Genomic DNA, 72,089 nt, shown 5'->3' on the forward strand with positions numbered 1-72,089 from the left:
CTTCTAAGGCATTTACTCTAGCCTTCAGCTTCTCATTAGTATTTTGCAACGATAATATATCAGCCTCACTATTTCCAGCATGATCTCCCAGTATTAAGATTCTACTTTCTACAGCTCCAGCTAAGATAGCAATGTTATCAACATAAATCTGGAGAGCAGTGAAGGATATTCTGATATTTCTCTCATTGCCAGCCACTATTTTAAGAATTTATATCAATCTTCTTTGCTTTCTTGTTCATTCTTTTCCAGTTGGTATAAAAAAAGAGGGGGGGGGGTGACAGGAGAATCTAGGTGGAATTCAGGATACAGAACAGAAAGTCTGGAAACCATGTCCTATGAGGATTGGCTTAGAGAACTGGGTATGTTTAGCCTGGAGAAGAGAAGGTTAAGAGGTGACATGATAGCCCTATTCAAATATTTGAAGGGATGCCATATTGAGGATGGCGCAAGCTTGTTTTTGGATGCTGTAGACTAGAGACTAGGACATGGAGCAATGGATTCAAACTTTCAAATTACAGGAACAGAGATTTCACTTAAACATTAGGAAGATAGTAAGAGCTGTTCAACCGTGGAATACAGTATGCTGCCTCAGAGTGTGGGTGCGACACCTTTTTTGGAGGTTTTTAACCAGAGGCTGGATGGCCATTTGTTAGGGATACTTTGACTGTGTGTTCCTGCATGGCAAGGGGTTGGATTGGATGGTCCTTGTGGTCTCTTCCAACTCTATGATTCTATAATTCAAAGAAGCATAGAATAATGGAGACTGAGAGTTTTCCACATCTCTAGTGGATGGACCCTTCTTCGTTAGAGCCATGGAGTTGTACTGATATTCTGGAGTGGCATTCTGTATGGATATTAATATTTGAGAGAGTGCTGCAGTTTTCCTTAAGGAATTTAATCTCAGTATTACTGCTGCCCAAAATGATTCTAGCTTGGCCATACTTTTCCCATGGGAGAAATAGTTGGTATGCTAATTTCTATACTTGCTTTTAAAAACTTATTTAGATTTGTTATTTTGAGTGATTTTATTCCTTACACAGCTTTTTTCCTTTTAATGTTTTGCCTGAAATAATTATCTAAAGATTTCCTTTTATTTTCTGTTTCTTCCCTTTGGGAAGTACGGAATAAATATTGCAGCAATTTCCCCATTGTGTTATGTATTTATTTTTTAAGAAGCAGCAGCATTAGTTAAGATGAGACATATACGCTAGTTTACCTTCAGTGTGGTTGAATCAAAACATACTGTTAACCATATCTGGGCTCCTGGATTTTATATTTGTCCTTGTCTTCCTCCCCTCAACACTTCATGAGAGCAAAACTACTTCCAATAGAACCTAATTGCCAGGTCAGTGAAAGGTGAACATGAGCCCTGTTTACAGCCTGACATGAATAGTCTGCTTTGGCCACATGGCTGTTCACTTGTCATTTTCTGGAAACTGTAAAATGGGATGTTTTATATATAATGAATAGGGGCTTCAAAGCTTATCCACTGCCCTGCTTGGGCTATATGCACTTTGGTATAATTGCTAGCCGGCACAGATTTCCCCCCCTCTGAGTCTGAATTTGTGGCATTAGAAGGCAAGATTGTGCTCTCATGTTGATATGGGTGTCAGATAGCTGACCCATCTTTAGCCATTTTGTATTTTTTTGTCTTGATTACAGCAACCTTAGCTATCACACAAAACTTCACTTCAGCTTATAAATTGGCCCTTAGCTGGGGCTGAGGGGGAATTATTCTTTCTAGACTTGGTGTTGACACCTTTTGTGTCTGGTGAGCCAAGAGTCAGCCAGGGTCTGGCCAGTGCCTGATAGGTCTGGGCAAATTTATCCATTTGCTTTCTTCCACATTCAAATTTTAATTACTTTTAGTAACAGGGCTGAGAAATCTGTTAGCTTTGATTGTCTTGGGCAGGTATTAGAATTTTGCAGTTTTTGGTAATTCTAATAAAAATTCAGAGACTAAATTCTTGCCTGCCCCTAGGTAGGAGGATGGGCAGATCTAGCTGGTGGCTTAGGTGATATGGGGCAACGAAAGTGTACTGGGCCTCAGTCCATATTGTAAAGGAGTGTCTAAGATACTGAACCCTATCTCCTAAATATATGGAGAAACTGACTGGCTCCTTTAAGTTTAGGCTAGTCCTGTTTTCTCTTGCATTCACAGTTTGCAAATCTTGGTAATTTTGATTTTTAAGAAAAGAAATGAAATTCTTACCCATCCTTTGGTGATGGTTTTCACTTATCCCTAGATGGGAGGCCAGTTGGAGTTCAGTGATGGAAGAAAGCTATAAATGAAATATAATAAACACACAAGGTTACAAGATGGCCATGCCATGGAGGGGGGATAGACTGTGGATATTTGGTATGTGTTTTATTTGTGTGCTTTCATTTTTCAAAGTAATCCATGTCTTGTTTTGGTATCTTGCCTTTCTTCCAAAAGCTCTGGGCAATGCACAGGGCACTCCAGGATCTTCCCCTTTGTTTTCAGAATAATCTGCACGGTAGTTTAGCATCACATATAGTGACTGGCTGAAGGGTATCTATTAGGGATGTAAATCCTGACTTGTTCCACTGAGGTAGAGGTTGGTGGTAGCCTCAGTTTGCATATTTCTGTAAAACGCTCAGTACTAGAAAATCCAATAACTGTTGTTATGCACTAGAAGTAGTCACACTGGTGGGTTGCTTCTGTCTTTGTGATGCATCAGCCTGTCTGTTGTGTGTGCATGTGTGCGTGCACTTGCTTGCTTAGCTTCGCAATAGGGAAAAGACACTTCTTTTTACAGAGACATGTTTTTAAATAAAAATATATCTTGCATAAATTGCAGAAACCATGATGTAGTGTGTGTGTGTGTGTGTGTGTGTGTGTGTGTGTGTGTGTGTCTAGGATTTGGCAACTTTCACCCTTGCTGGAGATGAGATATATTGAGACTGGATGATATACTGAGATATATGGAGATATACTGAGATGGTCCTCCTAGTTTAGAATCTCAACACCAGCCAGATTTCTTCAGCTCCTTTATACTGGGATGAGTGTTATGGCTGAATGAAAAAGTAAAGCCTAGTCTCCCCAGTCCTGGTCTGACTCCAAAACTCTCCAATATGTTTACCGTTATGGGAACCAGCGGCCATCGATCACTTAATGCTGTTAATATTGCAGAATTATTACACAAAATGTTTCAGGTTATTTCTTTCCCTGTCATGGCTCAGACATGGCAATCATTACCACACAGACAATAACATGTAAGATAGAAATATAGCCACATTTGTGCAAATATATTCTAGGTACTGTCCTGTGAAACAATGGGAAGAAAAGGAGATATGCCAGTGTAAACACACAAGAGGATTCCAGCGAAAACATCTGATAGCTACTTAACAGTCTGTTCCTGGCTGACATGAGTCAGAAAGGATCTAAAAGTCCAGTTTGAAAGAGACTGTGATTTGACATGTGGTCCCACCCAGATTACACCCCTCCTGGACTGACTCCCTGAAAGTTGATCGGCGTGCTTTGGGACACAGCAACAGATTAGTTATTTCTACACTTCTGGAGGCAGGACAGCCTGGAAAGCATTGTGGAAAATATCACAGAATGGGGTAAGCATCAGTTGTAGGCCCCAGCTCAAGGAAGATGGGGTGTGGGGTGTGGAGGGCATCACTACCACCAGCCTGTTGGAGTTGATGTGTAGACTGTGGCAAGAGGGCCAATTGCCAGTGAGGGGTGGCATGAAACAGAGACATTTGATGCAATTGTTTGCATACACTTCTGGCATGGAAGCTGAGGAAGTTTGGCCTGTGTAGGGTTCCTTTGAGGCTGGACCACTCCAGAAATCTAGGAGCCAACTGCTAGAGAAACATTTGAAACAATTGAAATACTTTGATTTGTGGAAAGTGGTGGCTTCTCATCAGAACTAGAATAGATTCTGTTTCTGTAACTTGAAGCAGCTCTATTGGTGTGCCACCTTTTCCTGGTGATTTATTTTTCCCAAGTGCTCTGAATGCACTTTTAGGTTCATCTGAATGTTCTTCCTTGAATGAATATATCATCCTTTCATTTCTTTTGTATAATTCTTCAGTGTATTGTTTCCTCATTTTTTAAATTTCTATTTGGTCGTGTAATATGTTCTCCTGCTGGTTGTAGAGCATCTCCATCTTTGGTTTACATTTCTCTTCTATTTCTTAAATGTCAGTTCTTTTTTACTGTTATCTTCTGTTTCTCTGCATTGATTATTATAGTAGTTCTCTTTATCCCTGCACATGTCACTGAACATTTGCATTCAGGGTCTTGACCCTATTTCTGTTCCATTTTACTTTTACTTCTTGTCTGTGCTGAACTGCTTGAAGAGTTTCATCTGTCATGTGTTGAAGCTTCTCTTTCTTTTTGACTGCAGATGGTCTTTCTGCATTCCTCCCTAACAATGGCCCTGGCTTCAGTCCAGAGTTCTTCTGGCTCCTAATCAATTAGGCTTAAAAGAGCAAATCTATTTTTACATTATCTTTAAATTCTATGAGGATGCTCTTCAGGTTGTATTTTGGCAAGATGATTGGGTTAGTGTTTTTCTTTCATGTTACTCTAAAGTTTTGATATTAACAGTTCATGGTCTGTTCCACAATCTGCTCCTGGTCTTATTTTTGTGGAGAGAATTGAGCTTCTCTGTCTTCTACTTAGTCTCTTTGATTTCTGTATTGGCCATCAGGTTATCTCCATGTATACGGTCACCTCTTTGATTGCTTCAAGAATGTGTATACAACGAACAAACTGTTGGGCTCACAACATTCAGTCAGTCACTCTGCTGCTTCATTTCTTGGCCCCAGACTAAACTTTCCTACAATCATTGATTCTGTTCTGTTTCCTACATTTGCATTCTCATCGCCTGTGATTATCAACATGTCCTGTTTTGGTATGTGATCATTTTCCTTGTGGACTGGAACACTCAATTTCTTCTTCATCTGCCTCTGCAGCTGGAGCATAAATTTGGATTGTGGTTATGCTGATGAGATCCCCTGATGTCTTACTGATATTATCAGACTTTACTTTATATCCTTAGTCTGCTTTTACTTCAATTCTCCTCATTATTAATGTCACCCCATTTCTTCTTATTTTTTCATTTCCTGAATAAAAGACTGTATAATTATCTGACTCAAAAGGTCTCATTCCTTTCTACTTTAGCTTGCTCACTCCAAACACTGTATTGTTTATGCATACCATTTCTTCATTTACTATATCTAGTTTCCCCTGATACATGCTTCTCACATTCCATGTTCTGATTACATATGTTGTGCAGCTTTGGATTTTCCTTTCACCTCTGAGCCCATCAGCAGGTTAGTGTCCTTTTGGCTTAAGTCCAGTGAAATCATTAGCCACAGTGCTACTCATAGTTATTATCTGCTCTACCCCAGTAGCTCACTGAGTTCCTTCAGACCTGGAAATAACATCTTCTGGAACTAGTTCTTGCTCATTTTGGATTGTCTCATCATAAGGTTTTCATGGTAGAAGACATTCAAGGTAAGAGACATTCAAAAGGGTTTACTGTGCCTCCTTCTGCCCAGTACTAACAAGCATTAGCCATGGTGCCATTCTTCTTGCCTCTCAGAGATCCTCTGCCAGTGTCACCCCACCCACTACTGCTGCCACCCAGGAACTATTTGACACATTTAGTCTGGTTCCTTGGGGAAAGCCTTTCTATGGAAGACTACACCAGCAGCATTGTTGCCATCAGCATAGCATCTTGCTTCACAGAAACACACAATACGAGGTAGTGCTATTGGTGGGAGTCTATGAATGTAAAGGAGTAATAAGGTGCAGGATGTATGGAAATGTTCACAGCAAGCAGAAGCAATTGTTGTGTAAACAATAATAGCTAAGGCTGATGTGTTATGGGCCACTGACAATGAAGTACTTGAATTGGCACTGGGGTCAAGGGAAGGAGAGCAAAACATTTTAAAAGTACTGTATTCAGATAAGCTGTTTCTTCAGCTACAATGTTATGCATCAGTTAAAATTCAATTGGCACTCCCATGACTTGAACACCTCTCTCTCTCTCCACATCTCTCTTTCTCCCTCCTTCCCTTGCTTCTATCCTTGATGATGGCTGGTTTTGTTTTTGTTTTCTTTCAATTTTGGCACTGTCTGAGAATGTGTTAGCTGGAGATGAAGACACACTCAGACAACAACCTTGAGACTGGAGAGCTGCTAAAACGTTTCTGGGTGAAATGAAATAAACATTGGAGTGCACAATGCTCAATGAGACCAAAAGTCACTTAGAATGAAAGCTGGGGCATTTGCTTGCTTTGTGACAGATGTTGATGTTTTGCATTTCTTCTGTGTTGGATGTAATCTTGACCAATCTGTGGGAGGAAAAGCCCCTTTGGGAGTCAGGATATTCTTTGCTGAAGTGGAAGCAGAACCTGGTTTGTATTATATACCTCCAAGTATGCCCTATTGTCCACCATGCCCAAGGGAGATTCTGGAAGTTGTAGTCCAAAAATGTAAAGTTGCCAAATTTGGGGGTGAAAGCCTGTTTTAAAATGAATACCAAGGGAAAGATGGACTATAGGAAATAATGGCCTGGGCCAAAAGCAGTGTGGCGCCGCCGATACTAGGGTTTGGGAGAGTGCAGCAATCGCACACCCTCAAACCCTAGGACGTATGGCATGCATGTCCATGATGCAAGTGCTGCGCAGCATCTGTATGTCGCATCTGATGCACCACAGTGCGCTAATGGTGCACTCGTGGCATTGGGCATGTGCTCCTAAAAGAACATGGGTTTTCTGAGTTATGTGCGGAGGGATGCTGTGCGGTTTGGGAGCAGAAAGGGGTGGCTGCAGACCGCGCTTTTAGGGCGGTCTGTACAGCCCCTATCTTCTACTAGATCTGATTATTTCTGTAGCTCAGTAGCTTAGTAGTAGTCTGACTGGCAATAGTTCTCAGGATCTGCCCCAAGTCATCTTTGTATCTGGAGAATCTAGCAGAGATTTTTTTTAAATTTTAAAGGGGAAGTTTTAACTGAGGGAACAATATGCTAGGAGTCCATTCATTATACATCATGGAGGCCCAAACATAACTCTGCAATTAAGCTTAACCATACATAACTGAATACACCAGACAGTAATATTTCATTCTTCACATAAAACAGAAAAATTTTCTTGGGTGAGTCATGCACATAAAGGATTTCACTGTTAATTTGGTTCTTTATTTCTGTTACTTGGAGTGGTGGTGAGGACTTTCAACTGGAACTAGAGTTGGCATTATGTTTAAAAAGGTGCTGGAAGCTAGTACCTTCTGCAAGCACAGCGGATATTCAATGATTCACCTATGGCTCCTCCACCAGAGACTTATGGAAAAACTTGACTGGAATTCACAATTATAGTTATGAATGTGTAACCCAGAGTTATACATTCATGGTTTGTATACCTGGTCCCTATGTATTCAATAGCTTAGGGCAGTGATGGCAAACCTTTTAGTGACTGATTGCCCAAACTGCAACCCCAAACCCACTTATTTCTCATGAAGTGCCATGTCTCTCTGACTTTCCAGTAACAAACTCTTGCAAACTCTATGCTGGGGTAACGGCACACGTGCCCACAGAGAGGGCTCTGAGTGCCACCTGTGGCATGTATGCCATAGGCCCGCCACCACTGGCTTAGGGCTATTGGGATCATACAACTCTCCCATTCCTGATTTATTGGGCAGCAGCCACTGCAAGCGATGTAAGCCTGTTCTCCAGTTGATCAGCATTTAGCAGACTGACATCACCCCTACCTTTTTCCTGCAATTTCTCTCCAATCCTCATTGTTGCTGTTGTGACAGAGGTCACAGGTGGGAGCAGGGTAGGAACTTCAGTCTGCTGCATGCTGACAGATGAGAGAACAGACTCCCTTGACTTGCAGTGACTGCTGCCCCATAAATCAAGCACGTGGGGGTGGAAAATGCTACTTAGCTACATAACTAAGGCAATTATATGGCTAAGTAGCTGATTTAGAATACCGACCCTTAATTTTTAAAAAAGGCTTTTAAAAACAGAAACATTCTTACTTTTCTCTGCCTTTTTAAGCATTTGTAAATAACTAGTGCTTGCCCCTTTATCACTTCTATCTCAGTCTTTCCCCCACTCCATACATTGTCATCCAATTTCAAAATTGTGCAGGTGGGGCAGGCTTGCAGTAACAGGAAGAAAATGTGTCCATACAAACCGCACATTTCTGGTCAATTGTTTTTGGTGGGAGAGGGCATAATGTGTTTTAAGTGAAGACACATACCTACAGATGCCATGAATATCAGAAGAGTGGATTAAAATTTAACAGAAGCAACCCCCCCTTTCCCCCTTTGGTGGGAAGCAAAACTAAACAAATGAACATTCCCAGATATAATTCTCCCAGTTGCTTCCAAATGCCGAGTGCAACTGTGAGTTTATCGCTATAGAAAATTGCAAGCAGGGCTGCTGCTTTTAAAAAGGAACAGTACAACAACAACCAGGGGCTCATTTGAATTTGGAGGCACATCTAAGCAAAATGTTTTGCAACAATAAATTCAGCAGTCTCTGAAGCTCTGTGCATTTGTCATGCTCAGCGAGTGGGGGTAGGACCAAAATGAAGGAGATGCCCATGCAAGGCTCCCACACTGCACGGATTTGGATTTGGCTGAACTTTATTCTTCAGTTCATTGACTTGTGTGGCATTAAGGAGACAAGAAAGGTCAGTCAAATGATGGGGGCGGATAGGGGGGATGAGAACCTCTATATGTTACAGGAAAGCAAAGCTGTTGTTTCTCTGCTTTTCTCAATCTGAGTCAAGTCAGTGCTTTAATTCTCAGCCTTTTTTCATATGCTAGGTGTGCATTTTTATTAAAATGATGACACTTTTTATATTTATGTTCTTATATTTTCATCCCACCTTTATTCCAAGGAGCAAAACCCCCTGTAAATGGTTTTCGTCTCCCTTCAATTTATCTTCACACGAACCTGTGATTTAAGTCAGGTTGAGAGACAGTGACTTGGCCCAAGTCAGAACATGGGAAATGACTTTTAAAAATGCATGTCAAATGTATATATAACAGGGCATTACTAGAAGAATGTTCTAGGTGAGTGGCATGGCCAAGTGAAGGATCTAAAGCTTGATATCTATGGTCTTAGGTCCGAACTCCTAATTGCTACACTCAATGTTGCATATAAATTTCATTCAGTAAAGTATGTTGGGGAGTGGGATGCTGGAAAATGTGAGAGATTGTACTGCAATCAAATTGGCAAAGCAGAAACTGAACAATAAGCAGTCACATACCCACTCCCACACGTAAATCTAGCCGAGAAAGAAAAACAAACTTAGTCTTTGTAAAACATATAGAAGTAACTTCACTGACTAAAACCTGTGCATAATGAAACACAGGGTCTGACATCCTCTTCAATATTCACAAATTATTGTTGTGTATCCTAAATGTACAATTCTGTCACTTTTGTAATTCGCATTTAAGCCCATTAATAACCAAAGGTAAAGGTAAAGGCATTCTCCTTTGACAAGATTGTCAAGTCGTGTCTGACTGTAGAGAGTGGTACTCATTTCCTTTTCTAAGCCAAGGAAGCCAGCATTGTCAAAGATGACCATGTGACCAGCATGACTGCACAGAACACTGTTACCTTCTCTCCATAGTGGTACCTATTTATCTACTTGCACTTTTACATGCTTCTGAACTGCTAGTTTGGCAGATGCTGGGACTAATGACAGAAGCTCACACCACCATGTTGCACTAGGGCCTTGACCTGCTGTCTCTGCAATAGTCAGAGTCAGCATCTTAACTGCTGATTTAGCCACTGCATTCAAATGTGACCCCCCCCCCCCCCCAAACCTACCTCTTGCGTCAGGCAATGTTCCTGAGATACTGCAGATCAGGGCACTAGGAAAAAATCTTCAGGTCATGGAGTGTGCTGAGAACTAGCAGCTGAGGCAAGACCCTGGAAGGTGTCTGCAGCTGTTTCTCTCAATATGCCCTGCAACAGGGAGTCCTCCTTACTCATTACATATTTCCCAGTGCTCTGATCTGAAGTGTCTTGGAAACCGTTCAGTTGGAGTGCTGTCTGACTTAAGAGGTAGATTTTGTGGGGTGGCACTGGAAGAAGTTGCTATGCCTCAGATACAGATTCTCAACAGGGTCTTATGGAAGGGGGAGGAAAAAGAAGGGACAGCAGTAGAGGGAACTACAGGTTAAAGTGATACAGGCGGTAAAATAAGCAAACAGGAGGTCACCATAATGTCAATGAATATTTAGTGAATATATGCAAGCAAAAGTTGATAACTCTCAACATGTGGAGGACTTGAGTCCTTCTTACATTTCTTTGTTGCCTATGTAAACCTGTTCTGGTCTTATTCTGTGGGCTTCCAGATGTTTTTTGGAGTGCAATTCCTTTAAACTCTCCCTCTTTGCTAAGCAAGCAAGGGGTGTTAGGATTTGTAGGCCAAACACATACAGTGTGGAGGGCCACAGATCTGAAGAGATTTACTTCCAAGCAGGCCATTTGTAGTGCCAAATTTTAAAGCAGAGGCTAAAATGCCTCTGAAGAACTAGGAAAACTCATTTTGGGAATGTATTGAAAATACGTGATATGCAGGCCTCACTTTTTTTTTTTTTTTTTTTACTGGTGAAGGCTTTTCTCCCCCTCTATGTTGCTGAAATTTAGATTGGCTCACAATGTGCAGGCATCCAAATCCCTCAAAGTCAGTTTTAATGTCAAAACCCAAGCTTGATACCCCACTACACTAAGAGAAAGTGTCTTTGGAGAGACAGCAGTTCATTTGCAATGAATTCCTGAATGGCTCTTCCTAAATTGCTTCTTCCTCAGGAGTAGTTTAAATGTAGTTTATTCATTTAAACAGCTTACCGTGGGGAAAACAAAACTCCACATCATGCAAGATCTCATTTGCAAAAGGGTTCTGCAGATCAGAAGAGGACACATGTATGCCATATGCTTCAGCTTCTATCCTATGATTTTCCTGCTGTTATGAGGAAAGTTGAAAACTGCATAAAATTAGAAACTATGGTTGCATCCAGCCAGGCATCACTCAAATGGGAGAGCTGTTAGGAAAGGAAGACAAGCATGTTGTTTCCCCCCCTAATATGTCCAATCTTCTGCTGAGGATCAAACCTTGGAAAAATACGTTCTGAACCAGCTGACTGTTCACTATGCTCATGGACCTGGTACCATACGAAAGAAAGAAGAAAGATGGGTGTGACAGGAGACCTTATCGGCATTTTTGCATTCACTTAATAAGATCTTAAATATTTTTATTTTCACATTTATTTTTGTTTGCTCAGTTTTGTGAGGCTTTTGCCATTGCGTTCATGGTAGTCAATTTTTTTCTTGCTTCAAGTGGTGGTGGTGATTGTTTTAATTTAATGCAACACATTCTGCATTTTTAACTTTTGTTATAAAATAAAAAGTACTTGGATGTTGACAAAGTTAATAACAACCAGCCTGCTAATGTTGAGCCCCACATCTTAAAAGCAAATCTGGGATCCCTGACATTGCTGAGTAGCTGGCAGTTTGTGACATCATGAACCTCCTTCCTGCTCTGGGGCAGATGTTCTGCTTTAAAAAAAACATGTCAATGTTTGCTTTGAAAAAAGGAGAAACATCAAATTTGCTAATTATGCGATTGACTTTTTTAAAAATGTGGGTGGAGGGCTCTAAAATGCTGGGAGAGGTACATGGCAGAGAACTCAATCAGGGTTGGATTTGGTGATAAAAAGATCAGTTTAAAACATTCTCTTGTGGTTTGAGTACTGGACTGTGGAGACCAGGGTTCAAATCCTGGCTTGGCCATGAAACCCGCTGTGTGACTTCACATGCTCTCAGCCTCAGGGGAAGGCAATGGCAAACCTCCTGAACCTGAACAAATCTTGCCAAGAAAACCCCATGATAGCTTTGCCTTAGGATCAGAAACAACTTGAAGGCACACAACAACAACAACAAGGCAAAAAAACCAAACTTGGAGATGTACACAGAATGCGTGTACATACGCCATATGTTTCTCCTTTTTCCATTTGTACAGGTTCAAAATTACAGTGTCTGAATCTTCCTGAGGCTTTGTGTTTTCTTGTCTTTTGAAAAAAATTGAAAAAAAGTACTGTGTGCTTACAAGACTTCCTCTACTCTTTCATCCTTTGCCTCTAGCTTCTGAAAGAAAGAAAGAAAGAAAGAAAGAAAGAAAGAAAGAAAGAAAGAAAGAAAGTGCAGCCAGTTTCATCATTAAGCAAGCATCAGGTGACTCATACCAGCTACCTGGGTCTTCCACAGCCTCTGGTGAGGATTTTGTCTTTTGTTTAAAATAATGGCATGGCTCAAGACTGTCAGATGCTCCTGTCCCCTTTCTGTGGCTTAAAAGTGCTCCCCAGCCAAGATGTCTTTTCCAGCAGGAGACTGAGTTTGAACTGCTAGTCTCAAAATCTCTAAAACAGGGGGAATATAGCTTCTCCTCCGAAGCAATGGCACCAATTTCCTAGTGAGATTCTGAAACTAGTCCTTCCAGTCCTATCCTTGTTGGAAAGATGATCTGCCATCTTTCCTGGAACCCTGGCAAACCCAAGACATTTTGGTGCCTGAGGCTAAGGAGGCAATGTCATCCTTTTCCTGTCATAGTGCACACTACCTGAAGCAAACCAAGTTTTTTTGCCATATGAACATTTTTCAACCACTTCCCTTCCATCCCTGAGTGGAAAAATGCAATAACAGCAAAGTAAAGAACTAACCATTGTTTTGCCCTTTTGTGACACCTTTGTCACACTTGTGTTTCACAGCCTTGCTGGCTGGTAGAAGGGTGGTGATGGAGATATTATCCACCAAAGCCCTGATTGCCAGTAGAATGGACCTCCCTCTCTTGGTGTGCGCCTGATGCCTGATGCCTGATGAAGTATGCTAGGTGAGGGTGGGCTGGGACTACACATATTTACTACATAGCCCATGTAGCATTCTACCCATTATTAATACTATGTTTATTCACATCCTGCCTTTTCCTCAATATTGGGCTTGTGGAAAAGCTTTGGCGCAGTGTCTTAGAAGGACTCTTCCAGTAGGGGCTCCTCATTCATGCAAGGAAATCATCATGTTTAAAAACAGTATGAAGAACTCCAATGCCTTGATTTAATAAATAGAGGTAGGTAGTGTGGATTCCATGAACTGATTATTTAGTCTTGTTTGCTCAAGTACTTTGGTCATGTGTAATCTAGAGCAATAGAGTACTTCATCCTTCCACACCAGCCTGTTTGAAGCTATCAAGATTGGTGTGTGATAAATGGGAGCTTGTTCCTGGGTGCCATCCAGCTGCTGTTGCATAGCCAGGGGAAGAGGAGTAACATTTGTCTCTCAGGTCTCCTGTGTGAGTCCTCCAGCATCAAATAGGATTTTGGCCTGTAATTCCAACCCTGTTATCTTCTTTATAAAGGGTTTAGCTGTTTGCTTAAATTTTTGTAGGTCTATTTTTCCTTTTCTGAAAAAAAATGTGCCCCCCTCTCTTTTAATGTAGCTTTATGCTAACCATACCAGAGCGATTTCTGTGGCACCCTGTTTCTCTGACCTAATCAATATTTCTCATTATGGGGTGTCATATTTTTCCCTCCCATGTCACTGCCACTGGTATTGCTTTCTGTCTCTCCTCCCTCACCCTCCAGCTGCTCCTGAACCTTTTAATGTCAGAATGACCAAGAGAAGAACACCGAATCTGACAGAAGGAGACAAAAGAGGCAAAGGTGGCAATGGAGAAACCTGTGAAAATACCCTGAAGGGATGAAGTACGGTGTGGAAGATGGTGATTCACATCTCTGCAGTGATCCTTCAGTAAAAGGTAACAGAGCAGAACCAAAAACCATTTTCAGTCTTCCTTATTCATTTTAGCTGATCTCGATAGACTTTTGTTGCTCTCTGCTGGTGGTTTTGAAGAGGGGAGGGATAGACTTGAAGAAGACAGCCCAGTTGAAAAGGATTTAGCTCAGACAGCAGAGTGTGAACAAAGCAATGCAGAATGCAGAATGAAAGTGCTGTAGTCTAAGTCATAAATTCCTCCAGCCAGCCAACCAGCTAGCCAGTCACTACCATCCATCTATCTTGGTGAGATTTATCGTTTCACATAAACTGTCAGCCAGCACACCCTTCTGATAAGGCTCAATGTTCAGTTGCCAATTATTATTTATGTGATGCCAATAAGTTAAGTTATTCTTATGGCAGACATTTCTTCTGCTAAAAATAAATACATACAATATAAACTTGAGCATTGTGATTTGCTTTATTTTGGGTGTGCAGAGAGAGGAGATGATAATTTCATTTAAAGCTTAAAACAGGACATGTTCAGGACTATTGAGAGAGACTGTGTATGCATACAAGATAGAAATGATGCAACAGTGACAAGAAGGTGTTAAACAATTGCCCAATTTCAGACAAATTTGGGATGAAGAAGGAAGAAACACAACAGCAGATGTGCATGCGTACACACACGTGCGCGCGCGCACACACACACACACACACACACACACACAAAATGCTAGCCTGCCTTCCTTGCAGCTTCCCAGCTGAATTGCAGACAAACATACCTCAAGGAGCCATTCTGTCCCCCATGCTATTTAACATTTACATGAAACCGCTGGGAGAGATAATCCGGAGACACAGGGTGCGGTGTTATCAGTACGCTGATGACACCCAAATATGTTTCTCTGTGTCTCCGACTGATGCAGTGACCAGGGATGGCATCTCTCCTCTAGATGCCTGTCTGGAGTCAGTAATGGGCTGGATGAGGGAAAACAGACTCAGCTTGAATCCAGAGAAAACGGAAGTACTCGTGATAGGTTCTCCTGGCCCAGGGAAGGAAATTTGTCCACCTGTCCTGAATGGGGTCACGCACCCCCTGAAGGACTCAGTTCAAAGCTTGGGAGTGCTTCTGGACTCATCGCTCCATCTGACATCTCAAGTGGATGTGACAGTCAGGAGCACTTGTTATCAGCTTCGGCTGATACGCCAGCTGCAACCCTACCTGGGCCGGGGGGACCTTGAAATGGTGGTACATGCTCTGGTGACCTCTCGGTTGGATTTCTGTAATGCGCTCTACATGGGGCAACCCTTGTACCAAACCCGGAAGCTTCAATTAGTGCAGAACATGGCAGCCAGACTGGTCACTGGATGCCCCAGGACCAGTCATATAACACCTGTTCTACAAGATCTACATTGGCTGCCCATTCGCTTCCAGGCACAATACAAGGTGTTGGTTATTACCTATAAAGCCCTAAATGGCTTGGGCCCAGGGTACTTGGAGGACCACCTCTCCCCATATAATCCGCCCCGCGCTCTCAGGTCAACCGGGAAGCAACTGTTAAGGGTTCCAGATACAAAATATTCTGTGACTGCACAGAGGGCATTTTCCAGCTCAGCCCCGCAGCTTTGGAACTCTCTTCCTGGTGAGCTCCGCTTGGTTACCTCCCTTGACTTATTTAGGAAGAGGTTAAAAACCTTCCTCTTCCAACAGGCTTTCCCCCAGACAATGTAATACCTGCTCTCTCCCCGCTGTACCGTTGCACCTGCACTTTAGGTTAGCTGTTGTTGTGATTTTAATCTGTAACTTTTTATCTTATTTTTAATTGTATTATTGTATTGTTCGGGTTTTTATATGATACTGTTTGTAAAATCGTACATCGCTGTACTTCTGTGTAACCCGCTTTGATCTATTAAGGAAAAGCGGGCTATAAATAAACAGTTTATTATTATTATTATTATTATTATTCCAAAAAGTTAAATGTTGGTTCCAGATTGCCCTTCTATGCATTGTGCACCAATGTGCATTTCACACTGATGTGTCTCATACACTGACATGCATGACAAACTGGTGCACATTGATAAAGTTATATTTCAGGATTACAGCAAATAATACTACATGATGTTCATACATTTATATTTTCACTGCTTGCCTTTATACCATTGAAACCACTTTTAACAGTAATTTTCAGAGCTCAATATGGAGAGGATGATGTATATCTTAACACAGCGAGGGCCCTTGACAACAGTTTCACTAGTCTAAAATGGTGGCACCAGTCTTCATCCTTAGGCAGGCTCAAATCTCTTTTTGAAATCAATTAGGTAAGACAGCTGAGGTCCATAGGCTTTAGCGAAATGGAAACAGAACTAATTTGGCCTCTTGTTAGTTACATACACCAGCATAATACTAGTGTATTTCTTTTTTGCTTATTGCAGGGAGAGAAGCTCAGCACCCCCTTCCATAATGACCCTCGATAACCTGGAAGCTCACTTCTCCATTTCTGTCATCACCACTCTATTGGCTGATAATGGCCATTTACTAGCAGAGGGCAGCAGAGAAGTGTCTGGCTATGTGTCTGTGGCTGGACACACAACACAATGTCCTGATCCAAGACTTCCAGAGATCCTGGATGATGATGATGATGATGATGATGATGATGATGATGATGATGATGATGATGTCATTGTGTATATTGATCATCCACCACCCTCTGCTTTCTGTTGGCCACAAAATGGCTGTATTGAGGGCCCTCAGCAAGAGAAAGATGCATCCAGGAAGAAGTAGCAGGTGAGATAGGGTGTAATTTTTCCTGGGCAGAACTTTATGCCCCATCTCTCCATGTAGTATTTAGGCAGTCAATGGGTTGGACTTAGCCTTAGGAGATTATTGCATTACCTTTGCTCCTGGCATAGACACAGGATGTAACTTTAATAAGGCGGATCTTATTGCATTCACCTGTTGCCGGGCAGCAGGCAGCCCGTTTGCAACCTTGGCTTCTCCAGGCTTCTCTCGCTTCTTTTCATGAATGGGATTTTCCTATTCTTGAAAAGCTATGGCAGAAGCCCAGGTTGGAAATGGGCTGCCTGCTGCCCAGCAACAGGTGAATGTGATACGGGCGGGTTATAGACCGCCGCTTTGAGGCGGTCTGCCGCTGCCGCCGTTTGTTCCATAAGGGAGCCGTTGCAGCCAAACCGCACGGCTCCGTTACGGAGCAAAAAGAAGCTCCAAAATGGAGCTTCTTCTTGCGGCGCCCTAATGACGTCGCGAGGCGCCAGGGGCGCATTCGTGACGTCATTAGCACCGCGACATGTTCGGACGCACAGCGTCCGATACGTAAAGATGGCGGCACCCGTATGAACAGGGCGCCACCATCTTGTACGTATTCTATACGTACTAGGGTTAGGGGGGTGCGGAAGCACCGCCCCTTCCTAACCCTAGTACGTATAGAATACGTACTAAATGGCGGTCTGTAACCCGCCACGATCTGCTTTCTTAAAGTTACATCCTGCATCTATCTTGGGAGCAAAGGTAACACAATAATCTCCTATGTGTCATGTTTAGAGCAGACCCACTGAAATCGGTGGGACAAGTTTTGGTCTAGGTTGTAAAAGTTTTAAAGCTTTTAAGGGGGTGGTCAAAGTGCAGCCCTGGGTCCAAAAGTGGCAACTGAAGACATTTTGTTACCTTTGTTGCAGAGACTGCAGCATTAAAAATGTGGGGGTTTTGGTAGCGATTTTGATTGCCACACAGTTGGTACAGATTTCCAATGTTTGCACTGACCAAAAATGTATGTTAAAATGGTCTCAAGATAGACCTATGCCATCACAATTTACTAACAGGATGCCAGACAAGAAGTGGACATCTAGATACTTATGACATTCTTGGAGTCCATTCAATTCCTAGAGGATCTCAGGTGCAGAACATTGGTGTTTTGACCTGTCAAAGTTGCCCCTTTCCTGCTCTAAAAATATGCACACCTTGCCTTTAAACTTCCAAAGGATCAGTAGCCAGAGACACTCACACAAGACATGCCTTGTGCAGCTAATGCTGCCTTATTCTGAATCATTTACAGCAGGGATGGATACCCTGCAGGTCTCACTATGATTTCAAAAGCCCCCTGCTAGCAATCAATTGAAAGTTCTGGCAAAGCAGAATCAATAGTTTCCTCAGCAGACCAATGGATGGGTGAGGGTGGGAGAGAAGCGGACATTAAAAAAAAAAAGAGGGGAGCGTGAAATGAAAATGGTGGTGACAGAAAGAGGGAGAGAAAACTGATCTGTTGTAACCTTGCCCACCACTACCAGGTAGCCACTGACAGATTATACTCTTGTAGAAGTGCAGCCTTCACAAAAAAAACCACCAAAAAAAGGTTTCCCACAGCTTCTCTACAGTTTTCAAGGGCAGCCCTATGAAGAGTGGATTATACCACTCCATTCTCAAAACATTGTTAGGGCATATGCTACAGTAGGAACCAAAATGTCCAAAGCATTGGAAGCTGGTAAGTCATGTTCCTGCTCACTGCTTCAATTTTGCCACTGCAAAATGCACCCCCAAGATATAATAAACCTGATCTTTCTAGAGGCAAGATGAGCTCCTTCAAGGTAGGTATTTGTTCAGAACTAGAACATCTTACCAAGACTATCCATCTGGCATGTGATCTTCCTCTGTTTCTACTGTCTTCTACCTTTCCTAGCTTTATTGTCTTTTCTAATGATCCATGCATTCTCATGATGTGGCCAAAGTATGACAGCCTCAGCTTGATTATCTTGGCCTTCAGGGAAAGTTTAGGCTTGATCTGTTCTAGGACCCATTTGTTTGTCTTTCTGGCCATCCACATTATCCTTAGCCCTCTTCTCCAGCATCACATCTCAAATGAGTTGATTTTATGTTTGTCCACTTTCTTCACTGTCTAGTTACCTATAGATGACTCCAAATGTCAAGATGAATTTCTTCAGTAATTTTATACAGGCTTTGAATGAAATTGGACAGTATGGAGCCACGAGAGGATCCCTAGAAGAAATGTCTAAATAGAAACGTTTCTAACCTCCTGGTGACAAAAATCACTGTCCTGCTAGGTTTCGTCTCAGAAAAATTTCACAGTTGATAACTCTGAGAGATCTTGGTTGTCCTGTTGCAGGATGGGAAGGCTCAGTAGCAAAATGAGATTAAGATTAAGACCAAGGGCCAGATAGGGGCTGCACCACAAGCAAACAAGGCAGACTGGGAGAATCCAAAAGGAATGCTGAAAGCATTGCCAAAAAGTCCTTTCAGGAATAACATAAACCAGTTGAGGATGATCTGAAGCCAAAGCCAAACAACAATATGGGGTTTAATCAGTTAAATTCAAAGCAAGAGATAAGAAGGGAGATTCTGGTGTGTTTGTGTGTGTGAAGGTAAATGCTCTTTTAGAGCTAGTCTAGTAAGTGCATTATGCCAGTTGCTGTGGATTTTTGCACATTTGCATCAGTTGTTAATTGTCTTCACTGTCCTGTGCAAATTCGCATCTATTCCCATTAATTCACCCTCCAACTGCTGAAAATGAACAGCCCGCCAAACCCATGTGAATCAGACAGATGGCCACAAGTCTGACAATGTGGATTTCCGCAGATAATCAGGTTAAAAACAGCAAAGCCTTTTTCTGTGGCGTTCCCCCTCCCCAGCAAAAAGCCTGGACTCCTGCAAATTGTATGTGGCCAGATCACATTATACTTGACTAGAATTGAGAGTATTTTAATCATGCAGACAAGCCTTAAAATAAGCCATTGGTAAATCACTCACAACAAGGTTTCAAGGGTTAGCAAGCAGGAACTTGTTTCCAGTAGTTTTTCTTGCCCCAGCAGTGAGGGACATGTTGCTGAAAAATTGGGGGACCACTCAGTGCTCAAGCACTTACACCCCAAACTTCTCTGCTCCTGATGACTCTTGAAGAATCCTTCCTAGCAGAAAAACATTTCATTTGTGCTCTTCCATTGGTCCCAGTGCCCTTAGGTACTAGTGTTCTTGTGGACTGGCTGAGGGTCCTGGGTTGGCAGAAGCAGCCAGCTTCTCACTAGTCTTTGTTTCTGGGGGCTGAAATTCTCCTCACTGGAGGAGTCCTCTGGCTGGTTTGATTATAAACTTGGGCCCAGTTGTGTCATTCTGCTGTTTGTGAAAAACCCATTTTCGTGCACACACACATACATATAAGATCACATACTTTGATGGCAGTTGTGCAAGTGTTTGGGCAAATCATTGCACAAGCTGCCTCCACAACTCATTATAATGTCATTATGCTGTGTGTTTGTCACTCCAATTGTTTTGCTGCTGGTGAAATGTCAGGAATAACCTCTTCTAGCTAATGCATCCCCCACTCCTTGCCCCCCAGAATGCCTCTTACACATGAAATAATAATAATAATAATAATAAATTCCTTACCTCAGAAATGCCAGTAAAGGATGCAATTGCCATGCATTCCTTTTTGTTGTTGTTGTTGCTTTTAAAAGCAATTCAGGGCTGCCTCTCATTCAGTAGCAAAAGCATGTATCATTATCTAATTGACAAGAGCAAAAAATGTAACATTCCGATTGTAAAAGTCTAGCCCTTTGCAACATTTGTAACATTCCCCTTTGCTTGAAGCCAGCAGAGAAACCCCTTGCACAAGCAGCTAGCCTTGCTCTATCTGCCTCAAGGAAAAAAATCATGTGCATATTTGGTCAAAAATAATTTTAAAAAAATATGAAAAGGGTGGGGGGTGCCTGATGTGAGCTCCGTTCGTGCCCTGCCTTTGACCTGACCTGACCCTTTTCCTCCTGCTAGAGGAGCTTTGCCATTGCCTTCCACTGAGGCTGAGAGAGTGTGACCTGTTCAGTTCCAACTAAAGTAGACCCATGGAATCAATTGGGAATAAAATGGAAATGCAGCACAGGCATTCATGTAGCATCCTAATATAACACAAATAATAAGAATAAGAATAATCCAGGAGCAAGAGGAAAGTAGAACAAGCAAGCACCCAAAAAATAATGCGCATAAGTTGTCAAAAGAGGCTGATTTCCCTACATGCCCCAGCTTGGACCCACAGCCCTACTTCCCTGGGCAATCCTCATTCCTTCTGACCCTCACCTCCCTTTGAGCTTTCTCCACCCACCACTCACCTCCCTCTGACAATGAAAGTAGAAGAAGCAGCCTGATTTCCCTACATGCCCCAGCGCAGCCCCACAACCCAATTCCCCCTGGAAATCCTCCTCCTCCTTCCTTCAGACCCTCTCCTTCGCCGGGGATGCCCACTGAGCCTTTCCCCCAGCTCCTTCATCCTCCTCCTCCTCCTGCTCCTTTAGGATCCCCTCCATGGCTCCCTTCCTCCCACAGCCACTTTCTCCTCCTCCTCCTCTTCCTCCTCCTCCTTCATCACTTTCTCCACCCCCACCTCTCTCCGACAGCCTTCTGCAGCCCAAAAGTCACCCCTGATTTCCCCCTTTCTCCTGTCACCCTTTGCATCCAGCGATTCCCCCTTTTTCGGCTCTTTCCTCCTCCTCCTCCTCCTCCCCCTCCCTTCTGATGATGGGAGGGAATGCTCTGACCTCTGCCCACCCCCTGATCCTAATCCCTCCCTAATTTGCCCCGATCATGATCGAGGGCAAGTTCAAATTTGGCGCAACCCGAGTCTTTTGAGAAAAGACTGATTTTAGCCCAAATCTGGATACCCCGGGGTAAGGGGCATTTCCTTGTGCAAGCCCCGACATGGATTGTGACAGAATCGGGCCCAATATGAACTTCACGTGGAAGAATTGATTTCAAACCCGTTTTTTTCTGTAGTCTGAATGGCCCCAGTGATTGAAGACCTGTGTGATGAGGACGCATGCATTTCCTTTCATTAAGGCGATCATGGCAAGAACTGGGGCTCATGTGATAATCTCCTTTGTGGGGGGGGGATGTCTCCTTTGTGCAGCCCATGCACTTTCTCCACTTCTCATTCTATGGATATAAAGAGATGCAGAGGTTGTATTATCCATGCTAAGTAACAAAGTAAATATATTTTAGTTTCACATCTGGAGTAACAGGTTTTAGAAGGAAGTGGTAGAAGAGAAGAATGTGAGAATCTCTATCCATCAGAGTGCTTATATAATGTTTTCTGTGGGTTGTACTCGTAACACATTTGCTATCCTTTTCAGCAAAGTACAGCTGCAATGGCTGTACATAACGTATCAGTCTACTCTATTCTGTCATGCTAGTTAAAATTTAAAATAAAATCAACTTAGAATTAAAAATAGAAGACAAAGAGAACGTAACCAGCATAAGAACTAAACAATTAGAAATGGCAGCAGATAAAACCATATCTTACACAAGGGAAAGGGAACCTTTTGCCCTCTCAATGGATTGGTTTAGAGATCCCACAATGCCTTATCACTGACACTGCCCAGTGGGGCTGATAGGAGGTGTAGAACAAAATATCTGCAGAAAACATCTAGTTCCTCCCACGCTTCTCTTTTACAGCAGGCAAAAAGCCAAGTACAGCTTGCTGATCCCTGAGGTACAAGCAGTGTCTAGGCCAGCTCAGTCTATCTATATGTCTTCCCTATATTCCCCTTTTACTGGCTTCCAGAAGAGAGAAGGCAAGGACGGTGGTAAGATATAAAGGGAATGATTGCACTGCATGTGAAATCTATTACTTATCCTTGTTCAGTCTAGGATGACCTGAGACAAATACTTATTCTTGTAGTGCTTAGGTGTGCCAGGTACTACAGGCAGTGAAAATACAATGTGCTGTGTACTGCTGATTTCACTCCTGAAAATATTTGGGGTAGGATTTCAAATCTCAGGAGACAAATGGTAGGCTAACCTGACACACAGCGATACATTGTGTTGCTTCGTGTAGTGGATGGTTTGGTACAGCAGAGAGCTCAAAGGCACACCGTTTGTCTGCTAAATGTGCCCTGACAGATTTGTGGTCTGCAGAATCCTGCAGAGAACTGAGGACGTGCATTACAATGGATGGGCTCCTGCAGAATTGCACAGCGGTTGCATGCATTCTTCATTGTACCAGTATAATCTGTTCTGAAGAGCAAGCTGTAGTGGCAAAGGGATGAGTATACAGGAGGGAAACAACACTCCAGTTGCAGGTAATGTTGCCATTTTCAGAGCAAGACCTAGATTTAGGTGGGTGATTTACTGATTTATGGATGAGAAGCTAGCTGAGCCCCTTCAAAGCAAAATAAGAACACCACTGAGCCCATGCTAAAACAACTTGCCAAGTTACTCTTTGAATGATTTTCTTACTCTTTTGTCCTTTCTTCTCCTTTACAGGACAGAGGCCCTTTGAAGCTCCTCTCCATAAATTAGGATACACTATTGAAAAGATTGACTTCAGAATTTCATAGTGCAAAACTGGACTGGAAGACTCTCCTGCTCTCAGCAAAGTATTATTTATGAAATAATATCACAAAAGTGGCCGTAACAAAGACAATCCTGTGTGCTGTTTTATATACCTTAATGAATCTCATTTACATTGCTATACTTCCTGTAACACGGATGAGGGCTTTGAGGCCTTCCAGAGGTTATTGGACTGCAAGTCCCAGCAACCCTAGCCAGCACAAGTAGTCCCAGCTTTGGGGAAAGGGTAAGGTACAAATATAACACAATATAATATATTGTTATATTATAATGCAAGGCAAGACCCTGCCTCAGGGAGATGCAGAATTCAAAAATATAGCTGTGTAAGTATGTAGAGAGATCTTGTAGCACCTTTGTGACTAACTGAAAGAAAGAAGTTGGCAGCATGAGCCTTTGTAGATTTAAGTCTATTCCTCAGATGTATTTGGCACATTTCCAAATGCATCTGAGGAAGTAGTCCTAAGTCTACTAAGGCTCATGCTGCCAACTTCTTTCTTTCAGTTAGTCTCAAAGGTGCTATAAGATCTCTTTACATACTCAGGGAGATGTAGTGTGAAAAACAAAACAGATAATAATAATAATAATAATAATAATAATAATAATAATAATACTTTAATTTATATCCCATTTGTTACCACAATCAAAGCGGCGTACAACCTTTTAAAAAAATACAATATATACAATTCTCCCCCTTAAAAAAGGATTAAACAATTCTATGCATTAAAATTACAAATAATAAAATCTAAAAACAGTACGATAATAAAATAACGGTGGGTCGAGTCTTCGCTTATATATGTCTGTGGGGGGAGCGTTACATGGCCGGGTTCTATTCTGGGAAGGCCTGCCAGAAGAAATTCATCTTGACAGCTTTCTTGAAGCTCTCTAGGTTGGCAATTTGATGGATCTCGTCTGGCAGGCCATTCCATAAAGTGGGAGCAATTGTGGAAAAAGCCCTCTGGGAGGTTGCCGTCAATCTGGTCTTTGTGGATTGCAACAAATTCCTCCCAGAGGATCTGAGGGTACTGGGCGGATTGTATGGAAGGAGGCGGTCCCTTAAGTAGGTTGGGCCCAAGCCATGGAGGGCTTTAAAGGTAATGACCAACACCTTGTACTGTGCCCGGAAACGAATAGGCAGCCAGTGGAGTGATTTCAATATTGATGTAATATGGTCACTCCTAGTTGTTCCTGTAATCAATCTGGCTGCCATATTCTGTAGCAGTTGAAGTTTCCAGACTAGGCACAAGGGTAGCCCCATGAAGAGCGCATTGCAAAAATAAAGTCTTGAGGTTACCAGTGCATGTACTACAGTTTCTAGGTCACCCCGTTCCAGGAAAGGGCACAACTGACATATCAGCTGGAGCTGATAACGGGCACTCTTGACCGTTGCATCCACGTGATTTCTCATCTGAAGCAATGAGTCGAGAAGCACCCCTAAGCTGCGAACAGTCCTTTGAGGGGAGCGTGAATCCCTCTAGGACTGGAGGTTGCAGCCCAATACCTGGTTTGGGGGCCCCTACCGTAAGTACTTCCGTTTTGTCTGGATTCAGCTTGAGCTTGTTTTCCCTCATCCAGTCCATTACTACTGCAAGACATTGATTGAGGGGAGAAATCCCATCTGTCATCATTGCTGATGACCGATACATGGAGAAGTATATTTGGGTGAGATCAGCATACTGATAACACCCCGCTTCATGTCTACGGATGATTTCTCCCAGCGGCTTCATATAGATGTTGAATAACATTGGGGACAGGATGGCACCCTGAGGGATGTTGCAATTAAGTGCTGTTTTTGAAGAGCAACTGTCCCAGAGCATCACCCTCTGGAATCTACCTGAGAGGAAGGAACGGAACCACAGCAAAGCAGTGCCTCCAATTCCTAACTCTCTCAGGCATTCCAAGAGAATGTCGTGGTCTATTGTGTCAAATGCCGCTGAGAGGTCTAATAGCACCAGCAGGGTCACGCTTCCTCTGTCAATGCTTAGACGAAGGTAATCAGTTAAGGCAACCATGGCAGTCTCCACCCCATATCCTGTCCTGAAACCAGTTTGAAATGGATCTATATATTTATATACCGCTTCATACTGAACTAACAGTGTCTAAGCGGTTTACAACTGTAAGCTAATTGCCCCCAACAATCTGGGTCCTCATTTTAGTGACCTCGGAAGGATGCAAGCCTGAGTCAAGCTTGACCCCTTTCTCTGATATTGAACTCGTTGCAACCTTATGGTTTTGAGTGAGTGGCTGCAGTACAGGCATTTAACCACTGCGCCACCAGGGCTCCAAAGTTCCACAGGTAGAACTATGCTACCCCTCTCCCTCAGCCACCAGGCCTCACCTTTAGTTGCTGCAGTCTCCACACCATGAACATTCAGTAGTCCAGTGTTTCCCAAACTTTGGCCTTCCAGATGTTTTGGACTTCCTGTCTAGGGCTTCTGGGAGTTGAAGTCCAAAACACCTGGGGGACCAAAGTTTGGGAAACACTGCAGTAGCCAGTGGAGAGCAGAATGCTTATAGCCAAATGCAGAACAATTACATGATCTGTTGAGACCTCTGGGTGATCTCTGATGGGTCTGAAGGATGATGCCAAGAGCATCTCCATGTGCAGAATCAGGTATGTTCCACCCAAACACCCAGAACCAACAAATACAAGGTGGGATAAAAGTAAAATAAAATCAGATAAAATGAAATACAATGCACAGTCTGTCTTGTTGAATATTTCCTGAGCCCAGTAAATTCCAGCATCCCTTAGCTGAAGAAATGGGGATGACCAGGGCATGTCACAATTGGAAAAAACTCACTGCAGCAATTCACTGCATCATGGTTAGCTGACAAATGGCACTAGACATCTGGGGTGGATGGGTGGGCACCCTAATATGTTCCATCAAGTAGGACAAAGAAGTAGCCCAATGGTAGAAATAAGATTTGTTAGGACATTTTTTTTGTTTTGAAAGGTGTGTGTTTGTGGGAAACTTGTACATGGAAAGGAGCTGAAATCTGGGAGCATTGTTTATTATGGGATTGGTGGCAATATCATATAATGACTTACATATCACACAAAACAAAGCTCCATCCAGGCAACTAAAATGTCACATCGTTGTACATGAAAATGAAGAATGTTAGCCTTTCCCCCTATCCTTTTATCTCCTTTGAGCAGATTTAAATTCTGATATGAAGCAAGTGCTTTGTATGTGATCCATTGAGTCTACTTGAAGAATAACTGGCTTCTTCTGACTACATCCTTGTAGAAATGAAATGACTGAACATTCAAGCAATTTCCTATGAATACCTGCCTTATCTTCCAGCCAAGTCACCAATGGTACTTGTTCAATAACATTAAACAAATAAACTGGCAGAGGAATAGAATCGAGGAACTAGATGGTGGCAAATCTGGCTGTGTCTTTATGACCTTAGAGCTGGCATGATTAGGTAGAAAGAACTGCCAAGTGGTGATGTTGGATCAAAGTGTGTGCATTTTTAGAGCCAATTTTCCATTGCATGTATAGGCTGACACATATGTAGTACCTTATACATACAGTCTGAACATGTGTAGTAGATCTTTCAATCCCAAGTCAAGTTCCTTCAATCTCAAATATGAGGAAAGTCTTATAAAAATGAACTGAAAAGAAATTCTCCACCAACTCTAGGTGTGGTCCTCTAGAAGTTGTTACACTATAATGGCTATGCTCATGAGGACTGATGGAAGCAGCAGCAGCAGCAGCTCAGTGACATATGGAGGGCCACATTTAGCCTCTGCCCACTCAGCAGTGAGATTGACATCAACAACCCTATCTTGCATTAGTTAACAGAAAAGCAAAGCATGCCCAGTGTAATTTCCTAGTTAGTCTTTATAGTCTGTGTCAGGGTGGCAAATTGTAGATGTCCAGAGGGCAACTGTTAGCATTCCTTCCCATGGGATGTGCTGGCTAGGGCTGATGAAAAAATGCATTCTGTCAATATGTTGCCCGCCCCTTGTCTGTATGGAAGGAGGAGGAGGGGAAAAATAATGGTGAACAGAATTAAACAATTAGAGAATATGGGAGTAGACTTCAGGGCAACATAAGTCATGGAGGTTAAACCACATTTGGAGGAGTTGAGGGGATAGTTAGGAAAGAAATGGGATGAGTGATGAGCTAACAGAAGTTCCAAGACATATTCCAATTCATTGAGCACTTGAGTATCCATCCAAACCTTGGCAAGAGCCCTCATTCTTGAATTACCAGGAACAGAGGCCACCAGTCGTTCCCACTCAGCCAGAAGAAGGGTCTGCCAGCTACTGTTACAATGCATTCAAATAGCCAAAAGAAATCAAAGAACAGCTGTATAAAGATTGCCATCATTATCAGTGTTTGAGAAGGCAGGCACTCTTCAAAGATGGGAATGTGGAGTGGGGGAACCAGAGAGGCTCAGCCTCTCTGGAGCCTTGGGTGAGGTGATATTTAGAAGCATTAAGAATGAAGTGAGAAAGAGAGTTATGACTAATATACCACTGGAGAAGGCAACAGGGTTCAGTAAGAAGAATATATTTCTCCATCACTGGAGTGGTTTGAAATCCTTGTAGCAAACAGTTACCTGCAACAGCATGGGGATGCAGAGTGGGTGTTTAGAAGGATAGGCACTATCCAGATATTGCATTGTTTTGATGAGAATTTTTGGAAGGGAAGAATCTTAAGAATCAGGGTCCTGAAGCCATCTTTTACCCCTAGTCCTGAGTTTAGCAATTAAAATTATGGTGACAAGAGGTGTCTTTTCATTCACAAGTGTCCCTTCTGTTCTGGAATGTTTCAAGGATTTAAAAGTTTACTCTCCAGAGAAAGAGTGGCTGTAACTGTTGGGTGGTGGGAATTTAACATTAACACTTAATGCAAGTTACTTTCCTACCTCGAAGTCTCCTTTGTGAGCACTTGAGCTTTTAGCAAATGTTATTAAGGCAGGAAGAGCAGAACCTAGAAGGATATAATGAACAACAGACACATTTAGAGGTGACACAGAATCACTGAACCATAGAGTTGGAAGAGACCAAAAGGGCCATCCAGTCCAACCCCCTGCCATGCAGGAACTCACAATCAAAGCACCCCTGACAGATGGCCATCCAGACTCTGTTTAAAGACCACCAAAAGAGGAGACTCCACCACTCTCTGACATAAGTAGGACTGGGCACACAGAATTAGAGATTGATATGCAGTTGCTGAATTTCTCAAATAAAAAGGTTCTCCTTTGTCTTTCTGATGCTGGAATGGAATGTTCTCATTCTTGTTCACCCCTAAAGCAGTGTTTGGGACTATGCATTTGGCAATACCAGTGCTGAAGCAAGATTCAGCTGCCAGTCCAATCAGCTCTGCACTGCACTCATGACAACAATCTGTTCAGAAAGAGCAAGCTGACTTCCCCTATGTTGGAGATAAAGCTCAGCTTGTTCAGGACATGAAGAAACACATGCCTCCTACCATATGTGCATATACTTAGAGGAAATTTAACATGTGAAAATGAAAGAAGGTCCATCAGGGGTACCTGACCACATTGGAAATGAATGGCATTACTGTCTGAAGTGTCACCTAGTATGGGGGAGAGGGCTCCTGGGGAGCAGGGACAAAAGGGCACATCCCTCACCTGAGGATGTCATGCCCCTCTTGCCTGACATACTATAAGAATAAAAATATTTTCTTTGTTTAGTTTAGTACACTCAGCCAGGTGTTGCCTTTCTTTCAGGGTGTCACCCAGTGCAATCTGCAGCCCCCATACTCTCTAGTGATGCCACTGACTTAAGGTTCCTTGGATTGTATAGAGCTGTATATGTCACTTTAAGCTGTGTCTGGAAACAGATTAGTACAGTGGTTCTCAATCTGTGAGGCAGGACCCATGGAGGGGTGCAAGAGTTGGTCCGGGGGGGCGGGTGTACAAGACTTGGAGGTCCTGATCTCAAACTTTTTCTATTCTGGAGGGGTAAAAGAGGGGAAGCAAAAGGCAAGAAGGGCACTTGGAGTCCCTGCCTGAGGAAGGAGGAGGAAGAGAACTATTTCTTTATAAAATGTTTAAATATACGCGAATGAATATGCAAAAATACACATACTAAACAAGGAAAATATTTTTACTCTTATAGTGTGTCAGGCAAGAGGGGCATGACATCCTCAGGTAGATGTAAAGGGGGTCACAAGAGTAAGAAGTCTGAGAACCACTGGGTTAGCATTCAGCGATGCTATTCAGTTGTGTGCTCACTGTAACTGACTACAGTCCTATGGATCAGCGGACATTTTTGAACAGTTTTGACTGGCAGCCCAGTGTTGAATATGTTATACTAATCCAGCGTCTTCCATTTTTAAATCACTATTTGCCAATAACCAACAGAGATTACTGGAAGCTTGGAGAAGAATGTAAGTTAAATGAAAACTTGAAGTGATGGTTATACAGTATACATGTTGGCAAGAACATTCCCTCATCTAGCCCACATGGAAGTGAGAAAGATGGCTGGCAGCACCATCTTATGCTAGTTGACTCAGAAGTTATGCCCCACTCTGTTCACTTGAGTTAGTCACTGCATTTAAGACTGCAGTCTAAATCACTTCCAAATGGCATCTTAACCTGAGCATCAGCTAAGAAAACAGAGATGTATGAGAACAGCTAACACCTTCAGAGATACAACATGGAGTGTGTTGATGAATTTTTTTCACACAATGTCCTTGAGATCCATAGTTGAAGTGAATAAAAGAAAGCTCATTTTCACCCACAGTACGTAGAAGAAAAGATGAAGAGAAGCTGGGAGAGGGAGATAAAACAATAACTCCAAGGTGGATTGACTGTGACCTTCACCACCCAAAGTAAGTTCAAGGTGGGTGGGAAAGCCTGTGCGTGTATTGGTAAATGGTGCAATAGCTGAGAACATTCCTTTAATCTCAGCGTTTATAACTTCTCCAATAATGGACTGTCACACTGAATGTGGAAAACAATGAACAACCATCTTCTCCTTTCCTCTTGAATACCAAGTCACCTCATCCTTCATTGCAGAAGGCAAATAATTGCTTCAATGTATGGTGGATTCTTTTGTTTAAAGGGTTACTCTAAAATTGATTTATGAAACAATTTTCCCTGTTTGTTTCAGAGCAGGCCCTTCTCCAGTAATTAATTAGATATGCCTCTCTTCTGTGTAGTGGCAGATAAATCTGTACCTATCAGATGCTAGGTTCTACTTTGCTCTAGAAACAATCAATGCCCTGTCTGAGGGTGCTCAACTTCAACCTGCTTATTAAATTATAGTTTAAGTTGAGATTCTCCTTTGATGGTGTATTAACTTTCGATGATAAAATGGAATCACAATGACACAGCCTAGGATGAATCAATCAGTATGGCCCCCACTGACGTGTGTTTCTCTTCTTTCTTTTTCTGTATTAATTCTTAAGTGTGAATAATAACTATGGCTGGAATTCCATTGGATGGCTGTGAATATGTGACCTACAGTTATTCATATAACTGATATGTATTCATAATCCCTAGATAGCCCTACATGGAGATCACGAAAGTCCCCTGAATCTCACCAGGAAACAGCTGCTGGGATGGATGGGGATCTGTCCCCCTGCCTATTGAGAAGCAGCTGCCTGATGTCCCCTCCTCCATGTGTGTGACGCCTACCACTGTAAAGGAAAAATGACTGAAACACAGGGACATGGCTTACAACTCTTCAGGTGACATTACCACATACCACTTGTGTTCCTGGTCTAGTTGTATATGAATCCTGCAACAAAGCATGCCTTGAATCCTGCAACAAAGGATGCCTTTTGTGGAATAAAATGTCCCATCCTGATGCATGATTATTATCTTCATATTACAGATGGGGAAAAGGAAAGAGAGCTGAGAAAGGTTATTTTGGGAGTTCATAACAGAGATGAGTTTCAAATAGTGCCAAGCCTTACAAGTCTGAAACATTGGGGCTTTTAAAAAATTTGGCAAAGAACAACAATGGCTCATTTTCCTCCCTCAGTTTATCTACATTCCTAAGTAGGAACAGGCATGGAGAAGAAATGGATCTTCCTGGCAACAACTCATTGTTGTGAACTATCCCCATTGTGAAGCAAAATATTTTGGGGTGACTTGATCTTGGATAGGCAACTAAGACCCATTGTCTTTACAAAAAGATTTTTCTTTGTGGATACTGTTCGAACTGATAATTTTATATGAATCAGTACAAACAATACACTCCCCTCGTCCCACCTTGCTGATCTCACTATGTGCCTTCATTTCAAAATTTGCCATCACACCACGTTTGTTTGGAAATGTGAGAGATAATACTGGATCTCACAAGCAGAATAATGAAATTGACAAGGAAGAAGCTGAACAACAACCAGGCTCTAGTAAAGAAGGAAATAAGCTTACTCTTCTTGGTAAAACATATAAAAGTAGTTTTAGATACTAACACTTGGACATCATCAAATACATAGTCTAACAGAGGAGAGAGAGAGAGAAGGGGAAATGTCTGCAGGTTGGAGTGATGAAGGAAGAGTGTAGGGGGTGGCAAAGCAACCAGACAGGAAGTCACCACAATGCAAATGAACAATTACTGCGGAAAAAACAAGCAAAGGGTGCGGATTTTGGTGTAGTCACAGAGCAGACTTAAAGCAGTTTAACGCCACTTTAACTCCCATAACCCTATCCTACAGGGTCCTGGGTTTTTAGTTTGGTGAGGCACCAGAGCTCTCTGACAGACCAGGCTGAATACCTCACCAAACTACAAATTCCAGGATTCTGTAGGATAGAATAATGGCAGTTAAAGGGGTGTCAAACTGTTTTAATTCTTCTGTGTGGCTACACCCTTTAATAAGGCTTCCAGTTGAGGACTTTTTTGCTTTGTAGCTCAGCCTCTTAGCCATGATGCTAACCATTTCTTTGAAGGGGCATTTCAGATATTGTATAATACGGAAACTAAGATTAGAATGTTATCCAGAAATTCAGGCTCTTCAGAGAGATTTTGGGAATCTGGCGGTTGGAGACCCAAGCCATATTTTTAAAAACATCTTTAAGACAATGTAAAACACTGTCTAACAGAGGCAGATTTGAAATAATGGCATATAAGGAATTTTATTTTAAAAACCATCTCACCACATTCAGATCTTCCTGAAAGTAAGAGTTTTATAACCTTTTTGGGAGGATCAGTCTTTAAGGCTTAATAGAGCATTCACTACTTATGCATAAAAGGTGATTTGAAACTTGGGAGGGGAAATTCAGAAGCCAGGTGAGCTAGGAACAGTCACGGAGAATGGATGGAGAGCCCATCTCTGTATTCTCAGAGGAGGTCATTATAATACACAGGGGAGAAGGGAAGAGAATCATCCCCTTGACATGACTATTGCTAAGAGACCAGCAGGTTCCCAAAGGCTCTGGAGAGTGGAGGCTAGACAGAAAAAGAACTCTGATATTATTGATCTTTGTAATAAAAAATTTAAGGAGTGTGAGAGAGGTCTTTTCTGCAGAAGCAAAGAGGAGACAGAACACTGATTGTAGCACAGTATGGTACTGTATTGATCACTTGCAGATCAGCTGGAGAGAAATCCTAAAGATAGGAGAGGAGACTAATGACCTCCACAGAAAAATATACCAGGGCTTGAACTTTTACAGACATATTCAAGGAATAAAGTTTGCTTGATGTTAACATACAAGAGGTTTTTAAAAATTATGCCTGTAGTTATTTGCATTTGTTTGAAAATATCCAAGAGCACATTCACATAGCTTTATGAGAGGGAAAAATGAACAAAGCTATTGCAGCTATTCATAAGACAGCTTATAGCATATAATATACAAATAATTTAAACAGTATGGCATCTACTTAGACAGTTATGGATGTGTAACCTAGATTTATGCATTTGCGATTGTTTTGTATTAATGATCCCTACTTTAGGGACATTGGGACTGTGAAAGTCCTCCAATATTTACTCATCAAGCAGCAGCTGCTGCGAGCAACAAGGGTCTGTTTCTCTGTTGATCAGGAAGTAGCTGACTGGCCTTACTACCCTCTTTGTGCAAGCAATATACAGTGAGTGGGGGAATTGCAAATGCGGTCCTATTTCTGCCTGTCACAATGAAGCTCACTCATGGGAACATCAGTCACTGCTTTTCAAGTGACAGGAGAATAGACCCTGCTGAATGCAGTGTCTGCTGTCTGGTAAGTGAGGTTGGAGGAAGGTTGGGCTGGGCGTATAGCTATATAACTATGTAAGTTATGCTTTAATAACTGCTGAAGTGAATTCTGGTCTCTGTTTGCAAGAACTGAGTTTTGTACTTGTAGAAACAAGACCTTAGAAGAACAGGGGAGTCACAGGAAATTAAAGATTACCCTCTTGGAGATGGGGAGGTCTTAATTCATAACCACATTGGAGATTCCTACCCCCCCCCCCCCCACATGATTACAATCAGCTCCTTTTCCTTTTCCTTTTCTCCCCTACCTCTTCCCATCTATCTCATGATGTGGGCAGCAATTACTCTTAATTGAATGGCTGAAAAAATGTAATATCTCTCTGGGGAAGGGAGATACCCATTGGGAGATATCCATAGTGGTGGTGGTATCAACTAATCCAAATGTATAGGTACGTCTCTTGGGAAAATGGTTGGAGTGGTATTGTGGGTCCCTATATTCTGCAATCTGCATTCACAGGGCGGGATAGAGAATCAGCCTTGACAATAATAAGCTTGTTCTGCTAAACTGCCAGTTATGTGGCTGTTCATTCAGCAGCCCTAGCTAACACAAACAGAAGTACTTTTACAAGGAGCACTGAAATAATCCGATAAGGCCTAAATGCATCCAGGTTTTGGCACTTCTTCCTAAGGAAAGGCTATCTTGCCCTGCCATTAATGTTTTTTGTTACATTAAAAAACACCTTTAAGATGCTTATGGATTTTACTGCTTTAGGACTCAAAGCCTATGCACACTTTCCTGGGAATAAATCTCACTGAACTCTAGGGGTGTACTTCTGAGTAGACACTTGGACTGAATAGACATTGGATTTGTGCTACTATATGCTGGTTTCTTTGTTCTCTGCCGTTTTAATTTGGAACCTTGATTTATATATATGGTCTTAAATAATGCTGGCCAGTCTTTCTAGAGAGAAAGTTTTAAGTAAACACATTAAATAAATAAACAAAAAGTGTTGGCAACGTTTAATTTGCTTTTTAAAAAAGAGAACATTGTACATAGTCTACACCTTTTCATTTTCTACCAGAGAGTGCTAACCAGTGCTTTAGAGGGAAATGTTCATAATTTAAAATCCAGGAGATCTGTTATTAGAATACAAGAAATGTCTTCGCATGTTTTGAAGAGCAATTTTACTTAAATACTTCCACCACCCCCTTTCCACCCCAATATCTACCTGTAGGCCGAGCTGCTGCTTTGACAACTGCAGAGGGTTGTTCCTGGGAGTGAAATGCCCTTTGGGCAAAGTAAATTTTTACAAACAAGGTATTTCAGTGACCTTGTATGTATGAGCCAGACAGGCGTCATTAGCAAGTGATTTGGCAGGAAAGACTCCTGTAGAGCCAGGGATATTGTCTGCTGTTCCTATTACAAAAGCCCAGTTGACATTTGTAAAAGATGAAGGTTGGAGCAAATGGCACAAATATTCCCCACAGCTTAAAGGTTCACATTTCACTTAAATACAGAAAGAGGTGGAGGCATCTATGGTTTAGCAGATAAAATTCAGGGAAACCAGCCAAGCAAGGGTGGGTGTTTAACAACTGGGAATGCAAACAGTGCTGATGAATTCGATCTTCCTCCCTTGGGTTGCTATAATAAAGAATTTATATTAAATATGAAGGAGGCACGTGGTACAGTCTTCATAGGGAACTGTACCACCTCAGAGTGCACTAGGGTTGCTAGATTTCAAGGCAGAACCCTCTCCTCTGGTCCTCAGGGCAAAAGATGGGAATTTAGGGGTGAGACCACGTCCTTGAAAGGTTTCTTTCATATGGTTTTAATTTAATTTACTGTCAAAAGGGATCTCAGTTACATACAATAATGTTCCAGTATAACAAAAGCAGGAAAATAAAACACAAAGAGAGGTAGAACTGCCACATTGGTCATAGGTTTCTATAAAAGCTGACCAAATGTCCCAATATAAGTCTGTTTGTAAATTGCATCTACAGTCGACCTTCTGTTTTCACTGGAGACCCCCTCCCTCGAAAACAGAGTTTCACATATATTCAAGCCCCATTGGCTTGAATATAGGCACACGGCCACAGGAGCGTGCTCCATTATTTCCCCCTCTGTTTGTCCCTTGTGCATAAGTGAGGGCCACGATTTCCAAAACCATGAGAATGTAGGGAGGACTGTATACATAATTCTTTCCAATATTGCAAGTGTTGTTAGGTGAAAGGTGTGTGTATATTATCCTCATTAGTTAGACTGGGTGCTTTTTAACTGAATGCTGTACTCTGTGCACCTGTGGATGGTGCCTTATGTATCATAGATCTCACCATGAGGCACCCCCTTGCAATATCAACAGGGTTCAACCCCTTTGACATCAAAAGAGGTCTTCACTAAGTCTGGATTTTCAATGCTGAAATCCCAGGGCCTGGGATAGTCCTGACCTGGCAGCCCTGGAAGGCATATAGCAAAGCCACTTGTTCAAAACAGAAACTTTGCTATAAAATCCCCTGAATGTAGAAAGCAAGAATCTGCCTTTGTTCAGATATGTACATTGTTCATGTACAGAGACTGTAAGATCTGGAGTTCCATTCAAGCAGAATATTCTGGGGCCTCATACATATACTGGGGTAGTACTATCTGCCACACTGAACATTTTGATCATTTATAAGGATATGTTTCAAGAAAAGGGAGATTCAGCTACAAAAAGCTTTTATGATGTGGGACAGGATTCTAAAAATAAGCTTCAGGGCTGTGCCCAGGTATGCATAGATCCTGACACTATGTAATCTGCTATAGGGCATTCACACTGATGGAAATGTGGGCTGTCTTGAACAGCAAGGGAGGGTGCGTATTTCAAGGAGGAGGTGATGCATTCACAGCAAAAGTAAAGTAAGTGAAAATTGCTTCCTCTCCTGAAGCAGGCAGCTGCATGATGTCAAAGGCCATTCTGTAAACAGAAGGAAAGCAATTTGGGATCCAAACCACTATGTTGAACCTATGGAGATTCATCAGAAAATGTATTTTTTGCTGGGGTCTAAGGTCTGCAGACTTTTTGCCTACTTCAGTATATAACCAGTCTTCAAAAGATCCTTTGGCTTTAGCAACAACTGCCTGCTGCCTGAAATATGCTTTTCCATATCCAGACCTGCCCTCTGTCTTTCCAAGGCTTCAAAATGGAAGAAATAGGATACCTGGAGAGAAAGATTGGGCTCCTCCAAGACATGTTACTGGCTGCATCCACACTGCAGAAATAATCCTGTTTGACACCACTTTAATGACTTGGCTCAATGCTATGGAATTCTGAGATCTGTATTTTGTCAGACATTTAGTGTTCTCTATCAGAGAGCTCTGGTGCCACACCAAACTACAATCCCCAGACTGCAGAGAGATCTTGTAGTACCTTTGAGACTAACTGAAAGAAAGAAGTTGGCAGCATGAGCTTTCATAGACTTCAGCCTATTTCCTCAGATGCTTTTGGACACAATCCCCAGAATCCCACAGCACTTAGCTATAGCAGTTAGTGGTGTCAAACTGGATTATTTCTGGTGTGAATGCAGCCACTGTCTAGCTAAGTGTGATAGCTTCCTGCATGTCTGATGGAGGCTGTGCTGGCTGATGGCTTTTATCTCAATGGGATGGAGAATCTGTTCCAAATATTAAAGGAGCTACCCATGGTATAGAATGTATTTTGGGACAAGTATTCAATACCTTGGACTGCGCTCCTTTAAAGTTTGGACTAAAATGTGGAGCGGATTCACTCCCTCACTGACAAAGGAACTTTCAGCTGCCCCTGAGAAGAGGGATTCCTTGCATTACACCTTTGGCATTGGGGATTCAGAACAGGTTTTATTCCATTTTGTCACACACCATAAATGGGACTATTTGTATATGAAGATGAGTGGGGGATGCTTTTCTGTTTCCACCCATCCATTGCAAGCTTTAATGAACAGTTTGTTTGCTCCTTGAATGTGCAGCCATTTTCTTTCAGTACATTTCAGTGTCATTTTGGGCTGCATAATTTTTAAAAATTAACTTTCTACATATGGAAAAAAACCTTCAACACAGAATGATTTGTTTGCAATCATTATGAGTCTTAATTACAGTATATGTGCTTATGATGGAATTGGTTTGAATACATGCAATTATATAATTAAAACATGTAGTCGCATAATTTAATAAATGTGTATTTAACTGAAAAAGCTTTGCTATATAGTGGAATAAACAGATGCCTGAAGCTGCTTGGCTCTCCATCACTCAGGTTTGTGTGTATGCACACTTTTAAATTCAGTGTCTCTCCTGTTTCAATGTACAATTTTACTCCTGTCAACAAATATACAGAAATAAATTAAGCTATTTGTGAAGCCAATTCATCTACCTCTTTGGCATGCTAGCTAAATTTCAAAATATCTCTAGATTCCTTTCATATTGTTTGCTTGAATTTTTTTTTAACCCAGAAGAAATTTGTTAAACCCCTTTCATATTATTTATCACCTTAAATTCTAGAGTTTTGGTTTACTTTAATACCATGCCACCTTTCTAAATGTTATTTACTTTTAATCCCTGAAATAATGAAGCCTGTGCTTTCCTCCCAACCATTCTCATATGGCAGAGGAGAAGTACAAAAGTACAAAAGACCCAGTAAAATAATATGTGATGGATGCTTTATGTGATGACTAGTTGCTTGGATGGCAGTGACAGGTTTATGTACAAATGAAACAAAGATACAGTTAAGTGCCACAAATGATAAGGGGTCTCTAAATACAGTTGCGAGTTTACCATAATTTATACACTACACTTTTCAAATAATCCTATGAGGGTTCTTACACTTGACATAGGTCAGGGATAAGTGACTACTAGGAGCTGGTAGACAGCAAGACCTCAGAACACTATGCCTTTTCTTTATCCCATATCCTCCAACTGTCTCAATTTGGCAGGGACAATCCAGATTAATCATCTGTCATCCCATCTTTTTATCTGCTTTGAAAATATCTGTTTCTCTCTTCTCCCACTTTCCCCCTTTGTCCTCAGTTTGCCTCACTTGCTGCAAACTAAGTTCAAAATGCAAAAGTAGTTTTCATTCAGTTAACTCAGGAAAAGACTCCTGAGGCTGCGTCCGCATTGCAAAATAATCCAGGTTGACATCACTTTAACTGCCATGGCTCAGTGCTATGGCATTTTGGAAATTGTAATTTTGTGAGATATTTAGTCCTCTCTCTCAGAGAACTTTGGTAGCACTACAATTCCCATAAATATAAATAATAATAAATAAAAGTTTTATTTATATACCGCCTTTCCTTACAGATCAAAGCGGCTTACAGTTAGGCAAAGTTATGTGACACATGTCACAGTACAGAATAATAAAATTACAATCAAAATTACACACATACAAGCACATCGGTTAAAAACCCAGGGCGGATACATATAGTTAAAAGCTACAGATTATGTGTGAGAGGCTATATCCTCTAAACTGAGTCAGAAGGGAAGGCTGCTTGAAAGAGGTGAGTTTTTAATACCCTCTTAAAAGTTTCTATCGTGGGGCTGAGTCGGATCGTCTCTGGAAGTGCGTTCCAGAGAGTAGGGGCTGTCGAAGAGTAAGCCCTCCGGTGAGTTGTTGTTAATTTTACATTGGGGCAATCGAGCAGAAGTTTCCCCATTGTTCTGAGGGTGCGGGGCGGATTGTGTAGGGAGAGGCGCTCCCTTAAGTAACTCAGGCCCAAGCCATATAAGGCTTTATACGTAATGACCAACACTTTGTATTGCACCCGGAAGCTGATAGGTAGCCAGCGGAGAGATTTTAGAATGGGTGTTATATGGTCCCGTCTAGGGGTGCCTGTGATCAATCTGGCTGCGGCATTCTGTACCAGTTGTAGCTTCCGAACTTGGTACAAAGGTAGCCCCATGTAGAGCGCATTGCAGAAATCCAAACAAGAAGTTACCAGTGCGTGTACTATAGTTTCAAGGTCCTATCTCTGTCCAGACAGGGACACAGTTGGCGTATCAGCTGAAGCTGGTACCAGGCACTCCTGGCCATCGCATCTACTTGGGATGACAATTGTAGTGATGAGTCCAGGAGTACCCCCAAACTGCGAACTTTATCCTTTAGGGGAAGAGTAACCCCATCCAGGATAGGATGGCAAACTTCCCTGCCTGGGTTTGGGGTACCTATCACAAGTACCTCTGTTTTCTCTGGATTAAGCTTGAGTTTGTTTTCCCTCATCCAGACCATTACTGATCCCAGGCAGGCATCCAGAGGGGAGGTGCCATCCTTAGTCACTGAATCAGTCGGAGACATGGAGAGATAGATCTGGGTGTCATCAGCGTACTGATAACACCATGCTCCATGCTTCCGGATGATCTCTCCCAGCGGCTTCATGTAAATGTTAAATAGCATGGGGGATAGAATGGTGCCTTGAGGGATGCCAGATGTCAGCTCCCTTTTACGGGAGCAGTTATCCCCCAGCCTCACCAACTGGAACCTTCCCGAGAGGTAGGATCGGAACCACTGGAGCGCAGTGCCCCCGACACCCAACTCTCCCAGGCGTTCCAGAAGGATACCATGGTTGATGGTATCGAAGGCCGCTGAGATGTCCAAGAGCACTAACAGGGTCACTTCTCCCCTGTCAATGCCCAGACGGAGATCATTGACTAAGGCGACCATGGCAGTCTTCACACCGTGTCCTGCTCTGAAGCCAGTTTGAAATGGGTCCATAACCCATAGCATTGAGCCATGGCAGTTAAAGTGGTGTCAAAAGTGGTGTCAAGATTATTTCTGCAGTGCGGATGCAGACTAAATTAAGGGTACATCTAATAAAGCTAGGAGGAGCTTTGAAAAAGTTACACGTTGAACAATTCCCAGAATCTCCCAATCCGTATGGGCATCAGCTGGGGAGGTTGAGAGTTGTTGTCCAAAAAGACAAATTTTCCAAGCTCTGTGGTTAATTTTACAAGTTTCTTTCCTGTGAGGTTTTCTGGACATTGCAAGTACAGGCTGGGAAACTGACAGGATGGGAAGAAGAAAACTGTTTGGGGCTTTTAATGAATTGGAGGGAACTGGCCATGTGCAGTGGTTTTCAGATACAGAGATAAAAAGAACAAGACAAGGATGCTGTAGTCAAACAAAGGAGTTTATCACACGAGAGGAATTCCTCTTAATTTCAAATGAAAAGAAAGTGGGGCCAGAATGCATTTACATGAATTTGCTAGTTCAGTGAATTTACGTGAATTTGAATTGCATTTGAACTGACTTCCCATTGCCCAAAAATAGCTTGCCATTGCCTGAAATTGCGTGTGGTAGTCTATTATGCAATAACGTTAAATCCCATGATTGCGTTTGGATTGCTATTGGATTATACTTCCAATTTCCCTTGTCTGATAAACTCCAAAAACTGAGACTATACACCCCCAGTGTCCTGATTTGACAAGGAAAGTCCCAATTAATCCTCTGTCTTCCCACTTTTCCAGATACTTTTGAAATGTCTCAGTTTCTCTCTCTTCCTCCCACATCCTCTCTTTATCCCCAACTTACCTCACTTGCTGCAAACTGATTTCAAAGTGCAAAAGTAATTTGAATTAAATTAATCCTGGAGTGAGGGAAAGAAGAAGAGGGCTCAAAAGGCTCAGGCTAAAGCAAAAAGCAGCAGCTCCTCTTAGCTTGTGTTTTCTTCCTCTTTAATATCTTATTCTGTCTTGATCACACTTTGAAGTTGCTTGGCTACATGTATCCCAGTTTTCACTTGTTGGAGGGTATGCTATCTTTGAATTTTTTAATTTCTAAAAACTTTTTTGAAAATGTTATTTAACTCAAAATGGGAGAGCCAGGATGATGTACTGGTCTGAGAACTAGATGATAATAATAAATAAAATAATTTTTTAATTTCTATCCCGCTTTTTTCCAGGCAATCAAAGCGGCGTACAACAGGTTAAAATACATCCATATATACATAATGCCCCCCTTAAAACAAGATTAAACAAATGATGACAAACCCTAGAGACAAGGGTATGAATCCTGGCTCGGCCATGAAAACCTACTAGGTGACCTTGGGCAAGTCATGTTCTCTCAGCCTCAGAGGATGGTAATGGCAAACCCCTTCTGGAAAACCTGCCAAGAAAACCTGTCATAGGTTCACCTTAGAGTCACCATAAGTTGGAAATTATGTGAAGGCAAACAACAACAACAACAACAACAACCCCTACATGCATAGGGACCAAAATATTTTGGGCCCAGGAAAGGTTTCCCCCCCAAACAAACAAACAAGTAAACAAGGAAGCAAATTGGAAGTCAACTTCCAGATTACTTAACTGGTTTAAAATTGGTCTAAAATCACTCAAGGTGGGGAGGGGAGGGATGGTGAAATTGCTATATGTCCAGTAGAGAGTGTCTGGGTACTTTTAGGGGGGAAACTGAGGCAGTTGTAGACAGGAATCTGTGTTTGGGTATGTGTCTTCAAGTTGCCTGTTGACTTACAAGGATGCCATGAATTTAATGGGGTTTTCTTAGGGAAGGAATATTCAGAGGTGGTTTGTAATTGCCTTCCTCTGAAATATAGGCCAAATTCATGTCGGCCATTATGAACATGTAACCACCATAGTTATGTAACTATGCAGTGATTGCCATTCATCCACTCCAATCTCCACTTACCATGCAGTAGCCACTGTGATCAATGGGGGGTCCATTTTCTTGTCCTTGGGGAGCAGCTGACTGATGTTCCCACACTCTTCTATGACTAATCTCTGTTGCAACAAGCAGAAGTGGGGTCCCGGTTGCAATTCCCCCTTTGCTGGTGATCACTTACATGCGGAGGGTGGCCAGGAATGTCAGGACATTATCGCATGAGCCCCATTCTGAGTACAATTGCATTAGCAAAAGTAAGCACATACATACAGTTTGGGAACCTTAAACATCACATCCCCTTTCAACAATGTGACTGGGGCTGTTTCAATCATTGATGGCCTCCTTAACTCTGCCTCCCTCCTCTATTAACCTACCCAGCATGCCATTCATGGTTTTTTAACGTTTATTTGTATTTGTAGTTGTAACACAATTTATCAAATGCACTGAAACAAAGGAAAAATAAAAAGAAAGAAAGTGGGGAAAAAGAAAGAAAACCATTTTGTTTGGGGGCAGCAAGTGGGGAGAGGAGAAGACTGAGAACTCATGACTGCCCAATCTCAGGACTGCAACTGGAGAAATTTTTTGCACCAGAAGACTAACGCCACAGCAGTGCAATTGGGACTTTATTGGTGGGTGTTCCCTATCAATGGCAAGGGATGCCTTAACCACTGGAGCAACAATTTGGAGGCAATGTCATGTGATAAATATTGCCAAAGGCGCCATTATCCAGCTTTAATTCTCATTTAAAAGGCTTGGTTGATAAATTCTCAAGTCGTCTGCTTTCTGAGTCAACAGGGGAACAGAATTTTGTCAATCACTGCAGTTGCTGCCCAGTAAGTAGGGACTGGGAGACTTTTACATGTCCCCTAAACTTTATATGTCTCCTAAACTAGGGAATACATAGGGATTGTGAATACAAAACAGGCAGAAAGCCTAACTCTAGGTTATGCATTCAAAACTGCGCAAGTGGAATCTGGCCAAAGTTTAAAGCAACTAGTATTTTCTGGTGGGCCTCCCATCCAAGTACTAACCAGACCTGATCCCACATAGTTTTCCAAATCAGCTCAGATCTGATACCTTCAAAGCATTTGTCCACAGGATGAGAGGAGAGGCTCTTAGGGCCTCAATGGGACAGGCCACCTGCAGCCAATGGGCCTTGTTTTTCCTATTCCAGGTTTAGGGCTTTGGTAACTTAATCCAGCCACAACCGGTGATACTGAACTTTCTAATGGGATTGAGGAAATTGAAGAGCAAATTCTGGCAGTCAGCCCCCTGAGTACATGTTAAATGGAGCCAGGACTGAAACTGAACCCCTGGACTGTTGTACCTAATGCATAAAGGCACAGGCAGCAAGAAATTTTTACCTCTGTCTTTTCTCTTTTGAGGGTTCAAGTCTCATCATTATCTCATTAATATTGTAGTGTTTCAGTCTGAACATTTATGAAATCTGATATGCTCCAGAGAGGAAGTTGCTGTACCATTTTGCATCAAATACATAGTTTGTGGTGGCATATCTCTACCACTCAATGGTTTTGAACTGTAATACAAAGATGCTAAGAGTTGGTAAAATGCAAACCACCACTGTAGAGTGTTACTGAATTTGCTGTCAGGGAGATGTTAGCTAAAATTGCTGAATGCATAAAAATATGGTTGGGAGAGATTTAGGAACAATGGGTATTATTATTTCCTCACTGAGGTCAATGACAACACTCTCATTGACTTAACAGGACTGGATTATACCCTGTATAATTTTTGACATGTATTATTATTATTATATATGGCTAGGACAACATTTTGCTGGCTATATAGAACTGCTTAGGTGATAGATCTTTCTTCATGTTGGAGGAGGAGTTAGTGATATATTATACTGGACTTTATGGGTGAAATCCAATTCCCAACTACAATAGACTCATTAATCACTGGAGCTCACCTACGCATTGCCTTAACACATTCCTATTGATACAACAGGTCTACTCTAGTTAGGAATAGGAATTGGAATTAGGCCTATGGCTGTACATAATTATTTAGGAGTAAACCCCATTAAACTCAACAGGGCTTACTCCTGACTAAGTGATACTGGGATTGTGCTGTAAATCACAACACATAGTGCTATTTTCAGAATGAAGGCTATTACATACCTTAACCTTTAATTCTCTTGGATCTATCTGTGACATTGTGAGTTTAAAAAATAAGACAATCAGCCCCCTCTCGTCCAGTAAACAAGATCTCAGTTGACAAAACCAACTGTGTTTGTACATAACAGAGATGGTATTTTCAAATTTTACCTATTCTCCCTATGTTTATTCTAAAGATCCACTTTTATTTCCAACTTTTAGTGTCTCACCTGAGAGTCTACCCTTAGTCAAATACCTCCATGAATTAGCTGCTCCTTATTTTAGTGGAGCCTATTTAACATTTTATAGATGGTTGCCCAAAAACATTTGTACAGAATTAAAAATTCAAAAGTATAGTACTAAAATGCAATGCCAAAGTGGCAAAATGCAGCATAAACATTGTGACTTCCATCAGAGAAAGAAACGAAAGAACTTGTATTGTTCTGACTGAGGTAGGAACTTCTCTGAGTCCCCTATCACACGGCACAATTATAGCACTATTATTCTACTTTAACTGCTTTGGCAACATCCTATGGAATCCTAGGATGGTAATTTAGGGAGGCCCAAGAGCTCTCCAGCTGAGAATTCTAAATCCTTTCCCTAAAGTACAAATCCCAGGATTTCATAAGATATTGCCATGGCAGTTAAAGTGGAATATAGTGCTGTGACAGTATAGTTTGCTAGGTGGCCTAATCTCGGTTTTGTTTAATTTCTCAAAATCCCATTTGCAGTCTTGTCCTTTCCATGTTTTGTATTGGGTTATGAGTCTAATTTTTAATTCTTATGAAATAATTTGTGCAGCTATCTAACTTCCTTTAAAACAGTTATGCAGTTTTGCCATTGATCATTACATGTTTGTGTATGTTTTTCAAATCTGTGAATTTTTAGCCATTCATATGATTTTAAAAGGAAAATCAACTATTCATTTTTTCACACCTACCACAATCCTTGCAGATGTGCATATTTTGGAGGCAGTGGATGTTTTGCCTTGCAATAAATCTTGGGTGTGTGAAATAGATATTGCCACTGAGAATTATGAATCAAGTGAATGACATTAGGATGTGGATGACATTGTGGATGACATTAGGGGATTATTTATATTTATAGTTTGTTTCTGTGTTAGCATGTAATATGTTTACCAGCTCTGAATGAGAAAGGAGGCATTTTGAAGTGTGCAGATTATAAAATGAATTGTTTCTACTCCAGGATTTTCATCGTTCCTTCTCTTCCATTGTACAACCTGCTTTATACAACTGTTCAATCTCATATTTAACACAAAAAATCTCTTCATTCTCATGTTTATTGTCACATCCTTACAATTTTGTATGCTGCATATTATGAAATATGTAGTACAGTGATGGCGAACCTTTTTAGGTTCGCGTGCCAGGGGGCAGGGCTTCTGCCCCCTCGGGATGGGGCTGCGTGCTGGGGCAGGGCTTCTGGCCCAGGGATGTGGCTTCCAACCTTTATGGGTGGAGCTTCCATCCTCTGGGCGGGGCTTATCCCCCTGGCCTTTTCCCAGCCCCCAGCTGTCTCCCAGAGACTGCTGAGGTTTGGCAAAGGCCCGTGAGGGGGCGGAGCCATGGGCACGGCCCCAGTCCTCCTCTTCCCGGACCTTTCCTCACCCCAAAGGGCTCTCTGGAGCCCTTTGGGGGATGAGGAAAGGCAAAAGGGGAAGAAGAGGAATGGGCAGGCCCCCTCCCTTCCTCCCCATGGACCTTGATTGCCCTCCAAGTGCCTCGTTTGTGACACTTGGAAGGCAGGCAGGGTAAGTGGTGAGGGAAGGAGGTGGGCACACCCCCTGCCTCCCTCCCCACAGTACCTTTACCTGCCCTCCAAGTGCCCTGTTTGGGACACTTGGAGGGCAGGCAGGGTAAGTGGGGAGGGCGGGAGCTGGGCAGGCCCCCTGCCTCCCTCCCCACGGACTTTTCCCTGCCCTCCAAGTGCCCCATTTGCTTGGAGGGCAGGCAGGGTAAGTGGGGAGGGAGGGAGCCGGGCAGGCCCCCTGCCTCTCTCCCCACAGACCTTTTCCTTCCTCCAGATGTTTCTCCTGAAACAGTTGGAGGCCAGCAAAGGTCCCTGGGGAGGAGGCACTGGCACGCACCAGTCGCTCCTCCTCTCCCCGCCCTTTTCCCAGCCTCTAGCTCTCTTGAAGAGGCAGCTGAAGGCTGGGAGAAGGCTGTGAGGAGGAGCCAGAGGCAAGCTCCTCTGGCTCCTTCTTCAGAGCGCCCTTTTCTGTCTTCCAGCTCTCTTGGAGAGACAGCTGGAGGTCAGAAAAAGCAGGGAGGCAGAGGAACGGGCACACGCGTGCCTCTTCTGCCTTCTCCCTCGCCCCGTGCCCGAGGAAATGGCATCCAGTGCCACTTCCGACACGCATGGCATAGGTTCGCCATCACTGATGTAGTATATTATGGATGGTTTTACATTCCTTAAGTATAAGTTAATCCACTTCTTGCATTTGCTACCATTTAACATTTTTTTATTTCAAATAGTTGGTAGGTTTATTATTATTATTTTAGTTGTCATTTGTCAGGCTCTGTTTGGTTGTACCAGTACTGCAGAAATAATCCAGTTTGACACCACTTTAACTGACATGGTTCAATGCTATTGAATTCTGGCACTAGAAATTTCTGACTAAAAGAAAGCTAAACATCTCACAAAACTATCATTCTCAGAATTCTCCAGCATTGAGCCATGACAGTTAAAGTGATTTCCAATTTGAATATTTCTGCAGTGCGGATGCAGTTCTCTACCCATATTGTCTGTTTCCTGCTGGGGAAGAAGGACCTTTGACTAAAACCCATTACATTTATGTTTTTCTCCAGTGCTTGGGTGGGTAATTTCTCAGTCTGAGAGGGCACTGGCCTTCTGGACAACCCAACAGGAACCACACCACCTCCTCTTTTACCAAGATCCTCACTGCTACTGAAATTACCACCGAGTCTGGATGGCAACTATAGCAATTTTCTAAGGTGAATGAGGGGTGCCAGAAAATCCTGCTGTACCATAAAACCCAGCAGCCAGACAGACCTGAGGATCACCTGGAAAGAAAGGGAAGGAGAAAAAAGGCCCTCTTGGTTGCATCATCAAATTCCAGAGGGATGCTAGTACTGACAGCAACAGCAATAAGTGAGGATGGCAGGAGCCATGAAAGTAACTGGTGATAGGTGAGGATTGTAGGGTAATTTAAGTTTCCTAAGGCTTCAGCCTTTAGTAAGGAAACAAAAACACTGAAATATCAAAAATGTCAAAGCCAAGCCTGTTAGGGTCTACCTTTAAATCAGCAAAGTAGCAGAAATGTGTCTTTGTCTAACTATGGCGGGTTACAGACCACTGAAAAGCAGCGGTCTGGCTCCGCCTCCGCTGGCAGCGTCCGGGAGCCACAGCCTTTAAACCGCGCGGCTCCCGGATGCTGCAGAAGGAGCGCGGAAATCGCGCTTCTTCTCAGGCCCCGGAAGAGACGGCGTGAGGCGCTAGTCGCGTGCTTGTGCCGTCATTTCCGGGGTGTGACGTGCGGACGCAGTACAAGGTACTTGTATTGTTTTTGGAGTCAGTCTCAATTCTTAGGGAAGCATAGGTGGATTACAAACTGCCTATGCTTCCCTAAGAATTGAGACTGACTCCAAAAACAATACAAGTACCTTGTAGTTCAAACAAAAGTTTACTAATGGCTTTAACCTATTTATACATGAAGGTTATATCCTAATCTGGCTAGTGAATATTTCAGGTAAAAAGAAATCTTTATCTCACCATCTTTCCAAAGAAAGTTGAGAGAGGAGGAATATGGAAAACATGCAGTTCAGTTGAAAGTCTTTGAGAGAGAATGTCTGTTAGTCCCAAAGGGGAAGTGAACTAAATCACATGGATAGTTTGAATGAGAGAGGGGGGGGGGAGTTTGCAGGCAGGAAATCCCTGTCTAAGGAGGGGGAAAGAATGCAAAAACCTTCCAACAAGGATGCATTTGGCCCCACTTGTAACCTACCCCGGACTAGATATAAACATATTGTGCAAATTGCTGCAGGTTTTCACACATTCACATCAGTGCTTAATTATCTTTGTTTTCCTCTGCAAATTTGCATCTCTTTGCCCTCCCTCTGCTGAAAATGCACAGCCATGTGAATCTATGTCAATACAGGTGAAGTGGATGGTTGGCTAAATGTTCAGTAATGCACATCCTTGTGGATACTCCGGTAAAAACTGTGAATCTTTTTTCAGAGGTGTTTACAGATTTTTTTCCGGCTCCTCCAAAAAGTCTGAATTCCTCTGAATCATGTGTAGCTGGACCTCACTCTTTTCAAACAGATGTTTAAATCACATAGACAAGCCTCCTGCCCTATGTAGAAACTGACTGGGTCTCTTTTAGGCACTGGAAGGTGTTATTTTGCCATTCTAAAATCCTAATTGGTTGTACCTTGGCAACTAAGCAGTTTGCCATGGGATGCTCTTTTAAAAGACTCATTTTTAAAAATTGAATTGCTTTGTGAATGAGAACCACACTCAATTTTAAACCAGAGTATCTTTCTGTAGAGGAAAATGTGAGCATTGTTCTGTGCAGACCACTTCACGTCAAGCTCTAAAATGAGTTCCAGTTTGCGATATGCATAATTACATTTCTTTAATCAGGCAGTTATCTTCTAAAACTTTATGCTTTTTAGAGGAATACCTGTTTGGAGACACTCGAGCAATAATAGTGAAACAATTCACATTAATCAGTTGCGACTGATTTAAACAGGGCTTAATTGCTTACCTTGCTGGCATATATTTGTTTAACAAACCTAAATGGAAGCAATTGAAGACAAGGGAAAATCCTGTATTTAATGTTTTACACCTTGTTAGTTATTCAACTATAATTGGTTGTTTTAGATTGTAGATAGCCAGTCCAGTGTATTTTGTCTTTTTACCGACTTTTGATGTTTAAGGGGAAAAAATAATGAGAATATACTTCTGGGTTAGTGGTGATATCCACAAGTTTCCTTTTAAATATGCACAACAAAATGGATTGTTGAAAAATAATCCTCAGAGTCCAGGGCAGCTTTTGTCAGTTTTCTACCAGAGTGCACTCTGTTCTCTGACAGAAAATTGCTCATTAATCTCTGAGGAATGACCAATTTTCCAATAGTCACTCAACTGTGCTGCTGCTGTTAATTTTTTTTAAGGTGCTGTGGGTGCCATTAATTGCTTGCTGTGAGTTGTAACAGCAGCAGTAATCCCCTTTGGATGGGACATTAACTCCCAAACTAGCCATTATCTCCCATCCATATATTGTATTTACCTTCCAGTATGCTTGTGTCACAACCGTAGGGCAAACAAGAGTAAGGCAAACAAAAATCAGACTGAAACTGAATAAAGTTCCAGGCTGAATTTTTTTATCACGAAATCCTCTGCCCACTTGAACGCAGTGGGGAGTTAGGCAAGCTCTCTGGGGAAGTGGCAGGTCTTCTCAGAGAGCTCTATCCTACCCATTCTCCACAACCCACAAAAATCAGAAGGAAAAAAAAAACACATTGTTGCAAAGGTGAAGCTGCAGAAAATTGCAAGTTCCAAATGGCTCATTCTGAGATGTTCTTCCTCAAACAAATGCATTGTGAGCAAGATGACCAACAAGATCACTTGAGCTGTAGCAGCAGTCTTCATAAACAATGTGGATGGTAAATGCCACTTCTAAGCAAACAGTTAGAAAAAAAGAGGCTAGCAAAATATTAAGTTAGACTATATTAGACTGTGTAAAGGACATACTATGGTGAATTTCTGAAAACCACCACAATATGTTGTTGTTTGTAGTTGTATGTCTTCAAGGAATGTTCAAATTATGGCGACCCTGAGAAAAATGAAATAATTAAGAATTCCCATATCTAGGATCAAATATAGACAGGAATGGTGGCTGCAGGCGGAAAAAAAGGAGGAGATTGGGAATGGGAAGGGCATCTATCAAAGAACTAGAAAAACTACTGAAGAGTAAAGCTGTACATCTAAACACAAAAGTTAGAATTGTCTGAGCCATTGGGTTCTCCATCACTATATATGGATGTGAGAGCTGGCCAGTAAAGGATGCAGACAGAAGAAAAATCAACTCATTTGAGATGTAATACTGGAAAAGAGTGCTTAGAATACTATGGACAGCCAAAAAGACAAACAGATGGGTTTTGGAACAGATCGAGCCAGAGAAGGCAAGATGATAAAATTGAGACTGATGTACTTTGGCCATATAATGAGAAGGCATGGATCACTGGAAAAGACAATCATGCTAGGAAAGGTAGAGGGCAGAAGAAGGAGAGGAAGACCATGCGCCAGATGGATTGTCGCAATCAGGGGGGATAACAGCATGGGATTGCAGGAACTAAGCAGTGAAATGGGAAATAGAGGCTTGGAGGTGTTTCATCCCAAGGTTGCCATGAGTCCAGGTCGACTCGGGGGCAGTTAACATGGGATTTTCTTGGCATATTTCTTCAAAGGGGGTTTGCCATAGCCATCCAGAGGTAAATTATACACGTATAACATTTAACAAACTTATTTATTTAAGTTCTGATGATATCCTTATAATGCAGCCAAAAATGAGAAATTATTCTGGAAAAAAAAGTACTGCATAGTAAGTATGTAAGAATCTTCAAAGAATGCAATTATGAAGCCATTACAATGTCAAGATTATGATGGAGGAACAATTTCAGTGAGTCTGCATTCCAGTATAGGACTATATTTGATTGTTAATTGCAAACAAACTATATTTGAACATGCTTTAAACAAACTAGAAGCAGATAAACAGCAATACCATACAAGTACATGAGCAATCAAGTCATCCAGAAGCAATAGAGATGCAATAGAAAATGTTCATACATCACAGTCAAATGTTTCAATAAAATGTGCCATAAAGTGTAATCACAAAATACGACATCCAATAATATCTTTACAGAAGAAAGTTCTATGAGAAGTCATCACAATATAGAATCATAGAATCATAGAGTTGGAAGAGACCACAAAGGGCCATCCAGTCCAATTCCTTGCCATGCAGGAAATCACAATCAAAGCATCCCAGACAGATGGCCATCCAGCCTCTGCTTAAAGACCTCCAAGGAAGGAGATTCCATCACACTCCAAGGGAGTGTGTTCCACTTATAAGAGTAATACGATATGGCCATCCCCAGGAAAATCTAATGGTATTTCAGTGTGGTATCTTCTTCAGTCATGATTGATTATTATTATTATTATTATTATTATACTTTATTTATATAGCGCTGTAGATTTATACAGTGCTGTACATACAATCAATAAAACAGACAAAAAGAAACCTGCAAAACATGATCAAATTCACTCATGTATGTATTTCTACATTTGATGGTCATTGATGTTGAATAGCATACATTTATAATTTATATTTAGATAGATAATGGTTGTTTTCAGGAATATATGATAGCATGTTCTTTACACAGTACAGTATAATACTTTAATATTGTTTAATATTTTCCTAGTCCCTTTTTTCTAGCAGTCTTCACGAGCAACCTGCCCATATTCCCTCATAGTGAACATTTAGAATTAAGATGGAGGCTGACGGAAGTAGCTGGGGTGCAAAATGGGAGTGGTGACGCGGTGGAGTGCTGTAAGTGGGGAAGAATGGTGTATCTCTTTGCACCACCATTGGGTCAGATATCAGGGACGGGAAGGAAAGATTTCTTCCTGAGACGGGCATACAAAGGATAACAGACAATACAGGGCCAAATGGGTCCAGGGAGGCAGCTTCACATTCAGATATTTATAAGTGGTTAGAAAGATGGAATCTATGAAGAAGCCACTTGTGATTCTATGTGTTTTCCCTTGGAGGGACGCCAAAGCAATCAAACTGCCTGGTGTTCCTCCGCCCCAAAAAGAACCTGGAAAATCTGGGTTCTTTTTGGGTCACTGAGTGGATGTCTCGAGTGTGCCAATGGCGCACTCGTGATGTAAGTGATGCACAGCAATGTGTATATGTTGCATGTCACTTACGCCAAGATGGAGGTGCCTGTGTAGATGGGATGCTGCCATTAGGCCACTGCCTTAGTATCAGTGGCAGCATGTGCTTCAGGACCATCTGTCCCGGGCCAAAGTTATCTGTAACTTGTTATACATCAGGAGGGGTACTGACAGTTTAATACATTTTTAAAAGTAACATGATGTGTAATAGTTGTAACTTTATTGTTGTGATGCGTATCTTTTTCTAATTACTTTGAAATATAATATTTAATGGCATTTTAAAGTACCTGACAGGTATTTTTCCACTATTGTTCTCTTATACTTTTTCAGTGTTATTTTCTTATCAGTTCTAACATCCTTTCCTCTAAAAAAAAGAAGAAGAAAAGTAATGGCAAAGTGGACAACAGGGCAATGTGTAACACAATAAGTTACATTCTCAACACTGCCCTGCCACTTTTCAAAACACCATAATGGATAATGGGAATTAATTACAGTAACTCTACAAAGTTACTTTCCAGTCTCTAACTGATGAAATATCAGTATTATTAGGGTATATCTCAGTAATGCCTTACAATAGTCGCTGTTTCTCCCTGCTTCAGATGATATCCTTATAATGTAGTCAAAAATGAGAAATTATTCTGGAAAAAAATGTACTGCATAGTAAGTATGTAAGAATCTTCAAAGAATGCCATTATGATGCCATTACAATGTCATTATTATGATGGAGGAACAATTTCAATGAGTCTGCCTTCCAATGTAGTTTAAATGCTGGATTAGAGAGTGTCAATTAAAGTTATTCGTATTTAAAGATCATAAGGATTGTTTTGTTTTAAAAAAATACTCTATAATCACTGTGTGCCTAAATAAATGAACCTTTTAAAAATCATGCCTGATGCCCTGCCTGGGAATAATATCACAACATTTGTCTGATAGTGTCTGACAGAGTATTGAATCTAAAAGACATATTGGCTGGAATCCACTTGTTAGTTGTGACTTTCTCCACCCCATGAACAATTTCATAAACACCTACCATTTGTAAATTAAAATACCCCCAACACTTGAAAGGATGTGTGAGAGTATGTGGGTGAGAGTGCTACTGAGAAAAACACTGTGGATCCTTCACTCTTCAGACATCTATTCTCTCTCATTTTGCCTCATTCACACTATCAGTCTGCCAGAAGTCATGTTGGAGGACCTAGAAATTCCTAGAGAGAACAATTCTCTAGGCATTTGTAGGTCCTCTAGTGCAATTCTGTGATCAGCCTCCAGCAGATGTTGACCATACAGTTGCACTGGAGGACTTAGAGATTCCTAGAGATGTACTCTATCAGGTAGAAAATATATATATATTTAATTTGCTGTTTTTCCACGCTCACAAGGGTCCTGTGCCCCTAACCCCAGTGAATGTGGATGGTCCACTGTACATGGGACTAGTGACTGGATTTTTAAATTCATCCCCCCCACTGCTTTGTGAGTTAAATGTCATATTATAATGTACTGTGACCAAAGCATAATCTAGGATGTGTATGTGTATGTATGAGAGAGAGAGAGAGAGAGACAACAACCCTTCCTATTAATATATGTGGATTAAAACATGATATAAACATTGGATTAAAGTAGGCTTGTTGAATACTCAGTTTTACAAAGTTTTTAGAACTGGAAAGTCCAAAGAGTTTATTAAAAAGGAATTGTGTCTCATTGGATCAAGATTTTTTTTTAAAAAGAGTACTATTTTTAAACATATTGTTAGAATTTTTCCATTCATGGATATCCAAAATAGTTCCCTAAATCTTATTTTAGTTTGTCCCAACTAAGGAAGACTCATTAAATCAGAGATAACTTGGTAAGTGCACACTTAAATAAATTCCTTTGGCACATTACAGACGCACCAAAGGGGCGTGTTAGGGTTGAGAAGGGGTGTGTTAGGGTTGAGAAGGGGCGTCCCTTCCGGACGCCCCTCAACCCTAATACGGACTGAGTCCGTACAACATGGCGGCGCCCATCCACATGGGGGCTGCCATTTTGAAGTTGTGGACGCGAAGCGCCCGGATGTCACGCAGCAGAAGTGACGCTGTGAGTGCGCGACTAGCGCCTCACAGCGTCACTTCCGTGGCCCAGAAAGAAGCGCCATTTCGGTGCTTCTTTCTTGTTGCACCCAGGAACCGTGTGGTTTGGCCGCTGCAGTTCCCGGACGTAGCAACCAGCAGCGGCGGCAGAGCGCCCTTCTTGGGCGCTCTGTAACGCGCCCAAGTTTCAGTGGATCTTTTCTAGTTGGAATTAACAGCAGGGTTCAGGCCTATTATTTGAGCTCTGCTGAGAGTAGCAAAATTAACAATTGCAAAAAAACCAACCTGGAAAATGCAAAATTAATTTCAGATAAAGAGTAGATTAATAAAATGTGACACATAGCGCATTTATTAAAACTAAATGATATAGTTAGGTTGAGAGACAGGAGACAGCCAATTCAGCTTTTGTATATGTGAGTTGTATCTGTTTATTAAATACCAGAAAAGAAATAATGCAAAAATTAATATTTATTAATGTTTTACAGTTTTCCAAGTATTGTTGCCATTAAGGCCTTGGTCAAGTTAATTCATATTTCATTGTTTTCCCATATAGTATTTTCTTTTTCTTATTAGTTATTTATAAATGCTTACTCTATTTTTGCAGTGTTTTGATGTTATGATTTTAAAACCATAAATGGTTTATATATGTGTATTTGTGTGCTGTAAATTTATTCATAATAATTAATATTATAAGTAGTAAACAATCACAAATAATGTAATGATTATAAGAATAATAGACTATGACATGACCTAGCTATTTAGAGAAAACAACTGTACTATTATGTACTCTGCAACAAAACTTCATATACCATGAAGATCTCAAAACTCCATTGTAATGTATTTTTGTTCGCAACATATTCTTTTTAAAAGACCATGTTTCAAATTTTGCAAAATGATCAGAATCCTTACAGAAGGTTTGCACATTGTATCTATTAAACTTTTAAAATGTATTGTTGATTTAGGAGCTATTCTAACAGTAGCGAGTATTTTTTTCACATACCCTCCAATTGTCTCAATTTGGCACGGACAGTTCCACTGTTCTCCTACTTTCTTAAAGGTTTTTTAAATATTCCAGTTTCCCTCTCTTCTTCTCACTTCCACCTTCGTCCTCATATGGGAGGGTAAATACTTTTAGTCAGTATCCTCAACTAAGGAGCTGATAAAGAATACTGGCCTTTATTATTCATTTTCAAATATAGAGATACTTCCTATAAAAGGAAAGAATAAAAAGAGAGAATGAAGCAGGAAGGTCAGAATGTGACGATAAAACCCAAATGAGGTAGAGCCATGTTGAATAAACTATTTGTTTACACATAGAAAACATTGTAAGTTGCGAGTGATTTCAAGTTAAGTTAAACAAGTGGTGAAACCCATTCTAAAGAAACCTTCCCTTGATCCCCTGGACAAAAACAATTATTGGCCAATATCTCTTCTTCCCTTTTTGGGTAAGGTGATCGAGGGGGCGGTTGCAAGCCAGCTCCAAGCGATTATCTCAATCCATTTCAAACTGGCTTCAGGTCGGGATATGGAGCGGAGACTGCCCTGGTCACTTTGGTCGATGATCTCCGTCTGTACATTGACAGGGGAGGTGTGGGGCCCTGTTGGTGCTCTTGGACATCTCAGTGGCCTTCGATACCATAGACTATGGTATCCTTCTGGAACACCTGAGAGAGTTGGGAATCACTGGCTCTGCTTTGCAGTGGCTACATTCCTACCTCTTGGGCAGATTCCAGATGGTGATGCTGGGGGACAGCTCCTCCTCTATGAGAGAGCTGACATCTGGCGTCCCTCAGGGCACCATTCTGTCCCCCATGCTGTTTAACATTTACATGAAGCCGCTGGGTGAGATCATCTGGAGACATGGGGCGGGGTGTTATCAGTACGCTGATGACACCCAAATCTATTTCTCTATGTCTCGGACTCTTTCAGTGACCAAGGAGGGCATCTCCCCCCTGAATGACTGCCTGAAGTCAGTAATGGATTGGATGAGGGAAAATAGACTTAAACTGAATCCAAATAAAACGGAGGTACTCGTGATAGGTAACCCCAATCCGGGTATGGAGATAAGTTCGCCAGTTCTAGATGGGGTCACACTTCCCCTGAAAGACTGTGTCTGCAGCTTGGAGGTGCTCCTGGATTGGTCGCTTCAACTGTATTCTCAGATTGATACAACAGCCAGGAGTGCCTGTCATCAGCTTCGGCTGATACACCAGTTGTGCCCCTACCTAGAGGAGCAGGACCTAGAAATGGTCGTACATGCTCTAGTAACTTCTCATCTTGATTTCTGCAATGCGCTCTACATGGGGCAACCTTTGTGCCACGTCCGGAAACTCCAGTTGATACAAAACATGGCAGCCAGACTGGTTGCTGGAAAATCCAAGTTCAACCATATTACACCTATTTTAAAATCACTACATTGGCTGCCTATTAGCTTCTGGGCACAGTACAAGGTCTTGGTTATCACCTATAAAGCCATACACGGCATGGTTCCAGTCTACTTGAAGGAACGCCTCCTCCCATACAATCCTTCCCACACACTCCGATCCTCCGGGGAAAATCTCTTACAATCTAGAAAGACCAGACTGGCAGTGACCTCCCGGAGGTCCTTCTCTGCCACCGCTCCAGAAACTTGGAATGACCTGCCGGAAGAGATTCACTAATTATCCTCACTCAAGGCTTTTAAAAAGGTGACAAAAACCTTTCTCTTCCATCAGGCCTTCCCCGATTGATAATGTCCAGAACCAACTGAATCCCCCTCCTTTTATTATTTTTCTTATTCGTTGTTTGTTTATTAATTTTGTCATATTGTTATGTATTTTTTAAACCATGTTTTATCGTTTAATTTTATACTTGGGAGGGAGGGTTGGGCCAGGGTCTTGTGGGGCTTGTTGTTTTTATTGTTTTATATTGTATAAACTCTGCTGTTACCTGCCTCAATCCTCAAAGCGGAAGAGGCGGGATATAAATAATAATAATAATAATAATAATAATTATTATTATTATTATGTACAAAATGTTTTGAGCCATGTCAAAACGTCTTGACATATTCTGGTGTTATCATAACAGCTAGAACATCATAATAAGATTTTTTTAAAATGGGGATGACGTATACAGTTTGGAAATAGTGCTTGTTCCTGATGGGTTTGTATGTATGTCATAGCCTTTTGTTCTTCAGTTGCTCCCACTGCAAACTTTTGTAATAATTTTATATATAATTGGTTTTGTTGTTTGGAGTGGAATTGCAAAGTCCACCTTGCAGTATGTTGTTAAGTAAACTGCATTCAGTCTATTACCAGACTCAATTCAATAACCGTAAAAGGCTTTTAAAAGTCCCCTTTGATATGCATCTACTTACAAGAGGGATTGCAATTGATACTACTTCAAAACCAGACCTTGAAAAAATTACTTTCTGATTACAGTATAACTCTCAGAATCCTCTGGACAGATTCCCAGAAGCCTTGGCTGATTGGGGATTCTGGAGGTTGTTGTCAAGAAATTAACTTTTCCAAATTCTAATAGAAACTTGTATACTCTGCTTGGTGTAAAAGGAAGAAAGTATTTCATAGGAAACAGTTCTTTGCATAGAGTTGATTTTGGGGGCATATACTGTGCTAATGAAACATTAAATCTCTAGCAGCAGAAGAAGAGGTATGGAAATTATTGTTGGAACTGGTTACTAAACACAAATTTTAGCCAATGTACATTAGTTTCTGAATGTACAGTGGACCCTTGTTATACTCTGGGGTTTGGTTCCAAGATCCCCCATAGATAACAAAATTCGTGTATGCTCAAGTCCCATTAAATATAATGTCATAGCAAAATGGTGTCCCTTATAAAAAATGGAAAATCAAGGTTTGATATTTGAAATTTATCCTTTTTTGAACATTTTCAAACTGTGTATGCTTGAATTCATGTATAAGAAATCCATGTATAAGAAGGGCTGATGTATGTACTAATTGTCTTCCAGTTACAACTGCAATTTATAGTGATATGAGAATCCCCAACAAATTTCCAGCTAAGGATCTGAAGTACTGTTTGTACCTTCTCCTGTTTCTGCACTTTGTCTTACTTATAAAGCTCCTTATTCCCCAAGGAAAGAAACCTTTTACCTTCTGTCAATCATAAGCACCATTATTTTGAAGATAATTTATCACATGTTTGACTGCAGTCTGCACCTTTTACCAGTATTTTCTGTTTTGCAGAATTTACAGCTAATCTAATAAGAACCAAAGAAGACTATCTAGGGAAAAATTACATCAGATGATACTTATTATTTTTGGGGGGGAGTGGGATTTAAGCGACATGAATTGCCTGTATTTACAATTCCACATGTGTAATGCTCAGAAATTTATAAACATTCTAGTTTCCATATTCCATTCCTATCTAGGTAGCCTAATTTTCATATTATGCACAACCTTCCTAATAATGCCCAATAATAATACAAATATGTTGGTTTGTCTGGTAAATGCCCTATTTTCAGATTTCAAAAGATTAAATATGTATATATACAGTTGGCCCTCTGTATCCATGGCTTCTTTATCCAATCTTCAACCATCTGCAGCTTGATCATATTAAAAAAAAAATCCCCAAAGCCAACCCTGATTTTGTCATTTTATATAAGGGACACCATTTTACTACACCATTTTATATAAAGAGATATATACAGCAGATACCATGGGCCCATTGTAATGGATATACCCACAAGTCAAAGGAGCATGGATTTAGATGTGGAGAAGTAATCAGAGAACAAAATATTGTTACAGCTGTCTCTTTTCTGCCTGTTACTCCCATACATATGTTTCTTTAAGGATTAAGAATCTCTGTTAAAACTAAACAGAAAAAATATGTGGTAATCTGATCCTGCTAATTGGTCAAAAGGGTAAGGGGTACCATAGCTAGAATGCAGGGAATACCCAGACAGCCTGGTCTCCTGGTAATCCTGGTAAGCAAGAAGAATATGGTAGGGATGCTTGACTAATCAGCTGGTCCACCTGGTCAAGATGAGATCGATGTTGTCTGGATGGTTGAAGTCTTCTAATGAGATGGTGTATGAACTGTATAGTTGATGCTTCATAATGAGAACAAAGGCATCTCAAGAGGAAAGACATATATGCTGTCATTCACCATGCACTCAGTTGTACAATAGCAATGACAATAGCAATAGCATTTACATTTCTATACCGCTTATCAGTGAACTCAGCATTCTCTAAGCAGTTTACAGTCTGTAAGCTAATTGCCCCCAACAAGCTGGGTACTTGTTTTTACTGACCTAGGAAAGGATGGAAGGCTGAGTCAGCCTGGAGCCCTCTGGAATTGAAATCATAACACAACCTTGTGGCTGCATTTAACCACTGCACCACCAGAGCGCTTGCAACACAGTGGGCCAACCAAAGGTTCTGGACCCTGGCCTACAGGCACATATTCAAAAAGCATAGTTGTCTGTAGTCCATCCAGTTTCAATTTTGTATCTAAAAGACACAATTCTGCTTTGAAAGAAAGCAGAGGAGAGAAGAATGTTCTAATTTAGTGTTCTGTTGCTGAGCTGCCTGATGGGAATATGTGAAAAGAAGAGGCTGTTGGTAGCATGAAGAGATTTGAAAAATGACCTGGTATTACCAGGCCCATAGTGCGCGTTGTCAGGAGTTCTGGCATTACAATAAATCAACCTATCCAACATCAAGGGTCAGTTGCTTAGAGGTTGGCAGCTTTTTGTCTAATGTAGTCTGCTAAGGTGAGGTCCATGCACTGTGGAACCATTTATGCTGTGATTTATTTAATTACATTTACATTCCATATTTCTATAAAATATGTCCAAGGTCTCTGTATTGAAACACAAAGAAACAACAACATAACAATCACTATGAGACCATAGAAGTATCCCTGTCTGGATAAAGTTTACATTTGGATGAGACCAAATGCACATAAGATAATATAAATATGTTTTTTAAAATAGCAGTGAGTTATGTCATCATCAACAATTTATAATATAGGTTAAAAGCAGAAAAGCAGATGGAACAGAACACCTCAGTAGAGCAAATGTTTATTTAAGCAACAACAACAGTGGGTTGCTTATGGACATCATTAACAAGCATGCCAGGCAAACCTCCCAAGTAACAAGATGCCATGTACAGTCTCAAGAACAACCCTAATATTGTCATCAAAGAAGCTGACAAAGGAGGAGCGGCAGTCATCGTGGACAGATCTGCCTACATATAGGAGGCTGAGAGGCAACTGTCCAACACCACATTTTACAGAATCCCATCTAAGGACCCCACAGAGGAATATCAGAAGGAATTGCACAGGCTGCTCAGGGAATTTCTCAAGGAGGCACAAAACCAAATCCTTATTGACACACCCCAGGAGCCCTGAGCTGGCACATTCTACCTATTACCTAAAATACATAAACAGGACAACCCTGGATGACCTATCATCTCCAGCATTGGAACACTTACAGTTGATGCCTCCAGATATATGGCAATATCCTTAAACCATATGCCACCAACACCCCAAGCTATGTGAAGGACACCACGGACTTCCTACAGAAGATACAATCCATCCACAAGCTTCCAGGAAGCACCATCTTAGCCACTATTGATGTGGAATCCCTGTACACCAACATCCCACACAAAGATGGACTACAAGCCAGCAGAAACTGACCTAGCCACTCAGATCTGCCAGTTTGTTCTCACACACAATTACTTCACCATTGATAACAACATATGCCTTCTAGACTATATATGGACACACACATAGCACCACAATATGCCAATATCTTCATGACTGACCTAGAACAACATTTCCTTAACACCTGCACCAAGAAACCGCTCCTCTACCTGGGGTATATCGATGATATCTTCATAATTTGTACTCATGCAGAGGACGCACTTAAGACATTCCACCAGAGTTACAACAACTTCCACCCCACCATCATCCTCAGCTTGGAGCTATCTAGTCAACAAGTTCACATTCTGGACACCAAAGTACAGCTACAAATGGACATCTAAGCACCACGCTATATCACAAACCCACTGATCGCTACCCATACTTACATGCCTCCAGCTTCCACCCTGAACACACCACTAGATCCATAGTCTACAGCCAAGCCCACCGATACAATCACATCTGCTCAGACCAAAAAGACAGGGATGCCAAATTGAATGAATTACAACAAGCATTCCTCAAACTACAGTACCCACCACATGAAGTAAAAAAACAAATAAGGCAAGATGCATTACAGAACAAAATGAAGAGGGGAAATGAGAGAACCTCACTAGTGGTCACATACAACTCCCAACTGGGACCACTCAGGCGCATCATCAATGAAATACAATCTATTCTTTACAATAATGCCACTCTTTCAAGGGCCCTTGGCAGACCTTTACTCGGTTACAGACAGCCTCCAAACCTCAAAGAGGTACTCACTTACAGGACAACACACAACACAGATGGCGACACAGGTACAAAGCCTTGCCACAAGCCAAGATGCCAATTCTGCCCACCCATTCATCTAGGAAATGGTATCATAATACCTAATGGTATCACCCACAATATTAGGGGGGCCTTCAGGTGCTCATTCTCCAATGTGATCTATACTATACTGTGTCAGCAATGCCCTTCATCACTCTACATTGGGCAAACAGGCCAGTCCCTGCGCCAAAGGATAAATCAGACATTAGGAATGGGAATACACAGAACATTTCAATCTCCCTGGACATTCCATCTCAAACCTCAAAACAGAGGTCATTGAACAAATGAACTACAAAGGTAGATTGGAAAAAGAAACAGCAGAATTGGAATTCATCCACAAACTATAGTCCCTCACCAGTGGACAATGGTTTCCTGACACACTACATGCACTTCAACACTATCTGACCCCATTCTCATGGGGGTGCCCTAAATTCATCTATTCCCCTCACCACAGGCTAGTCCCATCGCAAAACTGGATCTGCCACTTCATCTCCATGCACAAAGACCAGTTTCCATGGTTTGTATTGACATCCTCACATACCATTGGCCTATATATGTCTGTGCCTGGCTTTCCACTCCACCAAATGCATCTGAAAAAATAGACTCAAGTCTACGAAAGCTCATGCTGCCAATTTCTTTCTTTCAGTTAGTCTCAAAGGTGCGACAGGATCTCTCTACGTACTGATTCTATAGACTAACACGTTACTCGACCATGCAATTTCCCCCTTATTGCAGTACATGTCTCATAGGTCATTCCAGGGTAATTAAGAGAGAAGAGGATTTAAACTGGTTTCACTGCACCCCCATTCCTAATGAAGTCAAGACTTTTACTCCTGAAAAGGCAATAATTTTGGCAGGAAAAGGGGGATTTAAATCAAGTTCACAGCACACACCCCACTCCCAAACTTGAATTGGTGACAAGTAAATAGAACAGTAGTGTGGTAAGATGCATCTGCAACCTGTTATCAGTTCACAATTGTGTGATAATGTGGAAAGAATCGTTGCTGTTTAGGGTGTTTTAAAAGTCGCAACTATATCAGGAGGGAAGCTTTGTGCGGTAATCTCTGAAAGTATGAGCTGTCACTCTTATACATGTTCTTTATTAAAAGTTATAGTGGAGAATAGGTTTTTTTCTTTGAAATAACTTTGGAAAGCTATTAGTCATTCACATATTAAAATAAATGAAGAAATGTTTAAGATATATTGGCAAGGCCTTCAGCACTGCATTCATAGCAAGATTAAACAGCTGGAAATAAAATTTTTAGATTGTAAAATTGAGGGCAGGGAACCATCTAATTAACCATTTGTAAGTTGGTCTGAGAGCTTTTGTGTCTGAAGAGCGGAGTATAAATACTGTAAATATAAATAAATAAATAAATAAATAAATAGGAAGTCATGAAATAGCAAAGGAGGTTGGAGTATGAATGATAGAAATATTTACCCAGAAAGTATGGAAGAGTGACAATGATGAGTAACTTTAGTGAGGATTGATGGAAAGTTTAGTAAGTGGAAAAAGGTATGAGTAAGTGACAGAAGGTATGAGTAAGTGTGAAAGTTTAAAGAAGGGAGAGAAAATGGAGGTAGATGAGAGAAGATGGAGGGAAGGGAGAGAAAGAAGGTGTAGGGACTAAGAGGAAAACATAAGAAGGGTAAACTAAAGGAAATGGAAAGAAAGAGAATAAAGAAGGAGGAAATAGAAGAGAGAAAAAAGGTTGGAAGAGTGAATAGCTAGGATGGTAAGATGATTGAGAGAATTGGAGGGATGGCAAAGGAAAGAAGAAAGGAGAATGAAAAGTTGGATGAAATGGAAGTGAAGAATGGGAATTATATACTGAGTAGGTATGAAAATAGTAGATAATAGTATGTAAGAATTTTTTTCTTTTAGAACCATGATATAGATAGAATATAACATCAGCTGGGAGTGCTTGTTTCTTTTTTTTTAATGTGTTTATTGTAATGTGTTGTATATGAAATGAGGAACTAATGTATTATGGCTCAGTAGTGCTCATAAGGCCTTGTTTTAAGATAATCTCTTGTTTTGGTCCTTCTAACATATGTTCCTGTGTCTTTGTGTTTTGAGCCTCCCATGTCCTCAAATTATAATCCCTGCCCACCAACTTCTCAGATTTCCTCCGGCCTCAATTTGGCTCAGTTGGTTCTTTGGGGAAGCTGGAGTTGTCAGGCTCTGGGGGATGTTGATTTGAGCTATTACTCTCCTTGCTTGGCATCCAGTTTTGAATTGGCAGACAAAATCCAGCAAGATGTGGGACTCGGGAGAGTCCCCTTTGGTGTGACCTGTGCAATTGGTAGCTAGGTGAAGCTGCAAATTGTTTGTGTGTAGTTCATAAAAAGAGGCAGTGTGAAAGATGGTAGGAGAGAGATATCCCTAATCTTTCTTCTGTGCTCTCACTGCTCTTCTATCAGCTTCCCCAAATCAATTCTTCCCCCTCAAACAACACCAATTAATTTTGCAATCCAATCAGTAATTCTATCACCTCAAAATAGAGACTCAATTATCTTCCCTCAACACAGACAATCCCCAGCAGACACTCATCATTAATCATGTTCATGGTCCCCAGAGTCACTCCCAGCAGCAGCTATTTACAAGGTTTGGTGTTCGTACCTCAACTTCCCAGCAAGCATCCCACTTTTACCAAGTTTATCTTTCTTCTTCCACATCTGCTCTCTTCTGGTCCTAATAGAGGAGAGAACGGGTAGTAGGAAGATTTCTCTAGTCTCTAGTAAGGGATCATATAGCTGCTCTGTTGTTTACGAGGCTCCGATTTAATTCTTGAGCTAATTTCATTGAAAAATGAGAGAATACTGCTCGTTTCAAAAATCCTTGAACCCAGCTGTCCTCAGTCCCCAAATCCAATCTCACACCTCCCACTCTCTCTCTCTCTTTTTTTTTTTTTTGGTAGGGGGAGAGCATGCAACATGAAATTTGAAACACATCAATACACATTTAGGGTTAATGCTAAAAAGTAGGGGGGGAAATAACCCTAAAACAAAACACCATGGCTTAAAATTCAGGAGAAATTAATATGCATGAATAGTGTATGCACTGGCACACATTTAGGGTTAATGCTAAGAAAAGGGGGAAATAACCCTAAAACAAAACACCATGGCTGAAAATTCAGGAGACGCTAATGGGCACCAATACTGTATGCTTTGTTCAGGAGTAATGAAAGTCCAAAATTAAGATGATCATCTTTTGAGTATTTAGGCATAAGTCCCATTGGTCCCTGTGGGCTTCTTTCTGAATAGACAGACATGAGATTTAATTGCAAAGGGTTGGGGTGGATAAAAGTGTAATGAAAATATTGACCCCAAAAAAGGCAGATTCTGTACTGGGGATATTTAGGAAAAGCATCAAATGTAAAATCACTAATATAAAAACCCTTTCAAAGAAACCTATGGTGTGACCACACTTGGAAACCATTGGACACAGGGCCTCATAGATGTGGGGTCAAGGAGGAAGGGGATGGGACATTTCCTCTCCCCCAGGAGGAAAAGTCATAGTGTGGGGTTAAAAAAAAACTAATTGAAAAGAAGGGGATTCAATAAAGGGAGGCTTAACAAGGATTTATAAAATTATGTATGGTATGGAGAAAGGGAGAAGGGTTTCCCCCTATCCATCTAATAACAGCAGACCACAGGATCAGCCAGTGAAATGGAAAGGTAGCAGATTTGGGATAGAGAAGAGGATGTATTTCTTCACACAGCCACCAGGATGGCTTTGGAAAGGAACCGAGAGAAAAATTCATGAAGAATAAGAGCTGTCAGTAGCAACTAGTCCTGATGGCTATATATTACATTTGGTTGTATCACAGGTAAGCCAGTATGGTCTAGTGGTTTGTATGTTGGACTGGGAGACTAGTGTTTGAATCACCACTCAGCAACGGAAACTCACGGGATGACCTTCGGCAAGTCACACTATCTCAGCCTCAGAGGAATGCAAGGGCAAGCCCCCTTGGAACAAATCTTGCTAAGAAAACCCTGTGATTGGTTTGAAACACAAAACAACAACGGAAGTATATCCAGTTTGCTAGAGAATAGCAAGAGGCTATGGCTGTTTGTTCTCCTCTCCTACTGGTGAGCTTCTCACTGGTTGGTCATTATGGGAACAGTTGGTAGCCTAAATTGGCCTTTGGTCTGATCTAACAAGGATCTTCTTATGCAAAAATGCTGGCAGAGAATTGCCATATTGCCTGCTGTTTCATGCAATGTGAAATCACACTGTAGATATAACTTAAACCACTGGTTTATCCCCCCCCCCCCCCTTTTCCCCATTGCTACTAAAGAAGAAAGGTTGGAAAGTGATGCTAAGATTGAAGACAGAGCCATGCTGAAGAAAAATTCTTAGATATAGAAAGGTTTGTAAGCTCTTAATGACTTTGTATTGCTTGTTGTGTGCCTTCAACTTGTTTCCGATTTATGGCCACCCTAAGGTGAACCACATCTATCATCTGATTTTCTTAGCAAGGTTTGTTCAAAGGAGGTTTGCTGCCATTACCTTCCCCTGAGGCTGAAAGCAAGTGACTTGTCCAGGGTCACCCAGTAGGTTTCATGGCCGAGCTGAGAACTTAACCCTGGTCTCCAGAGTCATAGTCCAACATTCAAACCACTAGGCCATGCTGGCTCTCTGACTTCAGGTTACACATAGACAAAGCATTTTGAGTCATGCTCTTAAAGATCTTGGTATGTTCTGCTGGTGAGATAACAGCTAGAACATCAATGCAAGATATGAAGAACAAGTGTGCCATACATAGTGCTTCTTTCTTATTGGTGAGTTTATATGACTATGACAGGTGTCACATTGCAAAATTAATGCCATTTGACAGGATTTTAACTGCCATGGCTCCATCCTATGGAATCCTGGGATTTGCATTTTGTTGTGGTGCCAGAGCTCTCTGACAGAGAAGGCTAAATAGATCACAAAACTACAAATCCCAAGATTCCATAGCACTGAGCCATGGCAGTTAAAGCAGTGTCTAATCGCATTAATTCTACAGTGTAGATGCATCCTGTCTGTTACTATATGTTTTTGTAAGAATTCTATATAGTTTGTTTACTTGCTTGTTTGAGGACCTTGGGCTTCCAAGCCAGAGTTCTGCTAGCACACTTAACTTCAGTTCACTAATGTCTACATTCTTGAATCCAAATGGTGGGAGGGACAGGTTTCCCATTTATGTTGTTGTTGTTGTGTGCCTTCAAGTGATTTCTGTCTTACAGAAACCCTGAAGTGAAGCTATCATGGGGTTTTCTTGGCAAGAGTTGTTCAGAGGAGGCTTGCCATTGCTTTCCCCTGAGGAGGCTGAGAGCATGTAATGTGTCCAAAGTCACCCAGTGGGTTTCATGGCTGAGACATGATGCAGGAGGTGTGTGCTGGGATTTCCAGATCTCTCTCACTGTTTCTGTTTCAGAGCAATTTTGGAGGGAATACTACTAACTTCTTCTGGGCAGTGGCTGTCAGAAAGGATGCTTAACATTCCTCACCTCATATAATTTTCCAAATCTGAACCACACATGAACACCCACACTTGGTCTTAGCCCTATTGGTATAGAAAAGCCACACAGCTACTTAAATTATTTGCTTGATGGGGCCAATGACAACTTGGAACCTGATTTTGATTTGAGAAGTTGAGGTGGGAGACATTTCCCATGATTTCTTTCAGAATTAAATTATCAGTCCCATTGGCTTTAATGAGGTGAAAAAATAAATGTCAGGAGTTTCTGATCTTGGCTCTTCCATAGCACAACTAGGACATTTCAGGTCTAATGATAGACTGGACTGAGAAGGGACCAGTTGTCTCACTTTTCATTTGTCTTGCAACAACTGCAGAGAAGAACAAATGAGGAAACATAGAAATTTATGGCCCGTTATAAACGGGCACCCTAGGACGGACTCAGTCTGTGCTAGGGTTAGAAAGGGGCATCTCTTCCAGACGCCCCTAACCCTAGCACGGACTGAGTCCATAACAAATGGCGGCGGCCATTCCACACGGCCGCCGCCATCTTGACGTAACGGACACTCTGCATCCACACATCGCGCCCCGGAAATGATACTGCGAGTGCGCGACTAGCACCTCGTGGTGTCTTTTCCGGGGAGCAAGAAGGAGCGCGATTTTCGCACTCCTTCTTTGCTGCGTCCGGGAATCGTGCCGTTTGGCTGCTGCAATTCCCGGATGCAGCAACCGGCAGCGGCAGCAGACCGCTGCATTTCGGCGGTCTGTAACCCGCCAAAATGATCTTTATAATATTCAGGGGTGAAAAGACGTATTTGTCTCAGGTAGCAAAATGAGCTGTCAGCAGAAGCAAGACACCAGAGGTCACCTTCTGCATAGTCACTGTCTTGGGAAAACAAAGATGCAAAATTGTTCTAGGACCAAAAGATGACCCTAAAAGTCATAGCCCTGGGACTTGGGAAGGGGGAGGTATTGTGGCTTGTTCTCCAGCTTTAACCTTGCACAGATGAGACTGTAATCTGGTCATGGTGAATTATGTCCTGCTATACTCCTTAAAGTCACAGATCTGTTTAATCTTGGAAGCTAAGCAGGGTCAGCCCTGGTTAGTATTTGGATGGGAGAGCACCATTGTATACCAGGTGCTTTAGCCTATATTCCTGAAGAAGGAATTGGCAAAACCACCTCTAATTATTCTTTGCCTAAGAAAACTAGGAAACTCATGGGTCACCAGTAAATCAACAGGCAACTGGAAGGCACACACACATGCACACAAGCAAACACAGTCTTCACGTAGGGCTACTCTAGGGTTCTTTATAGAGGGCTGTCAATCAAAATGGTTCAGAACTGTCAAAGGGTATAATAGTCATGATCAAATTCTGGCTGGCTTGTCTAAAGAAGCAGTGTTGCTTGCAGTAAACCAGAAATAAAATGATGTCACTGCTGGTTCCAGGCTGTAAATGGAAAATGGCAGATTTTGCACATTTTCCAGAACTTTTCAGGTTTTGGAAAGTTGTGGGGCTGCTGAAAAACAAGGGGACTCAAATTACTGACAGGAAATCTGTATCGTCTGCTAAGTATACTTAATTAAGTATCCCTCCTGGCTGGGCCCTTTCCCCAGATCTAACAGAAACATTCATCTATGATCTGATCATTGGCACAATGGACCTCCTTCTCCTCATGCAATTGATGCCCACTAAAGTATGTTGTGTGTGTGTGTGTGGGGGGGGGGATTACAATCATGGCAACAGTGTCACTGTCATCATTAACTAGCTTTACTCATCTGTAACTGTACTTTTTTAACACTATACCAACCAAAATTCCATAGGTGAAAGCCATGCTACTTGTGGCTGACTGCATCAGACTGTGGTTGAGATGGCAAAAGTTATGAATTAGGAGGAATGGACACTCTAGAAGAGGCTGCAGCACTTTGCTTTTGCCTGAGCTTGCTGGGAAGAGCAAGATTCTGCCCCCTCATCTCCTTTTCTCTCGGTTGAGTTAAATAAGTGCAAACTATTTTTCCACTTTGAATTCGGCATCAACTGAAGTAAAATCAGGATGAAGGGGGAATGTGGGAGGAAGAAAGAGAAACTGGGCCATTTTGAAAGCAAATGAAAAAGTAAGACAACAGAGGATTAACTGGGACTGTCTGTGACAAACTGGGAAAGTGAAAAGATCACTTTTGCCTGGCCAGCATAATAGATAGATTTGCAGAGATGTGTTTCTTGGGTCTTTACACGTACACATTGTAGAACTGCACTTTCAAGAGTAAGGTTACAATCCCAAGAGTAGGAGTGAATCTTGCTAAATTCAATTGAACTTACATCTGAGTAGGTTGGCATGGGATTGCACGGATAATGTATAAAATGGCCTGTCTGTATTTCACTAATGTATCTGATCCCTAATTACGACCCAAACGTGTCCAGTGTTTTCGGTAGCTGTGATCAGTCTGTGAACTTTGAGATTAATTATCTTAAGCTTTGTCTTTGAAGAATATTTTGAAAGACACAATGATCCTTACAACATGTACTAAGTATTAATTTTCTCATTGTTATGTAGTGTTTCTGACATGATGAATCAATCACATGGAGCTGAAGGGTTAACAGCGCCTAGGCGTAGGGCAGCTAGGCTGATTAATTGCTTAATGAGGTGCAGGTAGATGAAGAGCTGCAGCTGGAGACTTGGCTGGACTTTTTCGTGGAGAAGCTGAAAAGATGAAACAGAAGTGGACAGAAGATGAGGAAAGGCCTTATTGTTGGGCTAAGAAAGGTCCCTGCAGGAATTTTATAAAAGAATATCTGTGCATATTTCTCAGGCAAAATAAGGAAGGCAGGATCATATGTAGTAGGGCAGTAATAATGGGACACAATCTACCCAAATCTATTTTTATAGTTCTTATGCAAGATAATTTGCTGGCTATGCAATGTGTTAGCAGATTGTTGTTGTTAACTGCCCTCAAGTTGACTCCAACTCATGGTGACCCTGTGTATGAGACATCTCCAAGACCACTTGTCCTCCACTGCTCTGCTTAGGTCCTGCAAATTCAGCCCCCCTGATTGAGTCTAGCCATCTAGAGTGTGGTCTTCCTCTCTTTCTACTACTATCTTTCCTAGCATTATTGTCTTTTCTGATGATTCATGCCTCTTCATAATGTGGCCAAAGTATGACAGCCTCAATTTGATCATCTTAGGCCCTCAACAGATGGGCCTTTGCGGCGCCCTCATTACATGCAAGGGTTGCCTGGTGGGCAGAGCGCCCACACTCCCAGCAACCCTCGCACGTAACGAGGGCGTCGTAACTGTGTAGCACCACCCACATGGGGCCCACAGCTATGACGTCATGGCTGCACAGTGTCCAAACAGTCTTTGCAGGTTTGCTGTAGCGCAGCTACGCAGCAAAAAGGAGCTATTTTTATTGCTTCTTTTTTTGCTGCGCAGCAGCGTCGCACAATCTGGTTGCTGCGGCGCTGCTGTGCAGCAAAGAGAGGCGCTTCCCTGGCACCTCTTTCTGACAGTTTGTACCCTGCCTTGGTTTCTAGGGAGAGCAGGCTTGATCAGTTCAAAGAACCATGGTTTGCCTGTTTGGCCATCCATGGTATGCTCAGCACTCTTCTCCAGCACCATCTCTCAAATGCATTGATCTTATCTGCTTTCTTCACTGTCCAGCTCTCACATTCATACATGGCGATAGGGAATACAATGGTCTGTATGATTTTAACTTCAGTGCTTTATTCCTTAGGATCTTTTCTAGTTCTTTCTTTTCTAGTTCTCATAGCTGCCCTTCCCATTCCTAGTCATCTTTTTTGTTGGCTAGAGTCTCCATTCTGATCAATGCTTGATCCAAAGTATGGGAAATCTTTATTTCCATTTCCTCATTATCTAGGTTAAATTTATGTGGTCATTATTTTTGTTTTCTTTATGTTCGGCAGTAAGCTTGCCTTTGCACTTACTTATTCAACCTTCCTCAGTAGCTGTACTAAGTCTATGATGAGAAATCCTGCAACTGGGAGAGAGCTGGAGTCATCCTCACTCATTGCCCTTTTTCTTCATTGTGATGGTGAAATTACCATAGAGCTGAATTAGGGCAGAAATAGATGGCCCGAACGGGGTGGTGTGAAGCTGCCCCACCTGAAGAGGGATTGTGGCCAAGCAGCCACATGCCACAGCCCCAGTGTGCTGCGGCACCGGCCAAAAAAAAAAAAAAGCTGCCTTTAGCGGCTCTTCGGCATGCCCATGGTGGCATCCCAGTCATTAGTCAGAGTGGAGACTGTAGACAAGAAGCCAGAAGGTGGCTAGGACTTGAAAGAGCAGCTGTGAAGGGACTAGACAAGATCCTGAAGTGTAAAGATCACTGAATACTAAAGTTAGGATTGTCCATGTCATTGTATTTCCAGTATCCATGTGTGGTTGTAATAGTGAAGAAAGCTGATAGAAAGAAAATCAATTCTTTGAGATGTGGTGCTGGAGAAGTCTTCTATGGATTCTGTGGACTGCTAAAACACAAATAAATGGTTTCTAGAAGAAATCATGCTTGAACTCTTCCTAGAAGCCAGGATGACTAAACTGAGTCTGTCAAACTTTGGACATATCATGAAAAGGCATGATTTAATAGAAAAGTCACTAATGCTTGTTAAGGTGGAAGGCAGTAGGAAAAGAGGAATGCTACATTCTAGATGGATAGACTCAACCAAGGAAGCGACAGCCCTGTGTCTGGAAGACCTGAGCAGGGCTACTGAGGACAGGGTGACTTAGAAGTCTCTAATTCATAGAGCTGCCATAAGTTGAAGCTGTCTTGAAAGCAACTAACAACAGGAATATTTGCCTCATGATTCAGCAGAAGGTAGGAAGAACTGAATGGGAAAGAAAGTTTGACCATCATTTTTGAGTCATGTCAGAGGTAGCTAAAGAAGATTATTGTGACAGAAAAAGAAAGGGAATCAGTAACAAAAGAGAAATGACATCTTTTTTTATAGATGCACCAGTAAGAGAAGACAAGAGTTGTATTTGGGGAAAAAATGTTTTGGCATCTTAAACGCTTGAGAAGCATCAGGATTTCTTGATTGAGGGCTTATTATTATTATTATGCTTTATTTATATAGTGCTGTACATACAAACAATAAAATAGATAAAGTAAACTTGCCCATGGTGTACAATGTAAGAAATAATA

The 72,089-nt window shown here is 41.7% G+C and overlaps 1 long non-coding RNA gene across 3 annotated transcripts; it reads left to right on the plus strand.

Moving 5' to 3' along the window:
- The first annotated feature begins 12,163 nt into the window (after positions 1 to 12,163).
- LOC149311425 (uncharacterized) lies at positions 12,164 to 23,297 on the plus strand. 3 transcript variants are annotated; one of them, XR_016281627.1, is made up of 4 exons: positions 12,164 to 12,281; positions 13,646 to 13,818; positions 16,209 to 16,560; positions 23,053 to 23,297. It is a non-coding gene; the product is annotated as an uncharacterized LOC149311425 (long non-coding RNA). The 3 variants fall into 3 exon arrangements; XR_016281628.1 differs by lacking the exon at positions 12,164 to 12,281 and adding an exon at positions 12,375 to 12,897; XR_016281629.1 differs by lacking the exon at positions 12,164 to 12,281 and adding an exon at positions 13,057 to 13,131.
- The last annotated feature ends 48,792 nt before the right edge of the window (positions 23,298 to 72,089 follow it).

Source organism: Sceloporus occidentalis, unplaced genomic scaffold, assembly GCF_023333645.1.
Source record: "Sceloporus occidentalis isolate IW3139 unplaced genomic scaffold, rSceOcc1.0.p SCAF_6, whole genome shotgun sequence".
Classification (NCBI taxonomy): Eukaryota; Metazoa; Chordata; class Lepidosauria; order Squamata; family Phrynosomatidae; genus Sceloporus; species Sceloporus occidentalis.